Source organism: Moschus berezovskii, chromosome X (genome assembly GCF_049115385.1).
Source record: "Moschus berezovskii isolate FMDL1 chromosome X, NW_MosBer_1.0, whole genome shotgun sequence".
NCBI classification, from domain to species: Eukaryota; Metazoa; Chordata; class Mammalia; order Artiodactyla; family Moschidae; genus Moschus; species Moschus berezovskii.
This window is the reverse complement of record NC_142488.1, coordinates 61,387,766-61,459,148: the sequence shown is the minus strand read 5'-3', so window position 1 is coordinate 61,459,148 and position 71,383 is coordinate 61,387,766. Positions and strand designations below refer to the sequence as shown.

The following is a 71,383-nucleotide window of genomic DNA, read 5'->3' as shown; positions in this document are numbered from 1 at the left end:
ATGTATAGGTTTTAAAGAAGTTACCATACTCTTTTTCCAAGGTGGCAATATTATCTTACATTTCTACCAGTAGTGTATGAGTGTTTTTCACCTCCTCACCAGCATTTGGTGTTGTCACTTAAAAAAAATTATTTTAACCTTATGGATGCTGTTGCTGCTGCTAAGTCACTTTAGTCATGTCCGACTCTGTGTGACCCAATAGACAGCAGCCCACCAGGCTCCCCCGTCCCTGGGATTCTCCAAGCAAGAACACTGGAGTGGGTTGCCATTGCCTTCTCCAGCCTTTTGGATAGATGACTTCAATCCCGTTACGACTAATGATGTTTCATTTACTTATTTACGATCTCCATATTCTCTTCAGTGTACCTTCATACTTGCTTATTTTCTAATTGGTTTAGATGGTTTTTTACCACTGAGTTTTGAGAGTTCATTTGTGATACTAGTCGTTTATTGTATCAGTTCAGTTCAGTTCAGTCGCTCAGTCATGTCCGACTCTTTGCAACCCCATGAATCGCAGCATGTCAGGCCTCCCTCCCTGTCCAACACCAACTCCCAGAGTTCACTCAAACTCATGTGCATCGAGTCGGTGATGCCATCCAGCCATCTCATCCTCTGTCGTCCCCTTCTCCTCCTGCCCCCAATCCCTCCCAGCATAAGGGTCTTTTCCAATGAGTCAACTCTTTGCATGAGGTGGCCAAAGTATTGGAGTTTCAGCTTTAGCATCGTTTATAGTATACATGGTTGCAAATATTTTTTCCTGGTCTGTAGCTTTCTTTTCTTTCTTGTAACAACTTTTTCACAGAGAAAAAATTTTTATCTTGATGACATCAAATATATTAATTTTTTTTTCTTTTATGGATCAGGCTTTTCGTATCAAACCTAAGAACATTTTATCAATTCCTAGGTCCCAAAGATTTTTTCCTATGTTTTCTTCTAAAAGTTTTATAGTTTTACATTTTATATTTAAATCTATGATCCACTTTGAGTTAATTTTTATATGAGGTACAAAGTTTACAGGAAGTGTAATTTTTTTTTTCCTGCCTATGGATATCCAAATGCAGCAGCATTGTTTGTTGAAAACATTTCTTGTCTTTTTTCAGGGCCCACCTGATTCAGTTGCCATTCAGAATAATCTCTCTTTTGATTAACTCAAAGTCAGCTGATTATGGACTTTAATTACATCTGGAACATCCATTTTGAAATGTAGTAGCATAGCCTGTCATATTTAATACTCCTACCTACACTCAAGAGGAGGAGGTTATATAAGGATATGGATCACTGGAAATGGATCATCCTACAAGTGTTTTTATCAAAGGCTGGGAACATCCATTCACACCCATTTTATTCTCTCTCTGGGTTTGAGAAAGACTACCTAGCCTTGGTGTCTTGTCTAGGTGAGGTATAGTTAGTTTGGGAAGTTCCATAGGGAGCTGAAGTTAGGTAAGGGTGCATGTGTGAATGCCAAGCCCCAAGCCAAATATGATTTGGCTGTTTCTTCCCAGAGTCAGCGCCGGGTGCTTTCACTCTGCACTAAATACCTATGATGGGGACGTGAAGCATGGGGTGGGAGAAGGGCACTATTACCTGAGCTTTTTTCCTTGAAAATAGACTTCAGATTAGCCTACTCAGAGCAGAAGCTTTTCCTAGGCCAAATTAACATAGGAAATGCCTATTCTTTTGCAATCTATTTTCTAACATTTACCAGAGTCATTATACTGTCTCTGATCTATTCAGCTAATGAATGTTCTAGTCAGCTAATCATCAGTGTTTGAGGCCCAAAGGTTAAGCTTCTTTTAGCTGTGACTTCTTTTAGCCACGGAACTCCTTTCATACCTTTACGCTTTTCTTGAAGACATCTATCACGTTTCTTATTCTGAAAGAATCAGGTCTTCAGAAGGGAATGCCCAATTGGAGCCTTGTGGTAAAAGCTTCAACAGCTGCTCTGAAACTGCAGACCAGCCCTTGATGTAGGGGGATTCGGTTGACTCTCTGACCTTTGAATGCAAGGTGATGTGGTGAAATCAGGTCACAATAGTGTTCTTTCAAGCTGGGGCACACCAAGAAATTGTAAGGAGTAAGTGGCAAATAAGGCTGAGAATAGTTCAAGAAAAAAGATGCATTGAGAAATGTAAAGGGAAGGCTGTTAGAAGAAACCCACTTGAAATGTGTGAGATCCAAAACCTATTTGTTAATCAGTTCTTCAAGAAGCCAAAAAACGAACAAACAAAGCAAAACTTAAAGCAAGACGAGCGAGAAGAATCACAAAAGTCTCATCTGGTTGCAAACATTCTTTTATTCTCCCTCCCCCATACTGCTCTGAACTTTCTTCCTTACCCAGCCCATCATTCCCAATATGAATGGCATCTCTGGAGCTGAGCAGTGTGGCAGCCGTGATTCCAATGTGTGTTCTACAAATACCTCTCTAAGGTAAGTAAGTTCCTCTACATGCTCAGCCTCTTCTCAGCGTGCACACTGTATCTCCTGCACTAACTCCTAAAGCCAGGTTCTTTGTGGGCACAATACTTTCTCTACAACGCAGCTCCACCTCCCACATCCCACCAGTGCACTGCCTCAAAGTAGGATCAGCATCACCTAAATCCCTGCAGCTGCTCCCAGACCACTGCTCCCCACTATTGTGTAAAACCACTTCCTCCTTCAATACTCTTTCTATCTGGTATTATCACCCTCTATCCTCCTCCTTCCACCATCGCTGTCATCTACTCTCCCACATTCTTAGAGGATTTTGCTTCCCTCTGGTTTATATATTCCTTTCCTATTCCAACTGCTATTGTCCACTGGCTGATTTCAAAATACATGCAGATGATTCCACCCATTTCTATAGCCCAGTGGTTCTCAACCTGCAATCACTTGGAAAACTTAAAATATGCTTAGGACCAACTCAAACCAATTGAATCTGAATGTCTGTGGTAGCATAGATTTCTTTAAAGCTCCCAGGTGATTCTAGTGTGTCAGGATTGCAATGAACATTAAGATTGCCATTACAAGCTGGATCAAGGACTATTGTCCTGGCCTCACAGATCCTTGACATCCTCAATTCTAATGACTTTCATTTCCACTAAACTTCAGAAAACCAACTTCATGGTCATATCCTGACCTTGGTATCACCTAGAATCTCATTACTTCTGAATTCTGTCATCCCAAGAGTCCCACTACAATCTTCTAGCTCTCATACTTCCCTACTTGCATACCTCTTTTATCTCATTACAACTTCAGACTCTTAACCCCATCATTCTCCTAATTTATTAGCAATCCTCCATCCTTGCTTCTTTCCCTACACATTCTGGCCTCTGTGGTTGATCATTCTGACCATATAACTTTACCACTCAAGCTCTCTTACCTATCTATCACACTTATCTTGCAAGTCCCAAACCCTGATTCAACTGGAAAATCTGCCTCCTCTGTTCTTCTGCCAGAACTTCTAGAGAAGAATTGGATGCCCTTCAAATGGATACCACTACAAATGTGTGATTTCTAACTTTAGTTGTTTTCTGAACACTGTTGATCCTTTTATTTCTATTCAACTCTCTCCCATTTCCCTTGGCTGAAATTCTAAACATTTGCCCCATTTTTGAATAGAGGCCATAAGGCATGAGCTCCCCTTCCAGAATTACAAACTTTTTTTGCATCTCCTAGTCCTTCTCGGAGAAGGCAATGGCACCCTACTCCAGTACTCTTACCTGGAAACTCCCATGGATGGAGGAGCCTGGTGGGCTGCAGTCCATGGTGTCGCTAAGAGTCGGACACGACTGAGCGACTTCACTTTCACTTTCACACATTGGAGAAGGAAATGGCAACCCACTCCAGTGTTCTTGCCTGGAGAATCCCAGGGACAGGGGAGCCTGGTGGGCTGCCGTCTATGGAGTCACACAGAGTTGAACACGACTGAAGTGACTTAGCAGCAGCAGCAGCAGCAGTCCTTCTCTCTTCCCTTTTGCTCTGAGAGGAGTATTCCTTTTCCTGCAAAAGGCTAATTCTTCTTTCTGTGTTCTGGATGCAATCATCATGCTAGCTTCTTTGTTGTCTCTTCAATGTCTGCTGGCTTCTTCCCCTGAGATTACACACACACACAAATCTCATCTTCTAAAAACTCTCTCTTGAGCATCTATTTTCTTTCAGCTACTATCTTCATGTGTTGAGCCTCAGCTAACCTTGAAAGAGTGGTCTAATTCATTGCCTCCATTTCCTCTCCTCTCAGTTACTCCTCAAACCACAGCTACCAGGCTTCTGCTACTATGCTAATTGTAGGGGCAATTGTCAGGGCAGAAGCCACAGGGGCATTTGCAATCTTTCTCTGATTGGACCTCTTCTCTACACCATTTGTGCTAAGCACTACTGCCTTTTGCAAACCTACCTTGGTTCTCATGATTGTCTCCTAACTTGGCTCACCCCCTACCTCTTTGACTGTCTGCTTCTTCTCAGTCTTCATTGCTGCATTATCTATAGTCTTTTTAAATTGAAGTACAGTTGATTTACAATGCGTGTTAGTTTCAGATAAACAGTAAAGCGATTCAGTTCATATATATATGTACTTTTTCAGGCTTCCCAGGTAGTGCCAGTGGTAAAGAACCCTCCAACCAATGCAGGAGACATAAGAGATTGGGATCAGTCCCTGGATCGAGAAGATCCCCTGGAGAAAGGCATGGCAACCCATTCCAGTTTTACTGCCTGGAGAATCCCCATGGAGAGGAGCCTGGCAGGCTACAGTCCATGGGGTCACAGAGTTGGACACAGCTGAAGAGACTTAGCACGCACACACACATGATTCTTTTCAGATTCTCTTCCATTATAGTTATTATAAGATATTAAACATGGTTCCCCTGTGTTATACAGTAGGTTCTATTATTTATATATGTTATATATAGTAGTGTGCATCTGTTAACCCCAAATTCCTAACTTATCCCCCTATACAGCCTTTCCTATGTATTTTTAAAGTTGGCATATCTGAAAGTCCTGTCCTTAATCCTCATTGCTTGTCTCTATACCTTCTTGCTTTTGTTGTTGTTGTTCAGTCACTGAGTTGTGTCCAACTCTTTGTGACCCCATGGACTGCAGCACACCAGGCTCCCCTGTCCTTCACTCTCTCCCAGAGTTTGCTCAAAATCATGTCCATTGAGTTGGTGCTGCTATTCAATCATCTCATCCTCTGTTGCCTCCATCTCCTCCTGCCCTCAATCTTTCCCAGCATCAGGGTCTTTTCCAATGACTTGGCTCTTCACATCAGGTGGCCAAAGTTATTGGAGCTCCAATCAGCATCAATCTTTCCAATGAATATTCAGGGTTGATTTTCTTTAGGATTGACTGACTTGATCTCCTTGCAGTCTTTTGTACTCTCAACAGTCTTCTCCAGCACCACAATTCCAAAGCATCAATTATTTGACGCTCAGCCTTCTTTATGGTCCAACTGTCCCATCCATACATGACATCTGGAAAAACCATAGCTTTGACTAGACATATCTTTGTTCACAAAGTGATATCTTTGCTTTTTAATATGCGGTATAGGTTTGTCATAGCTTTTCTTCCAAGCAGCAAGCATCTTTTAATTTCATGGCTGTAGTCACGATTTGCAGTGACTTTGGAGCCCAAGAAAATAAAGTTTGTCACTGTTTCCATTGTTTCCCCTTCTATTTGCCATGAAGTGAGATGCCACGATCTTTGTTTCTTGAATGTTGAGTTTTAACCTAGCTAGCTTTTTTTTTCCTTTACTTTTGTTTGCATTTATTTTATTTCTAGGCCGTAAGTTTTTGTTTCTTCAGTTTCTTCTGGGATATCTTTTTCATTTGTGCAACCTCTTCTTCTGGTTTAGGAACAATCTGTTCTTTTTCAGTAAGAATCATCTCAATGTGGCAGGGAGAGCTCATGTAGGGGTTGATCCGACCATGAGCTCTGTAAGTCCTCTGCCACATCTTGGGGGCTTTGTTCACCTGGATGTGCTCAATGACCAGAGAACCTACATCTAAGCCTTTAAGTTCAGCATTACTCTCTGCATTTTTGAGCATATGCAGTTAAAAATTCAGCATTCTTTTTGGGCCACCGACCCTGCATCCAGCCCCACTGTTTGGCCTGTGCACACCTACCAACTCCACTGTTGTAATTATGGAATGGCACACATTGCTTCTTTAAAGTGACTCTGTGGGAGAGGGCGAGGGTGGGATGATTTGGGAGAATGGCACTGAAACATGTATATTATCATATGTGAAATGAATCACCAGTCCAGGTTCGATGCATGAGACAGGATGCTCGGGGCTGGTTGCACTGGGATGACCCAGAGGGAAGGTGATGGGGAGGGAGGTGGGAGGGGAGTTCAAGATGGGGAACACATGTACACCTGGGGCAGATTCATGTCAATGTATGGCAAAATCAATACAATAATGTAAAGTAATTAGCCTCCAATTAAAATAAATAAATTAAAAAAAACCTAAAGTGACATCCTTCAGATACTTGGTGGCTTTTCAGATATGCATACCCTTTATGGCCTGGGCAATTTCACGAGTGTTCTTAAAGTGAACATGAAGATTTGAACCTCTTGATTTGTATGATTTTGTGGGGTTTTCTGGGTCGAGTGAATAGCACACCATTTTTAGAGGTCACCTCAGGCCACTTACTGGAAAAAAAAAAACTAAGCTAGCTTTTTCATTCTCTTCTGTCACACCATCAAGAAGCTCTTTAGTTCCTCTTCACTTTCTGCCATTAAAGTGGTGTCATCTGCATATCTGAGGTTATTGATATTTCTCCTGGAAATCTTGACTCCAGCTTGTGATTCATCCAGCCTGACATTTCCCATAATGTGCTCTGCATACAAGTTAAACAGGGTGACAATATACAACCTTGTTGTACTCCTTTCCCAATTCTGAACCAGTCAGTTATTCCATGTAAGGTTCTGTTGCTTTTTGACCCACATACAGGTTCCTCAGGAGGCAGATAAGGTGGTTTGGTATTCTATCTCTCTAAGAACTTTCCATAATTTGTTGTGATCCACACAGTCAAAGGCTTTAACATAGTCAATGAAGCAAAAGAAGATGTTTTCCTGGAATTCCCTTGCCTTCTCTATGATCCAACGAATGTTGGCAATTTGATCTCTGGTTCTTCTGCCTTTCCAGCTAGTTCATCTGGAAGTTCTTGGTTCACGTACTGCTGAAGCCTAGCTTGAAGGATTTTGAGCATAACCTTCCTAGCATGCAAAATGAGTGCAATTGTCTGGTAGTTTAAACATTCCTTGGCACTGCCCTTTGTGATTGAAATGAAAATTGACATTTTCCAGTCCCGTGGCCACTGCTGAGTTTTCCAAATTTGCAGACATATTGAGTACAGCATTTTAACAGCATCATCTTTTTGGATTTGAAATAGCTCAGCTGGAATTCCATTACCTCCACTAGCTTTGTTCATAGTACTGCTTCCTAAGGCCCACTTGACTTCACACTCCATGATGTCTGGCTCTAGGTGTGTGATCATACCATCATAGTTATCTGGGTCATTAAGACCTTTTTTGTATAGCTCTTCTTGGATTTTTGCCATCTCTTCTTAATATCTTCTGCTTCCATTAGGTCCTTATAGTTTCTGTCCTTTATCATGCCCATCCTTGCAAGAAATGTTCCCTTGCTAGCTCCAATTTTCTTGAAGAGATTGCTAGTCTTTTATTGTTTTTCTCTGTTTCTTTGCATTGCTCACTTAAGAAGGCCTTCTTATCTCTCCTTGATATTTATTCTCTGAAACTCTGCATTCAGTTGGGTATATCTTTCCCTTTCTCCCTTGTTTTCACTTCTCTTCTTTCTTCAGCTATTTGTAAAGTCTCCTCAGACAACCACTTTGCCTTCTTGCACTTCTTTTTCTTTAGGATGGTTTTGGTCACCGCCTCCTGTACAGTGTTATGAAACTTTGTCCACAGTTCCTCAGGCACTCGGTCCTCCAGATCTAATCCCTTGGATCGATTGGTCACTTCCACTGTCATTTAGGTCATACCTGAATGACCTAGTGGTTTCCCTACTTTCTTCAATTTAAGCCTGAATTTTGCAATAAGGAGCTCATGATATGAGCCACAGTCAGCTCCAGATCTTGTTTTGCTGACTGTACAGAGCTTCTTCATCTTTGGCTTCAAAGAACATAATCAATCTGATTTTGATACTGACCATTTGGTGATGTCCATGTGTAGAGTCGTCTTTTGTGTTGTTGGAACAGGATGTTTGCTATGACCAGTCTGTTTTCTTGACAAAACTCTGTTAGCCTTTGCCCTACTTCATTTTATACTCCAAGGCCAAATTAGCTTTTTACTCCAGATATCTCTTTACTTTCTACTTTGGCATTCCAATCCCCTATGATAGGTGGCACTAGTGGTAAAGAACCCACCCACCAATGCCAGAGACATAAGAGATATAGGTTTGATACCTGGGTTGGGAAGGTCCCCTAGAGAAGGAAATGGCAACCCACTCCAGTATTCTTATCTGGAAAATTCCATGGACAGAGGAGCCTGACAAGCTACAGTCCATGGGGCTGCAAAGAGTAGGACATGACTGAGCGACTAACACTTTCATGATGAAAAGGACATCTTTTTTACTGTTGGTTCTAGAAGGTCTTGTATGTCTTCATAGAGCCGTTCAACTTCAGCTTCTTTGGCATTAGTGGTTGGGACGTAGACTTGGATTACTGTGACGTTGAATGGTTTGCCTTGGAAATTAACCAAGATCATTCTGTCATTTATGAGATTGCATCCAAGTACTTTGTGGCTCAGCTGGTAAAGAATCCGCCTGCAATGCGGGAGACCTGGGTTCGATCCCTGGGTTGGGAAGATCCCCTGGAGAAGCGAAAGGATACCCACTCCAGTTTTCTGGCCTGGCGAATTCAGTGTACTGTATAGTCAGTCCATGGGGTAGCAAAGAGTCAGACACGACTGAAGGACTTTCACTTTCACCACATTCAGACCCTTTTTGACTATGAGGGCTACTTCATTTTTTCTAAGTGATTCTTGCCCACAGTAGTAGATGTAATGGTTATCTTAATTAAATTCTCCTATTCCCGTCCATTTTAGTTTACTGATTCTAAGATGTCAATGTTCAGTCTTGCCATCTCCTGCTTGGCCACTTCCAATTTACCTTGATTCATGGACCTAACATTCTCGCTTCCTATGCAAATGTTGTTCTTTGCAGCATCAGACTTTACTTTCATCAGCAGACATATCCACAGTTGAGCATCATTTCGCCTTTGGCCCAACCATTTCCTTCTTTCAGGAACTATTAGTAATTGTCCTCCACTCTTCCCCAGTAGTATATTGGACACCTCTGACCTAGGGGGCTCATCTTCTGGTGTCATATCTTTTTGTCTTTTCATACTGTCCATGGGGTTCTCAGGGCAAAAATACTCGAGTGGTTCGCCATTCCCTCCTCCAGTGGACCACGTTTTATCAGAATGCTCCACCATGACCCTTCCATCTTGGGTGGCCCTGCATGGCGTGGCTCATAGCTTCATTGAGTTATGCAAGCCCCTTTGCCATGACAAGGCTATGATCCATGAAGGGGACCTTCTCCTTAGCTAAATTCATACCAAAGAGTTCTCAAACTCTCATTTCAGTTGAGCCTTTTGCCTGAGCTCTAAACCTGTATATTCAGTTGTCTATTGGCTCTCTCTTCCTTCTCCTCCTAGTGTTTTACATGTCCCAAACAAGCTCTTAACTTCCCTGAGTCTTTTCCCATCAAACTATGAAAACAGAGCCCATTGTTTCTCAGGTTTACTGATGATACTATTATCCAGTAAGTCTCTCACAACAAAAACCCAGGTGTAGTGTAGTTGTCGAGACTGTCCTCTCTCCCTCAGATCCTATCAATTCTACTTCCCAAATAGTTCTTCAGTGTTTCTACTGCTCTCTGCTGCTACCATTTTCAGTCTTTACATTTTGCCATAAATAATGATACGGCCTTCTAATTTGTCCCCTTGTCCATTGTCTTGCTCCTCAATGATTGTTTCACCCAGCACCCAGAGTGATTAGATCTTCAGTAAAGTTTTGTTGAATGAATGGAGGTCCAAATTCTCTCTCAAGTGATGCACAAAGCCTATTCCTACTTTCTAGCCTCATTTCTTCTCTTGCAATTTAGTTCTAGCTAGTGAGTGCAAGAACAACAATCTCATAACAGGACTTCTGATTCTGAGCTTGAGTGCTCTTTCAACCATAGCCCAGCTGCTTCCCTTTCAGCCATGGAAACTCTAAAAGACCTTCTACTTGGGAGCATATAGATACAGTCTCAACTGGAGACAAGAGGACAGGCAACATACTTCCTCTTGTCACTTCCTCTGAGGAAATGCTACGATGTTAGACTCACAAAGGAAGGAAGGAGATAAGATTCTGTCAAGGTGTAAAGCATGGAAGAATTCAGACCGTAATTCTGCATTCATTAACTCACATTCATTTATTCAACAGACATTTACTTTGTGCCAGGCTCTGAAGATATGATGTGGGTTCTCTTACCTTCAGGAACTGGACTGCAAGGGGAAGTTTTTGACACAGTGGGAAGTGCAAAGGAATGAGCCATTGGAGCACGGCCTTGGTAGTGGTGGGGAGTGAGCATGTCCCACATCCAAGGATAATGGCCAGAGGGCTGCTCTAGGATGTGTCCTGGCTCACTGCAGTATCATGACAACATGACATCATGAGATGATGGGCAGAAAGGGAGTCATGAGTGTAGAGCAAAACATTATCATTTTAGCCCCTCAATCCTTACTGTAATCACCTTTTAGAGCAACAATAAATCCCATCTCCCTGGATACCTTGGATGTGGCCAAGTCAACCTTCCAAGATAGATGGCAGCATCAACTTACCTGGGGAGATGTTATTGTATGGAATGGAGCACTTTCACTGAGGGGCAAGTTGCCCAGGGTTCTTCTCAATCTGGGTTTCCTCCTATAAGCTTCTACTTCTTCACTGGTGACTCACTCAGGAGTCCTCCAAGGAGGATCTTTTGTGTAGAATTTTAGAACTTCTTGGACAGTATTTGAAAAACAATTTTATATACCACATAACTGCTGCCAACGTCATTGGTGGTGAAGTGTTGGCCTCTCACAGTTACTGGCCTGGGAGGAACAGGGCAAGCATATTGAGGCTGCAAAGCTTAGCAGGTGGAGGAATGTTTGTACCTTGACCCTCTGCTTTCTCCTCAGGGGTCTGAGCCAGACCTCTAGGCTGGTCTCCCCTGTGCCCCTCCCCTTGGCTCCCACCCTTTCTGGGCAGGGCTGTACCAGACCCAGAAGACACTGCCCCAGGGACTCATAACCTGAATGAGACAGTCCAATTATCTTCAATTTATAGAGCTCAATTGGAGTGAGTTCAGAAAAGCACAACCCAAACAATTAAGGGACCAGAGGGCTCAGCTTCTGGGGCAAGATAAAAGGCAGGAGGTCTGAGGCAGCAGTAGTGGTTTCAGGGGAGTGGTGACTAAAGGGGAGGGTCCGTAGGAATGTCTGCCAGCAAGTGAGTGTTGAAGGGGTCCAACGCCTGGGAGGAAGGGTGTGGAACGAGCAGGAACATGGCAAGGGCTGCAAGCTTCAATGAAGTGTAGGCAAGAGGCTCAACGCTCAGATCCAGCCTTTGGGAGTCAAGCTATATTGAACAAGTAATAAACCCTGGCTTTCCTAGCCCAGGCTCTGGCTTGAAGGAACCTCAGGATGCCCCAGAAAACAGAGTGAGCAGGAGGGTGGTGCCTCTGACAGAATGAAGCCAACACCTAGGGCCTGTCGAATGCTCAGCCTCCATAAGGAGGTCATAGGATGGAGAATATGGTTGACCTCCAAAATATCCTGGAGCCATGATCTGTTCTAGCCATGCTAAGATCCCACAGGGATGGATGCTCCTAACCCAACTCAATTCTTAAATTGGATTTTGTATTCCATATTTAGAGTGGGCATCACCTAGTATTGGTTGGCAGGGGGCCCTGCTTCTTGACCAGGCTGGGTGACCTTAGGTAAGTCTTTTCCTTTCTTCTGGATCTAGTTCCTTTTCTGTCAGACAAGAACCTTTTAAAGCAGCTGAAGCTTCCCACTTTTCATGAACTTTTACACAGAACCCTACTATATAAAAAAGATCAAAGCAGTGCTTTGTGAATAAAAATGTGTTTAATGGGTTTCCTTGGTGGCTTAGTCAGCAAAGAATCTGCAATGCAGGAGACCTGAGTTTGATCCCTGGGTTGGGAAGATCCCTTGAAGAAGGGAATGGCTACCTACTCCCGTATTCTTGCCTGGAGAATCCCATGGACAGAGGAGCCTGGAAGGCTACAGTCCACGGGATCGCAAAGAGCCATACGCAACTAAAGAATTAACACTTTCCCCACTTTCCCACTTTTTTATTGAGTTCAAATTTATCTCATTTACCTTATTAGAATGTAAATCAATCTGAATTATGGGACAATTTTGATTAAATTAGTGATTTGAAATAAAGGGTTACTGTCTGATATCTACCCACACACCCAATGTTTGCAGAACACCTAAAGCACATCTCTAAAGCCTGAGGCCTGCACAGAACTCTGAGGGAAAGCCATCATCGCCTCAGTTACCTCTCCAGAGCCCTTCCAACTCAGACTCTTTCAGAATCTATACTGTGAGTCTCTAGAAGTCAGGTGCTCTGTCTCCTTTACCTTGCTTCTCCAGTACCTCTGGACCTTTACACTGGCCCAGGGCTTCATGCAAACTTTTGAAAGAGAAAAAGGTAAAAGAATGAAGTCTGTTGGATCGAACTGGGGACCTTTGGTTGGGTAAAGGAGGGGTATCTTGGTTGGGAGGGTACGCAGATGCAGGTACTCTGCCCACTTTGGAGCTCCCCCTCTCCCAGATGACTGGGAGAAACGCTTTTGGAGAAGTATGGTTTTTAAGTCCTGGTCTTCTGGTCATTGCTCTTGCCAACCTGTTTTCACTTCAGCTGAAATGCCCAGAAGGCTTCACTTCTAGGTGCCAAGGAGGCAGCCCAAACCTGGACTCCACAGAGGTTGAGTAAAGCCAAGCCAACCAGAGTAGATGAGGTGGCCCAGGCAGGAAAGAGCAGAGTGAAACTAACTTAAGTACACTTGGACGTGGAATAATGACTGTAGTAGTGACTTTGCCAAGTAGTTTACTAAGCAACGGTGCACTCCATCTGAAGAGGGCCAGTTCTGTTCCAGCAGGCAATGGGGCCCTGGTACTATCAGAACTGCTGACATTTTAAGAAGAGAGAAATATGGATTTTATGTGAATACTCCTCAACTTATAGATGATAAAAATAGTAATAGTAACAGCAAACATGCATATAGCACTTACTACATATCAGGCACTGTTCTATGTGCTTTAAATATCCTAACTCAAAAATTGCTGTAGATCTATGAGGTAGAGGGCTATGGTGTATCTCCATTTCACAGATGAGCAAAGTGGAGGCACAGAGAGTTTTAAGTAACCTTCCCAGAGTAATACAGAACGAGGGGCAGAGTCAGGAGGCAAACCTGGGCCATGCTCTTAATGACTATATTCACACTGAACTTTCATTTAACATTCTTATTAAACCTCTTATTAGAACCAAAGTCAAATTTAAGCATTGCACAGACCAACACTGCTATGAACAAAATGTCTTTGGAAGCCTCTGATTGGAGACCTTGGCTTTAGAGGCTGTCTGGCAAGGCTGGTTCTTGCTCTGTTGGTCCTGTAAACCTTAATGTTCACTGAGCTCCCCTGTCATCATTCAGAGCCAGGGTGGGTGTCAGCACAGCCCAGGATCCAGGTAGAAGCCCCTTCCTCTACTTCACTCACACTGCCTGCATTTTCAACCACTCTTGAAAACAGAGTGCTGGTCCAGGGCCTGGACTGGCTGGCTTACCTTTGGGTCCTCAATAGGTCACCAAATTGTGGGTAAAAGGGTGCTGGCACTGGTCTGGGAGATGGAATTCTTTGCGTCTAGTCCTGGCCTTTTGCTCTGCATTTTATTTATGGTTTTCTTTCTTTGGGGGATGGCAGGTGTGAGGGTGGGGTTTGTAGCCTCTCTGAGCCTCAGTTTCTTCATCTGTAAACTCAAAACGATAATCCTTATTGCACAAGGTTATTGTGAGGAGCACAAGACACTGTGTGTACATGTTCAGTGCAAATGGAAGAGGGTATTCTTAGCAGTAGAGCTTGTTTGGGGAACAGAAAGCTGTCATTTCTTCGGGGAAGCTACCCTGAGATGGAGTCAGGGAAGATGAGCTACCTCCTCTTATCCCACCCTTCTCAGGATTATGTTTTTGATCCCAAGCTCTTTCATCTATCAGGCCACTTTTAAGACCATGAATGAGCCATGTATAACTCTGGGCACAGATTTCAAGGGCACAGGGCAGCCTAGAATTAACCATCAGTGCTTTGTTTGCCAATACTTCTGCTTTTGCCAATTTTCCTGTTCACTTGTATGCTTTCCCTTGTTAACTCCCATGTTTATGTGCCAGGTTCAACAAGGCTAAATTCAATATAGGCCTTCAATCTCTAGCCTTTACTCACGAAGGGCTACCTATAGTCTTAGCATCTCTGAATATTAAGTTACTCAAGAAAAAACTGCTGAAAGTGAGACTGAACATCATGGGGAAACCTGGTCATTCATGTCATCAAACCACTTTGTGAAAGGACCGTGTGCCCTTGTTGAGAAAAAGCCTCATGGACCAGCAGGAGGGGGCATAAGGGAGTGGGCAATGTGGTTGGGAAGGAAGACAGGGAGATGGCAGGAGAGTAGAAAAGATCCATGGGACAAGGGAGACAAAGAGAGGGGGCAAAGGAATAAACATGGATATGTTCTCATGCTCTAGGGCAGTGATTCCCACTCTCTAGTTTCTAATGCCTGATGGTCTGAGGGGGAGCTGATGTAATAATAATGGAAATAATGTGCACAATAAATATAATGCACTTGAATCATCCCCAAACCATCCCCCTCCACCTCTGATCCATGGAAAAAAGTATCTTCCACGAAACCAGTCCCTGGTGCCAAAAAGTTTGGGGACTGCTGCTCTAGGGGAGGCAGGTGCTCCATTCTCTGCATCTCTCCAGCTGTGACAGTGTGATCATGAGTTAAAAGCTGTTCAAACAGATGCCTATGGAGCCCTGTACAGAGCCCCACAGAGCCTCCCACTGTGTTCACTTCCCCTTCTAGCTCCTCTTCTACTCAGGGCAGCATACCAGGGGTAGGGCTTTTACTCTAGATGTAAGTTGAGGAGAGGCCAAAATAGTGAGGTCAGTGGAGGGTCTTGAACGCCAGCTTTCCATTTTTCCAAGCAATGGGAGCCATTACATGGGCAGGATGCCAGACCGGTGCTTCAGGAGGCTCCTAGTCCTGTGCAAGAAATCTGGGCTGCAGGGGTAGGAGGCTGGAGGCAGGGAGTCCTGTTGGGAGGTAATGAGGCACTGGGCACACAAGGATGGCAGGATCAGTTTAGGATATATAATATACATAGAGTTATCAGATATCTGGGCCTATAGTAGGGAAGCATAAGGGGCCAAAGGAGGAGTCCCAGATAAATGACTTCTAGTTTCAGGGGGCCGAGAGGTAAAGCAGAGCTGTTAACACAAACGAGGAATTGGCCCTTTCATAGCTGGGGCCTCTCTTCAACAAAAGCTATCCCTGCATCCCTGATACCGCTTTAATTCGGGTCTGGCTGGACTGGGTGGCGGGGCAGCTCAGGGATGTGGCCGCGGGAGCTCTATCTCGTCCCTGGGGTCCAGGGAGACTTGAAGACCAAATGGGCTGAAGAGGGAGGGCGCCCCCGGGACCCCACGAGCCCCTGCATTCCGCTCGGCCCCCAGCCTCTGGCCCGTCAGCCTCTGGCCCCACTTTGGCCTGGCGGGTCGGAAAGCCGAGGAGCGCCAGAGGCAGAGGGGGCCCCCGGGGCTGGGGTGGGGGTGGAACGGGGGTGAGGATGGGGGCTGGGGCGGGACGGGCCTGGACGTGGAGCTGCGCGGAGGAGGGAGAACTAGGCGGACTAGCAAGAGCCCGCTGGGCAGGCGCCGACGGACCCCCCGCGCCAAGGCCCGGTTCGGCGGTTGCGCCTCCGCCTCCCTGGCGCCTCCTGCCCGGGTAGGAGGAGCCACAGCGCCACCCAGCGGCCAGCGTCGGGGAACGGCAGTTAGGGCTCTTGAGTGGCCCCAGAAGAGTGGGGGGAGCTGAGTGGACCAGGGCCCCCTATTCGCTTTGCTCACCAATCCACCCGGCAGGTGACACTAAATGAATCTTTCTTCAGGTCAGCTGATAACAATACTCCTCTTAATCTCAACCACCTTCCATGGTCCCCGTGGGCCTCCGTGTAAAGTTCAAATTTCTTAGCGTGACCTTCAAGACCTTCCATGTTTTGACCTCAGGCTGTGTTTCAGTCTTCATCTCTTGCCATTCACTCCACACATCCAAGCACCACCCACTCTTACCCAGATGAACCACTCACCTGCATCAACATCCATTCAGGTAGTGAAGCTTTTCTAAGGCACTGGGGAGGCAGGGAGAAGACAGAAAAGTCTTGTTTACTCAGAGCTTACATTCAAATGAAAGAGAGGCAATGAACAAGAAAGATGATGTATAAACAAGATCATTTCAAATAGTTACCAGCACTTGATCATGGAGAAACAAGTGGTATGATGCAGTGTCTGGGGCCAAGAAGGGCAGTACCATACCTAGAAGAGTCAGGAAAGGCCTTCCTGAGAAAGTGATATGTGAGCTTAGATCTGATAACAAGAAAGAGTCAGTAATGCAAAAATCTAAGGGAAGAACATTTCAGGCTGAGGAAGGACACATAGAAAGGCCTTGAGACAGAAACAGGCTTAGTGTATCAGAGGAAAAGAAATGAGGCACAGTGACTGAAGGATACTAAAGGGATTGTACTGGGTGGTTGGAGGTAGGCAAGTGACAGGATATGTAGGGCTCTGTGGGCCATGGTAAGGGGTTTCCCATCGATTGAGGTGGGAAACTATTGGACTGTTTTAGCAGGGGAAAGACATGATCTGATTTGCATTTTTGCAAGATCACTATGGGTGGACTATGTGTGTATGTGGGGGGTGGGTGGGATGCAAAGTTGGAAACAGGGAGACCAGTTAGGAAGTCATTGCAGTGGTCCAGAAGAGAGTTGATGGTGGCCTGGTCTAAGTGGTGACAATGGAGGTGGGAGAAATTGTCAGATTCTAGAGGTATTTCTTTTTTTCTGTGTGTCTTTTTTTTTTTTTTTTCTAAAGGTATTTTTGAGTGATTTCTGTTCATGTGTTTTCTTCCTGATCAGCCCAGAAGTTTCTTGAGGGCACATCCCCTATCTGAGTGATCTTTGGACTCCCACTCTGCACCCCCAAACAGTCTAGTCAGGGCTCAGTGTTTAGTGACTAGATCTCTGTGACCCTCCGCAGGGAATGTGACAGGACAGGCTCATAATAAGATAGAAACTTTGGCCTACGGCAGAAGTTCTGGGTCTCCTTTCTAGTTACTCTGATGCATATCTCCCTTTTTCCTTCTTTGTCTTCTAAAAGAATCTAAGACTGTTTTTCGAGGGAAGGGAAAGCAGGGATTACAAGTTCTTCCTCTGCACCAGACACTGCACTTAATGCTATCACATATACTACTTCATATGTTAATTCATTTAATTTTTTAAAAAATTATTTAGTTTTTATAAAAACATCTAACCCTATCAATTCATGTTAGAGATAAGTGGATCAAAAGTCCAAAAAGGAAAAGTGACTTTATGAAAGGCAAAGTCATTATTAGCACTAAATATTCACTAATTGAGTCCTACACATAATTCCCTCTGCCCCCATTTCATAGCCTATTATTGTTTATCCAAACCCACTATGCTAAGCTCTTTTTCAGCCTCTTGTTAACTGCTAGTATTATGCAATGCTAATAAATTTCAGAGTGAAACTGCAGGTCTTGAAAAAGATTCAGCGTTTCATGAAGACAATAGAGTGACATAGAAGACAATCTCTAATGTCATGTAAAGTCCTTGAAAATGGGATTTGGCAGAGATAGACCAGTCACTACCACTGTCAGAAAAGAAAATTGACCTGGGTAGACAGGATCAAGGCTTCAAAGAAAATGATTTAACTCTTAAAGAATTACAGGAGGTCCTAGGGATAACTGAAGAAGCTCTCTAATTTTGGAAAAAAAAAACTTTATGGTTGTGTGGCAAAAGTCAATATTGTGTTGCCATGCGCTTTGGTCAGGAAGATTGTCATCCCCCAATGACTGATTCTTTGTTCAAAGAATTGGTGCATATTTGCAAGTATTTGCACTTTTTAAATTTAAATAAAAAGGTTTCTCACCTTTTCATTTTATTTTCCAAGACAAAGTCACAGTTAAACGCTTTCTTCCTTTTCCCCCTCTCTGTTGTGAAATATTGGTCCCCACTTCAAATGGACTCATGGTAAGAGGCCTTTTTCCAGCACCACTTATCTGAGAATAGCAAGGACTTCATGTAGCCCCAATCATCTCTTCATCCTGTGATTGGCATGCCTGACTGCACATTAGAACCTCCTGTAGAGTTTGTTAAACAATACTGAAGCTGGGACCCCAACCTGGACTAATTCAATCCGAGTCTCTGCTGGTGAGACCGGAGTGGAAACTCTCCAGGTGGTTCTGCCAGGGTGTGACGGCTGCCACCTCTCCTGCACATGCTGACACTGTAAGAGACAGGCTGCCTACAGTTGGACTGCTCTGAAGGGAGAGCACCAGGGCCCAGGCCCAGGATGAAGGAGCAGTTGCAGGGCAAAATCCAGGAGTCAAAAGGCTGGTAGGGTCGCTTCTTTGGCAAAGCCGTTGTGCCCTTTACATTCTTGGCATTTGAGTACATAACCTCCCCCAGTCCCTTGCCTTACTTTCCTGTACTTTGGTCAAGAGAGCCTGGCTCCTTCATGGACATGTGGTGATACAAAAACTTGAATGTTATAGTAAGTATTTTATGGTTGCTGAGCACATGACATATGTTACCTTGTGGACCAGTAACATGTCTATATCTTGTTACTGCTGTATTCCCAGCACATAGCATAGTACTTGACTTATAGTAATTCCTTGATAGGTATGTTTTGAATGAAAGAATGACTAAGTCGAATACAGGCAGGATGTGATAAGTACCATGATTCAGGTACAAAGTGGTGTAGAAGTACAGAAGAGGAGAAGAGAGTGTTTAGCCTGGGAGAAGGGGAATAAGGAAATCTTTGTAGCAGAGGAGGAATTTGAGCTGGACTTTGAAAACTAGCTAAGGCAGTGATGGGTTGAGATGGAGAGAGGACATCCTGGTCAGAAGAAACCATGTAAGCCAAGGACAAGAGGTGAGAAGGTGCAGAGCTCATTCAGTGAAAGGTGTGTGGGATGGGAGCGCTTGACAGTCTCAGACTGGTTGGATGGGAATCAGAATCCAAAGAGCCTTGAAAGTCTTGCTAGGAAGTTTAAACTTGATTCTACAGGCACTGTGGAGCCATCTGATGTCTTTGATCATAGGTGTAATATGTTCTGTTTGGGAAGATTAGATGTGTACTTTACCACAGCAGTTCTTTCACAAAGTATTTATAGTGCGCCTCCTAAATGCCAAAGCATGTAGTGCTGGGGAAGATGGATCAGAATCGGAGTAATTGAACAAGAGATTAGTTGGGAGGTATTGTAGTAGACCAGGCAAAAGTTGCAGAGGGCCTGAAGTGGCTAAGTGGGGAGGCAGGGGTGGGAAAGAGGGGAAGGATTTGACACATTACACGGGAAGAACTGACAGAACTTGGTGACTGCTTTAGGTGGAGGTCAAGGAAAGAGTTCAAAGACTAAAATGATGAGTTAAATGAAGAATTAAAAGACTAGACTTATGACAATAATAATGACCCACAGTTCAGCAGCTCCTTCATGCCAGCTGTTGTGCAGAGCCCTTGATGTCTATCATCTAACTCTCACAATAACCCGGCTAGATAAGGACACTAAGGCTCAAGGAAGTCAAGGAATTCATGCCAAGTTGTGAACTCATACACTCGGAGTCCAGAGACTGTGCCCTAAACTTTGGGCTCTGTGGCTTTCTTGGGGAGTTGGGGGACTTGGGTTTTCTCAGTGAAGAAATTCGGCAGCTCAGTGAGGACACCAAGATTCCCTCCCAGGTCACACTCTCCCCTGTCCTGGGTATGTGAGAATGTGGCTGTGGTGGAGGGCTCTGTCTGCCGCCTCTCCTCTGCTACCTGAGCACTTTCCTACCTGGGATGGGAAGATGAGCCTGGTGAGGTGGTGTGGGAGAGATGAGGCTGGGAGACTAGAAAAAAAGGCTGCCATGAAGGTGAAAAACTGCTAATCCCTAGGCCATGTGGGGCCTGCATATTTAGCCCACAGAAAGGTATGTGGGTTTGTTTGTTTGTTTTAGACTTGAGCCAACATTTCAACATTCAAGGCTTCACATAAAAATCTCAAGTCTTGATGTCCCTTGAAGAATGAGATGACCTGTCAACATTGGGCCCATATTCCCACAAGTCAGTCCTTGACTTGAGCTGTCCATGTAGATGCCTGCACCCTACACTTGTCACCACTTCCAGCCTTGGTGTCTGTACTTCAGCCCAGCCTGGCCCACTTCCTTCGCTCACACTTATTTGCCTGATCCCTGCTGGAGGTTGAGTTTGGACTTCCTTCTCTAGAATGGCCTGCTACAGAGGTTACTCTTTTTCTCTGAGACTTGAGCCAACAAGCAGCGGAGCAGAGGGGTCAGCATCTCCTGGTCCTGCCTCCTTTCCAAGCCATAGACTTTTTCCTCCGGCAATTTTGACGCCATGGAACAAAACCATGAAGGGAGGGTTATCATCAACTCTTTACCATTTATTTCTTTATGGGGTTAAACAAGAGCAGAGAGGCCTCTGCCCCACAATGCAACAAAACAGAAAGCGGTACACATACAGACTCTCACCGAAACACAGAGGCAGGGGTAGGGCAACAAGTGAATCTTAGCCAGGTGAGGGAGGAAGGGATGGGGACTACTAGGAATCTGACTTGGATACTCAGTCATAGGAACTAGTGCAAGAAAATCCTACTCATGAAGCACAGTGTAGAAAATGGCGTAAGAAAGCTGCCCAGCTCTGCTGCCTGTGACGAAGGGCAGAGGCAGCTGGAGGGGTGGTGGAAGATCTGGGCAGTGGGGTGGATGAGGACAGTCAAATGACTTCGAAGTGGAGTGAGGTGCCCCTTTCCCCTGCCACTGGGCAAGGCCCTGGGCTGGTCTGAGCCAGGGGTCTCCTGGGCACTTGGTGAGGGGGAAGAGGGGGTGGAAGTCTCCAAGGGTCCATTTCCTGGGGCCCTAAGCCCCCCCTTTACTTCCCAGTCCCTTTTCCCCTCTTGAGGATGCAGGAATTAGAAGGCAGTACCTAGGGTCTCTCACGTCTACAGAAGCATCTCTGGAAAGGAGCCAGCACCTCTTACCCTCCCCAGCTGAAAAGAGCACTCTAGGGATGGGGTATGTGGCTAGGCCTGAAATGCTGAAGGCCAAACAGGGAGTGTGTGGGTAGGGCACAGGGCTCGGGGTGGGTGGAGGGACACGCTGTGAGAAATGAGAAACCTGGCATGGAAGGACTCTGCAGTCTCACAAAGCCTATTTGGGGACCCTCCTGAGGCCCCTGAATGATTCCCTCTCTACTACTGAGGTCTCTTATTTATCCCTCAGCCAACCAATTCCAGCTGTCCCCCTCTTGGTTTTGCCTAATGCAGCTCCAGGTCCACCACCACCCACCCCCCACCTTAACTCACTGGCATCTCATCCTAGACCCAGGCCCTTCCGGCACTGAGAGCCACCTGGCCTGTCCCAGAAACATAGTTGTGGCTCCCTTTCTTGGCTGTGCCTATTGGTTTGTAGATGTCCCAGGCCTTCCACTCCCAGGAGATCAGCATGAGGCTGATGGCCCCTAAGGGTCCCTGCAGGCCTCTTCTCTCATGCAGCAGTGTAGCCTGACTAAACACTTCAAGTCTCTTGGCCAAGGGACCACAGCACATTGTCTTTATCCAGTGGGTCCTCTTGCCAGTTTCTGGACTTTCTCCAGGAAGGGGCAAGGGTGGCTGGATTAGGTGACCCCGCTATAGGGTGAGGAGCAGTCTGGTGGTTCCACAATTAGGATAGTAACCCATGGGGTCAGGGGTTGGAAGGGATAAATACTCTTTGGTAGGCTGGGAATGGGGACGGGCTGGGGATGGGGAGGCTCATCTCTGGAAAGCCCTGGGGCAACGCCACCAGGGTTTCCTTCATGGAGGCCTGGGCTAGGATGAGTTGGGGGAGTTTGGGGACCCAGGCCAGGCCTGACCCTCTTGGGCTTAAGTCCCTCCTCCCCGTGGAGATCAGAAATGGAAACGTCTTTGGCCCCAAGGCCAAGATCTCCAGGGCAAGAGTGGCCCTTGGGAGTATGTGCACCTTCTGTAAGATATGGCCCTTCAGACAGTGGCAGTCTGACCAGGTGCCCTCAGCCTTCTGTTTCAAGGCCCAAGACCCCAGTCCCTGTGCTCTTTCCCCAGAGGGCTCCTTTTGCAACCTTTTCTGATTTGGGGCAGTGTCCTTGAGCCTGCCTCAACACTGATCATCTGCTTCCCCAGTGCCAGGTGGTGACAGGCCATTCAGCCATCTTTTTAAGCCCTCTGTGTTCCTCTCTCCACTCCCGCTCTCCACTATTCCTATCACCTAGGGTGTTGGGGCACAGCTTAACTGGGGCCCCGGCCTAGCTGCAACTGCATACACCTCATGTTCCAGCCTGGTCCTTCCCTGTGGCGGGCCCCCCCATGGGAGAAGGGGCACTGGAGCGGGAGGAAGGCCACTGCATCGTCTGCCATTGCCTGTAGGAGTATGGGCAGGAGGGAATTAAGGATCGTGGCAACAAAAGGAATGCAGAGGGGGAAAAGAGTTTCTCCCCTCTGTGCCCCCCAACATTCCCTGCAGGGCCAAGAACAGATAAGCAACCTTCTTCCCTGGGGTCAGGGCTCTCAGTAGGGGTGGGCATTTCCAGCCCCCACCCCTCTCCCCTTTTCTTTTGGCTAAGCTCCACATATGGAGCCTGGGAGGGGGTCACCTGCTGCTCCTGCCTTTTTCTCCCGGATGAGTTTTGCAGTTTCCTGGGGCCCTTTGGAGGCTCTGTTGGAGCTGCTTTTGGGGTGGGGGTTGGTCGGGGGTGATGTGTGACCCCCCATTTCCCCCGCCCCCTGCCTGGTCCTACACCTCCCATGGGAGGGCCCCCCTCCCCCTCCCCCTGGGGGGGCTGGAGTTGATGTCGGTGTGTGGTGGAGGTCTGATCTCCCTCCCTGCGGTCACTCTTCCTGAGCCAGGCCCTCGTCTAGGGCAGGCAGTGCCTCCAGGCCAGGTCCCCCACCACTCTGGCTGCTGGAGAAGGACACCATGGTATGGAGGAGCACGAGAACAAGGATGTAGAGCCGGATCCTGCTGGGGCTGAGGCGGGAGCCCCCAGAAACCGGCAGCAGGGAGGGCTTGTGGCCGAGACGGCCTGGGGGCTCGTGGCGGGGGTGGTAGTGGTGGTACTGTTGGTGGTAGTGGTGGAAATAAGAGTGGTGGAATTGCTGGTGGTGGGTTTTGGGGGCTTCAGACTCCTTGAACTTCTTCTTCTCCGACTCACAGGAGACCCATTGCACGTCACAACACTTGGTTTCTGGCCGCTTTGGTGAAGTATCCAGCAACCCTGCCAATGGATAGGAAGGCAGAGTGGGGTGCTAAGGGGGCTGCTGGCTATGCCTTTCTGAGAGAGGTGATTGTCAAAGCTGGGGCTGCTCTGGCAGTCCTGCCCAAGAGTCTTCCCCCTGTCCCTTAGTACCATCCCTTTCTGGACACTATCTCCCAGGGACCCCAGATAGTTTCTCTGGGATAACTCCCTGGCCCTATTCTACTTCATCCCATCCCCACCTGGGGCCTTACTACCCACTCCAGCAGCCACTAAGCTTCCCCTAACCCAACTTCCCTGTTGTCCTCCCCGACCACAGCCCTAACCTGGTGCCTGCCTTGGGCCCCCAGCCTCCCCCCTCTCCCAGGGCCCTGTCTTTACCTGTACAGATAAAGCCAGGGAGCCCTCCGTATACCATTTCCTCATTGTCAGGGAGGATAAAGGGGCACCGGGTCTGCACCTCCAGGCAGTATTGCTTGCAGGGCACCCAGCGCTGGCATTCCTGCTGGGTCACGCTGAAGTATTCTGAGCACAGCCAGGCCTTGTAGACTGCCTGTGGGGAGAGGAAAGAGCATCAGCCCTGGTGCCAGCCCCTTCCGGCATCAGAGGAAAGTGATGAGGAGGGGTGTACCTGTAGTCTGCTGGGGGATGGTATCGTGTGCTTACTAAGCCAACCCCAAGATCCAGGGGCTGGGGAAGAAGGGTTTGGGTCAAAACCACTACCTCCCACCCCCAATTCTCACATTTCATAGCCAGAACTCAGAGTCCCCAGTCTGTAGTAATCGAAGACTTTTAATTTATTCACCGGTAAAATCACAAAATGACTCCTGTATCCGAGCTGGAAAAGGTCTTACCAGTCATCCCAACCAACTGCACCATTTTATAGCCGGTCCCAAGAGATGTCCTGACTTTTCTGGGGTTACTTATATTGAGGTAAATTTCACTTGCATTTGATTCAGCAAACATTTCTTTGGCTGATGGTGTTGTTTCTAAACTCAAGAAAAGAGATGGAGAGGATAATCTTCGTTCTATCTCATTAAGGTGTTGTGTGGATCAAATAATATGACACATATGAAAATGTTTTATAAATTCTATAGTGCAATACAAATGCAAGGGGTTATTTTTTAATAAAAACAGGAATCTGCCTTACTAAGCACCAGATGTGCCTTCAAGCTCTACTTAATCCATGCTCTGTCCTGTTGGCTTTGGCCTTGGAGTGGAGCAGATACCACATTTCATTTGCTTCAAACTTTGTTTGGTCATTTCACTTCACGGGTATACTTTCTGCCCCTCATCTAGCCCTCTCCTACCAGGCACTGGGCCCTAGCTAAGAAAGGTTTCCTGCTCTGTACTCTTTAGCTATCATCAAGCCCAGAGCTCCTCAATGGTGACACTCCTTACATTTTGGACTGCAGGATTCTCTGTAGTGTGGGCTGTTCTGTGCACTGTAGAATATTGAGCAGCATTCCCTGCCTCTACCCAGCAGTTGCCAGTCACATCCTCCACCTCCTCACTGTCTCTGCCCATTGCCAAATATCCCCTGAGCAGGGTGCGGGGCAAGGGACACAAAAACAACTCCCACTGAGAACCACTGATCTAACTTCTTGCTCCTGAAAGTGTGGACCAGCAGTGTCACCATCACCGAGGAGCTTGTGAAAAGTGCAGATTCCCAGGCCCTGCCCCAGAGCTGACGAGTCACACCTGCATTTTCACAGGAGGCCCAGAGCCAGGCCCACATCCAGTCCTCATCTTCAATTGCTCCTTGTAGCAATGGCTCTCTGACTTCAGTGTGCCTCAGAATCCCCTGGGATACTTGTTAACTAGGCAGACGGCCCCCTCCAATTCAGCTTCAAGAGAACTGAGCAGGGCTCAGGAATCTGCCATTGGAACAAGGGTCCAGGTCATTTTGCTTCCAGAGGCCTTTCCGCCACACTCTGAGCAACATGGTCAGAGCTTCTTACACAGACATTAAAAATTTGCACTCAAATGCAAATAACTCCACTGCGAACCTGGACTTTGGCAATGTAACCTCACACTGGCCTTTTTCAAAGTGGGGGCAGGGGTGTGGTGGTGGGGGATGGTGGTAGTGGGTTATGGTGCAAATTATCCCCCTGAGGAACACAGCTTTGCTATCTCACTGACCTCTCAAATTTAACATGCTCTAAATCTTAAAATTCAGTTCCTGTCTTCTTTTTTTAACTCCAAATCTGCCCACACCACTAAGTCTTGACCACTTCAGTTAAGTGTCACAACCATGCATCTGAATATTCAAGCCAGAAACTTAGGTGTCAGCCATCATGTCTCTCTTAAAAGGCATTCCCACACACTGTCTATCAGCAAGGCATGCCAAGTCTCCCTCTACGTCCATGACTCTGTGCAGGTCATTGTCACCTGTCACCTGTATGACAGTCTCCTATGTGGCCTCACTGCCTCCACTTTTGCTCCTTCCAATCTACTGTTTACACAAGAGTAAGAGGGATCTCAAAATGACATTTGATCATGTTACTCCCTTACTTCATATCCTTCAATGCATTTAGAATAAAATCCAAACTTTCAACCACAGACTTTAAATTCCTGCATAACTCGGCCTCTGTCTGTCTCTCCAACCTCATTTTCTACCTCTCCCTTCCAGCTCATCATGCTCCACACGCTGAGGTTTTCTTTCTTTTCCTTGAACATGCCCTACTTCTTCCCACCTTGGGGCCTTGGCACACGCTGTTCTCTTGGCCTGATATGCTCTTGATTCCCGATTTCTGGTCTGCCTGGGTCCTTCTCAACTTTGAAGCCTCAGTTCAAATGTTATGTCCTCAGAGCGGGTCTTTCTGACCACTCTAGCTAGAGAATGATCCTTCATCATTCTTTTCCTTAACTGTTTCTTGGCCACAAGTATGAATTTGTCTGCATCCTTGTTTTGTTTTTCTCTGTCAGCCTCACTAAAATGTGAGTTGCATGAAAGCAGATGTAGGCGTGTCTTACTGACCATTGTGTACTCAGTGCAATATGTGTAAAAAAAATACAGCTGTTAATGGAATGAACCAGACAAGTATATGAGGACATGTCCCTACTCTCAGAGAAATTCCAGTTTCATCTAACTTGAAACTATGGAACATTTTCTATAAGAGAAGTTAAATCACCGGCCATGGGAGGGAAGCAAATGGGAAAGCTGGGAAAGATTTCAATAAGGGGATAAGAGTTGAGCAGGGATTCAAAGTAGGATTTTAGATGAGAAGGGCAGAGATGGGACAGAGACAAAAGGGCATTCTGGACTGAGGCAACAGCTTAAGCAAAGGTACGGACGTGAGTGCAATGTACAATGTGCTGGAAGAACGCAGAATTGTTTTGTATGAATGAAGTGCAAAGGATACCAATTTCTTATAAATGGACATTTATTTCCAGGTTTTTACTATCACAAACAATGCTTCAGTGAATAGGTCTATACACATCTCTCTTGCATACTTGTGTTAAATTTTATTTACATAAACTCTTAAGAGTGAAATTATTGGGATTAAAGGTCTGTGCAGTGGAGTGAGAAGGGAGTGGAAGGAGGGTGGAAAGGGACAAGTAAAGGTAAGCGGCAGGGGAAGAGCGAGCTGGAGCGGTAAGAGAGGGGCTCGGGTTGGGGAGAGTGGTGGTGGGGTCAGCAGTACAAGGGAGTAGGAGAGGAAGACAGAAAGGGTAACAAAGAGTAGGGAGTTGGAGGAGGAGAAATGCTGGTACTTGCGCAATGGGAAGAAAAGGGTTGGGGAGGAAGCAGGGGAATGAGAGATGGAGGGGATAAGGGAGGCAGACAGGTGTGGTGAGGGTCAGAGAAGATGAAGGGCAAGAAAGAGTAGGGATAATGGTGAGGCACAAGGGAGGTGGAAGAGGCGCTGTGAAGAGGAGAGGCGAGAAAGAAGGAGCAAGAAAGAGGCTTTAAGAGCCAGCATGGGAATATGGAAGGTGAAGAAGATGGGAGCAGAGGAAAGCTGAGATAAGAAAGAAGGATAAGAGACCAGGAGGATCTGGGGAAGAAAGAAAGAAAAGACAAAAGGAAATCCGTAATGCTAAGGGCCCCAGGACCTCAGAGAGCCCCCTCCACCCTGCGGGCCCCAGAGTTCCGAGAGAAATCTCTCTGTCCACAGCCTCTTCCCCAATCTCTACAGACTGGACCCATAATCTACCTCCACCCTCACACTGGACTGTGTGGAACAGCCCAGTCTTCCACCACTGGGGTTCAGAGGCCCCCTCGGGATTCTCCCTGGTTGATTCTGGTTCAGTATTCCTGCTCCCAGGTGAGGAGATTGAAGTGGAGGGTCAGCCCTCCTCCCAGGCAACTGCAATTAGCTTAACAGCAGGCACTGGTGGCTGGGCACTCCCCATCTCTGCCCTAGGAGAGAGGGAGGGAGTTGAGGGAGGTGAGGCAGGGAGAGGGGTGGCCTGATTGTGGCAGGGAGGCCTTTCTCCTTAGTTAGATGACCCTCCCTCAAGCCCCACCCCCCAGAGTCACCATGGCAACAAGTGGGCGAGCAGATTGCCTGAGGAAGACACCAGGCCTGTGGGTGGCAAGGCAGGAACAGGCAAGGAACTAGTGAGGGGAATGGAGGAAGAAGGGGCTGAGAGGTAATCCAGTTCCTTGGCTCAGCAGATGGCCAGCTGAGGTCACTGCATTGGTCCACATGCTTTAAGCGGGGCTGGGGCCCTTCTCAGATGAAAAGTCTGGCTTTTAGGGCGACCACCTGGACAGCAAGCCTGCCTTAGTCTCTGCAGCCGTCTTCCCTAGACGGGACTAAGTCACTTGCCTCATCTCATCAGAGGGAGACTGAGCCAGAGGGGACTGTGTTGCTTGGGCAGCTGCAGGGGTCCTGGGCATTCATCCACAAGGAAGGGGCAGAGCTGAGATAGCCAGGTTTGAGACATGTAGGGCTGGCTGGAGACGGGGCATGCAGGGCAAAGGAAGAAATGTCTCAGAACCAGACAACAGTCAGTTGGGAGACCCTTGGAGATCTTTTGCTCATTTCTCAATTCTGGCTGCATATTAGAATCACTCAGTCTTTGAAAAATGCTTGGCTCACATCCCACTCCAGACCAAGCAGTTAGAATCCTTGTGGGTAGAACCTACACATCTAAAGTTTTTCAAAACAGCTCAGGTAATTTTAATATGCAGAGATCTTAGCCTCGCTTTATTTTATAGCTGAGGAAACTGAGGCTCAGAAAAGGGTGGAAGGACTTGTCTACAGTCACACTAAATAGTGGCAGAGAGAGGAACTTGAAACCCAGTTTCTCGACTCGAACTCCACGGTTCTTCCTACTGGACCATCCTATCAGTGACTGCATTCTAAACTCAGGACACAGGTGTGTGGGGAGGGGAGGACAGCTGAGGAGAACCAGGCCTGCTCTGGGCTTTTCTTCAAACTCCAGCTCTGGCAGGAAAGGCTTCTTTATCACGCCCTGTACACTGTGCTTAAGCATCCTGGACGCTTGAAGTAGCAGCAGACGATGGGTGGGGTGGAAGCTTTGACCTGGCAGTGCCCTCTTTTCCCTAGAGAAGCCCCTTCCCCACGTCCAGCAGGCTGCTGCTGGGCTCTCTCAAGTTCTGGCAGATACAGCCAAGTTGCTATGGGAACTGGGAGGGGAAGGAAGCAGGGAGTAACTAGAGGGAACACCAATTAACCCAAAAAGGAAGCTGAGAAGGCTATCCCACCCCTCCTCCCAGCTGGGCCGTTAAACAACTCTTGAAATGGGAGCGGGTAAGATGAGAGGGATCCCCACCCATCCTGGGCTCTGCAGCTGCTAGTTCAGGGGGGAGTGGGAAGACCTAAAGAGCCTTAACTTGCTGCTCCTTGGTGTGCAGCCCTGGCCCAGGCATTCTCATTCTTATGCTCCTCTGGGAAGAAGCAGGTGACTTGTCCAGGCCCCCAGGGTGCTGCGGGAATGCACACGAGTGTGTGTACATACACAGCCCACAGCCAAGACTCAGGGCCAGAAGGATTAGGAAGAGGAGGCCACCCTGGACTCCTTGTTTTGGGGGCCAGAAAACCCTCTAGAAAGGAGAGCTTCAGTTCCTGCCAACCAGAAAGTTGGCAGTTTCCTTCTTGGATTCCAACTTGCTTCCCTCCCTAGGGCCTGTTTCCCCATCCAAATACTCCCAATAGACCTTCTCTTCATCGCTGCTTGTTGTCCTAACGCACCCCTGGGACACTTGGCCAGGAGCTGCAACTGCAGAGACTATGCAGGCAGAGTGGCAGTCTGGGCTGGGCTTGGGGATGAAACCCACTGTCCACAGTACACAAGTAAACCACCCTGCCCCTAGATTTTACTGAGGGGGAAACTGAGGCCCAGAAAAGGGATTTGTTTCAGCCAACTCAGAAACATGCAAGAAATCAGCTATTAATATAAAGCCAGGACTAGAAGGGAGTTACTCTGATGACTAATCCGATGTCTCTTTGCACTGCGTCCACACCTAGCATTGTGTGAAGGACCTCCGTGGGCAGGTCTGAAAAGAGCCACGTGCCCCTATTCCTGATTCTGGGTTGGATCAGAACAGGGTAAGGTTAAAATCAATCTCTCCAACCCAGGGGAGGGAGATAATGGACATAACTCTGGGAGTAGTTCTTTGGGACTGGCAAAGTCAGACTGAGATTAGAGGCATTACAGAGCAAATGCAGGTGGGTGACATGGCTTTACTTAAGTGGCTGTAAAAATAAGCAATAGCTTTCCTGCTGCTGAGAATGAGCAGTCATGAGTCAGAGTGGCCTGGCCTGGCCTGGAGGAAAGACAGGGGAAATAGCTGGAGAGTTGTATAAGAATCCAGAGCCAGTGTAGTTCCAGAGGGGCCAGTCACCTCCAAGCCTCTTAGGCCACTTGCTCCAAGGCCAGTGGCAGCCTGGTTAGTGGAGAAGTGGTGTCCCTGGTGCAAGAGCAGCTCTCTGAAGGAGCCTAGATGACCCCTATCAATCAGGTGAGCAGAGGAGGCAGGTTCATGACCATGCAAAATGGAAAGGACTGTGACAATCATAACCCCACCTCCCTATCTGCTGTTGGAAGTTCCACTCCAACATCCCTGCCACATCTTATCCAGCTACTGACTGTAACCCTCTTGTCATAGCACACATTCTCCTAGGGAAGCCCGTATCTTCAGACAACTCTCACAGTTAAAGAATTCTTTCTCCTTTTGAGCTGACATAATGCCTCTCTGTGGCATTACTCATGGCTCCTACTAGCTCTTCTGGGGCCATAAACTTCCTGTCTCCATGCCAGCCCTGCAGGAGGTATTTGTAAACTTCCTTGAATCAGGTCAGGTCTTCCAATTCCTTTTTTTCCTGCAATGATCACTTTTTGAACATGTTTGAGTGCCTGGCACTCTGCTGGAGAGCTGAAGATGATAGAGATAGGGATGACAAGATTGCTATCTTTAAGGAGCAGGAGAGACAACCTTGTGTATCAATCATTAGAAGTCACTGTAATAAGTTGTATGTACTTGGTTCAAGTGATCCCATAAAAGGAGAAAGGATCAACTCTGTTTTGAGGGGTGAAGCATAGGAAAATATCTCCATATGGGAGAGGCTAGAGTTGGGGGCTTGGATAAAATGAGTTGAAGTTCACTGGATAGAATATGGCAGGAATAAGTGCACTTAAAGCAAAGGAATAAGCAGGTATAAAGGCCTGGGGGTTTGAAATACTGCCAGGTTCAGACACTGTTGGTAGTTCAACATAGTTAGAGGATACAAAGGGGGCCATGATGGGAGATAAGGCTGCAGAGGAAGGCCATGCCCATAATATCATAATATATTATGATATGTTCTGGATGCCAGGCTTCATCCTATGGGCAACAGAGAACCTTTCGTGAGTTTTAAACAACTGCTTTTTAAAAGACTGCTTATCACTTCTATGACTAACTTTTTAGATTTATGTGGATGATGGATTATAGGCATCAAGACTGGAGGTAGAGAGATCAGTTAGGAGGCTATTGCAACAATCTGAGTGAGAGATGATGGGGCCTCAACTGAAGCAGTAGCAGCAGAATTAAGAAATGGAGAGAAGGGGATGGATATGAGAAGAGATAAATTAAGGCTATGGGGATTGAGGGTGAGGGAGGGGGTCAAGATGACTACCAGGTTTTTTGTTTGGGTGGCAGGATGAATAGTAGTTTCATTCATTAAGGAAGGGAAAGCAGGAGGAGAAGCAGATTTGGGGGTCAAGAAGATGAATTCAGTTTTTGGTCATGCTGACTTTGAAGTATAGGTCAACATATACTAGGCAAGGTAGAACGTCAAGGAGGCAGTTGGACATAACGGTCTAAGTTCAGAAGGAGGGTCTGGGCTAGAGATAAAGGTTTGGGAGTTACCAATGGCTAAGGAGTTAATCATTAGGAACATAGTAGGACTATACTTGCCCACACCTTTTGAAATTAGCTGTGGCCATAAGACTTTGGCCAATGAAATGTGAGTTGAAGTGACCTGGATCACTTCTGGGGAGAAGCTTCAAGAACCTGGAGTATGGTTTGCCACATTCTCTTCCCTCTGCTGCTGACTGTGGAAGTGATGTTGAAATGGATCTTTTACTAGCCTAGGTCTCTTGGTGACTATCATGAACAGATGCTCCCTGATGACCTGTTTTGGACCTGTATTATGAGCAAGAAATAATTGTTGTGATAAGCCTCTGATATTTGGGAATTCCCTGGTGGCTCAGATGGTAAAAGCATCTGCGTGCAATGCAGGAGTCCTGGGTTGGATCCCTGGGTCAAGAAGATCCCCTGGAGAAGGAAATGGGAACCCACTCCAGTACTCTTGCCTGGAAAATTCCATGAATGGAGGAGCCTGGTGGGCTACAGTCCATGGGATCGCAAACAGTCGGACACGACTGAGCTACTTCACTTTCTTTCTTTCCAGCACAACCTAGTTCACTCTGACTTATAAAGCAATGGTGGAAGCCAAAGAAGTAGAGGATGTTGCCTAGGGAGAATGAACACGTAGAGAAAAGGACCAACAGTGGATCCCTGGAAAACATTAACATTTAGGGGGTAGGTAGAAGAGAGGAGTATGATGAAGATGAGGGAGTGGTTAAAGAGCTTGGAGAAGAAACAGAAGAGAGTGGCATTCTGTAAATTAGGGAAGGAAAGTTTCAAAGAGTGGTCAGCAGATGAGGACACACTGGCAGTTTCATCATGGTGAGAGCAGTTTCAGTGGAGCAGTGGGGACAGAAACCAATTTAAAAGGGAATGTGAGGGAAGAAAAATGGAGAGAGCTATGTGTATACCACTCTTCCAAGAAGCCAAATGAGCTTTTCAACTATTTTGGGGGATGTAGTTTCCATTTCTGTTTCATCCTGGTTGTTCCTATCCAGACAAATTCCTACCTTTTTCTTTTTTTTTTAAAAAGAAATTAACTTTATTAAGCTACCACTTCAATCCTTACATTGATTTGTTTACAAAAACATCAGTTTGAAATACATTATTGAAAGTGAATACACACAATAAATAGAAAATAAGGATGCATGATGCTGCAGACATATCAAGCAACTTATCTTCATCTATTGTCCATTGCTATAGACAAAATTTGACACTGATTCAGCATTATTAAAATAGCAGTCAAAGAACTGGGGAGAGGGTTGCGAACAAAGAGAAAAGTAGCTTAAAACTCTGGACCATGCAGCAAAAAATTATTTATCTGGAAGCTAAACTCAGTTTAACATTGAATTATCTATACTACCCATAGGAACAATTTAAAAATAAGAAAAGTGCCAGGGAACCTTCATTAACAATATTTTTAAGTCAAAGTTTTACTTTATCTGATGACTACTCAGTATCCTAAGCCATGAGGCAGGCCATAAAACAATGTTATAAATAGTCTGAATTTAATAATTTAAACATGATATGGTTAATATTATACACACTTCATGAATATCTCAACCAGCCTCTTCAGGTGACATGATAATTAAAAGGTTTAAATTTACAGTTTTGATTTCTGTTCAGAAGAGTGATGTCAGTATTCTAGCAACAGTGATGACACCCCATTATTATAAATATGCTAATATACATATTAGTCTGAATTAAACTTGATTAAATTCTACATACACGTGGTTCCATATTTCAAGTGCAAATTTTCAATAGTACAAGTTTATAATCAAAGCTGGACATGACAAATGCTTTCTGACTTCCCTGGTGGCTCAGACGGTAAAGTGTCTGCCTACAATGTGGGAGACCTGGGTTCGATCCCTGGGTTGGAAAGATCCCCTGGAGAAGGAAATGGCAACCCACTCATGTACTCTTGCCTGGAAAACCCCATGGACAGAAGAGCCTGGTAGTCTACAATCCATGGGGTTGCAAACAGTCAGACACGACTGAGTGACTTCACTTTCTTTCACTTTTTCTGACTTCTAAAAGCAAATGATGAAAACACTACCTAAAAGTAAATAAACTAGTTGCAAGTAGGTGACCACTTTGTTTTTCTCTTTATGTGTGATGAACTTCATGAAGCATTAATTCCCGAAGTATATTTGTTTCTGGACCATATAGCTTACATGCTCTTCTTTCAAAGGCAGACACCATCTGCTTTACAACTTCATTGAAAAACCATGTGGCAAGTTGTGGTAGAAGTTTGCAAAATTAAAAAGAAACTGAGAAAATCCAAAGTACAAGTTCTTGGGTAGCCAGGAAGACCTGGGCTAAAATGCCAAACAGTCTCCAAATGATTGAAGAGCTTCCCATCAGCACAGTATGCCTTTACCAAATGTGGTTACACTAAGGTTACTACTGATATATAGTGTTCAACTGCAGGTAGAAACCCAATTTCCAATCATGTTTTGCAGTATTCAGATCTGCTTGATATTACATCTGATTTTTTGCACCAAGGAGCAAAATTCTTGTAATCCTCCATTCCTAATACTACATCATACATTTCCTGCATAGGAACATCCTATAATTCTCCTCTCTGAATATTCTTTTCTTTTATTTATTAATGGTGCAGTGATTCTTAAGAAAGTTCTTGCATATATCTTCTTAGGCAAAACTGAAGTGTGTAGTGGAAGAGTTCTGCTCATCAGTATACCACAGGGAGCTAAATATCTGACATTCTGTGCAGGCCCCTGTGCTGGAGCCGGGGCTCTGACTGCTATAGCCAACTTTGGACAACATCCCAAGACCACCTTTTTCAGGGCCCTCTGACTGGTCCAAGCTGCCATGCCATCATCATCTTCTGACAAATTCCTATTTTTCCATGTCCCTTGTAACTGAATGCAATCCCTAGACAGAGTTTATCACCAGAGTCAGGTAGAAGTATCTGCCCTCCAATCCTAGAAGCTCTGTTTCTGTTAATACAGTCTAAGAACACATTTGCTCTCTGGGAGACCATATTGTATTCTTCTGATAATTTAGTGGAGATGGAGGGAGGAAGTTCTGCCTGGAGTGTGGGATCAAAGACATAGCTTAGATCAAAGTCCCTGGAAGGCACTCAAGCCTTCTGGTGAGGTATCTGAATAAATTATTAACATTCTTGGGACTGTAGGCTCCCTGAGGACAGGGGTTGTATTTTACATATCTGTGTATTTCCCTCAGGACTTCATAAGGAACTAGGTGTACAGAAGAGATGCTTGCTAAGTACTTGAAACCCAAGCACTTAAAAGCCAAGCCTCTAGCAACTAGCCCAGACTGGATGAAGGTGGAGATCTCCAAGAAAAGGATGGAAGTAATGGGTTATGTAATGTGTTACATGAATTTTACAGCTTTGATGGAGAAATTGGGAATGCATTAGCAAAAAAAAAATCATAGAAAACTAAGCAAATAGGGGGAAAAAAAGAGGCAATTATTAACTCCAGGAAAACAAGTTGACCAAGGAAGAAAATATAATCACAGTATTCTATATGACTCAGCTATGAATAATATTTATAATCCTAATAATATAACTATGGAATACTGTTAAAACCAGAAATTATGATATGACAATATTGGATATATGAGAGGAGTGTGCATATGGTGCTGCTGGTAGTAAGACAGCTAAATCACCCTCTATAAAAGTCAGTACATATTTAAATCAGAAAAAAATCAAGAAATAATAAAATTGGCATACTATTTAGAGATGCAGAGGTAAATATCAGAAGAAACAGCTAAGAAGCTTAAAAGTATTTGACTCTGAAGAATGAGGCTTAGAGTTGGAACAGAGGGCTTCTGCTTTAATTATAAGCATTGAGATTGCTATTTATTATTTAAAAGATATTATATTATATATAATTTAAAAGAGATGCTACAAAGATATATATGTATATATGTGATAGATATACATATGTATATATGTTTATGTGTGATCTTCATGTGCACAAAGATATTTCAAACAGAAAAGTCAAAAAATAGCAGCAGTATCGGCACATCACGAAAAATGTGACAATAAATATCAAAAGAAAAAGCTAAGTGTTTAACTGAAGATTCAGTATATATGTGTAGCTTATATATTTTTTAAAATTATGAACATATATTACTTTGATAAAATTAAAATAAGAATATAAACTAATATGCAGCCATGAACTTCAAAAACAATAAAACAAAGTCCCCAAAACTTGACCTGATCAACCTTACCAGACTCAGCCCCAAAATCCCAGGTCCTAGTGTCCAGTCGTGGATCATCTATTCCATCACCACTGTCTGGGCCATGGGCTTGGGCCAGGTTAACAGGTCAATGAAATTAATGAGTGGTCCCATAGCCAAAGAGAAGAACGAATGTGAGATGAGGGGAACTTTGGTGGCCTCTGTACCCAAGCGGTGCAGGCTACTCACCACAGAAATGGTGCCACTGTGACACTGACCACCAAAGCTTCATTTGGGATGCACACAAATGTGCTGGGCATGAAATCCCACTGTATACTCACAGGCATGCCTGTCTGCCACACGTCACTAATCCTGGGCTCAGGCTCAGGCAGGTATCTCCAGCTTCTTGCAGGGATCATTCTGAAACCAGCTCCTTGCCCTTACCTTACTTCCATCCTCAAACACAGAACCTTGCTAAACATATGACAGGATGGGGAGAACAGAGACCTAATAAAAGGACCTGTCAGTTGTGCTTGGTCTCCGAGGGTGAGATAAATAAAGGTTTTGGAGTCTTTCCATCTCTGGCTCTTCCCTCTCCTACCTGAGCATGTCTCTGTGTTCTCACTCACTAGAATCTCTCCAGTCGCCTTCTGGCTCCTAACTTTCCACCTCCACACTGAACACGTCACCTCCTGCTCCCAAATTACATTTTCCTCCTACTAAGGGAAAGTGTTGTCGATCTCAATTGAGTATTAAGCAGTCATTTAGATTAAACACATCTAATTAAGGTGAGAATAATAATAGCTACCATTTATTAAGTGCTTACTATATGCCAGGCTCTGTTCTAAGCAACTGACATTTATCAACTCATTGAATCCTAAACAACCACCTCCTGAGATGGAGACATATTTACAGGTGAGAACAGGAAGGACCAGAATTTAAATAGCTCATCCAAGGCCACACAGGCAATAACAATATTGGTGGCTACCATTTCTTGAGCACTTTCCATTTCATAGGCACTGTGTTCTTGAGAGATTAGCATGTTATATGTTATTGAAACCTCACAATGACCCTATTTCTTAGTTTTGAATTCAAAGAAAGTGAGGTTCCAAGAGAGATGAAAGCTCTCAACACTATTTTATGTAGTAGATAGATTTTGAGCCAGAATTTGAAGTCAGGTTTACCTGGACTTCAGTGCCCAAGCTCTTATATATGATATTGCTTCTTGGATGGTCCCTTCATTTCACTATGACCACTAAAGTAATTAGCTTGTCACTCAAATCTTTTTGATGGAATTTCAGGTCAAGTTGGGGAGAGATTTCTAGGATTCGATGGGAGAGTGATTTTCTAAAATCTGTATATGCAGCTCATTCCTGATATAAGTTTTCTTTGTAAGGGGGTGTGGGGTGAAGAACATTCAAGTACGAGGGGCTACAAAAGACTATTTCCATTCCCCCATCAAAGCACTCCCTTTCCTCTTTTCTCTAAATGTATGCATGTGTGCAAGCACAAACACACACACACACCCTGGGAGTGTTGAAAAGAGGCAACTGTTCCTGCTTTAGCAACTGCTGATGGGAAGGCAGCTGTCTCCTTGTAGAAAGGTCTTGTCTTTGGACATGAGGTTTCCTGTCCTAGGTCTTATCATGTAGGGGCTCCTGGAACTGCCTTGCTCTAGAAGGCTCCAAAACCAGAGTTCATTCCTTTGAAAAGGTTTCAGGGCAGTCACATACTCTACCTAATTGCTCTTTCTCCTCAGTTTAATCTGTAAATATTCTTCATCGAAAAGCCTTTGCTCCAGTGGGGTAGTTAGCCAGAACTGGGTTCTGCCACTAACTGGCTGTATGAACTTAGACAAGTCATCTGTAAGGAGGGAGAGACTCAGTCAATAATTTGCTCTGTGACTGTAAGCTGAGTACTCTCTCTCTCTCTGAGCCTCAGTTTGTATCCAAGAAGATGGTCCCTAGGGAGGCAGCATGTACAGGGAGTAGACAGGGTCAAACATCTTTAACCTCAAATAGTCCTGTGGTCAAAGGTCAGGTCTGCTCTCACTAGTTATGAAACCTCACACAAGTTACTTAAATTCCATGATCTATACTTTCCTCATCTACAAAATGGACATAGTAAGAGCATATATCCTTAACCTTTCTGCAAATGATGTCTATAAATCAACTAGCACAACGCTTTACCTATAGTAAAATTACACTAGTACAGATTGGGTAGTACCATTGCCTTCTGGTAACTAAATCCCTGGATTTGACCTGGATTCAAATTCCAGCTCCAACTCTTACTAGCTGGATGACCTTGAGCTAGTTACCTAACCCCTCTGAGCCAGTCTTCTAAGTAAAACGGGGATAAACATATAGGCACAAGACAGATGTAAGAATTAAGTGAGATAAAGTATATAAAAGTGCCTGGGATAGTTCCTTTCTTTCCAATGCACTCCTTTCAGCTCCAAGAGTCAAATAATAAATGAAAAAAAAAAAACTGCCATAAATGTAATCAGAAAAAACTCATTAATACACATAAAATAGTACATACAAATCAATAATAAAAACATAAGACATAAACAGATAATTCACAAAACAAGCAATACAAATGGCCCATAAATAAGAAAAACAAATGTTTGACCTAAGGAATGTAAATTACAACCAATGATATACCATTTTTAGCTGCATATTAATAAAGTTTTTAAAAATATGATGCTCAATACTGCACAAGAGTGGTAAATTAGTCTCACATTTATGGTGAGGGTTTAAATTAGAATCGCCCTTCTGGAAAGAAATTTCATAAGAAAGAAATTTGTACACCACAAGCTTTAAAAAGGTTAATACTCTTTGATACCGTAAGACTCATCCCAAAAGTTCATTCTGCAGAATTAATGTATATGCTTTCACATGTATGCAAAACAAGGGAAAGAATCATTTTATGTACAAATGCTGATGTAAGCTCAGAAAGCGGAATGGAAGGATACACACCAAATTGTTAACATCAGTGGCCTCAGGGCAGTAGGACTGGGAGAGGAGGGAACAAGAAGATTATTAAATATTTTTTTATAAAGCTCTGTATTGTTAGATTTGGTACAATGAAGGTGCATTATTTTGTGATTTAAGAAACTTAGCAAAGTACAGAAATAAGAAAAAATGATTGAGGTATAAAATTTATTAGAAAAAGAAAATTGTAGATGTGACAAAGATGTATGGACAAAGTTATCCATCACAACATTATTTATAAAAGTTGAAGGTAAATATCTAATAATAGGGGACTAGGTAAATAAAAATTGCACTAAATTCATGGGCTGGAATATTATATGCTCATCAAGAATGATGTTTGTGAGAATTCCCTGGTCATCAAGTGGTTAGGACTCTGTGCTTTCACTGCCGAGGCCCTGGGTTCAATCCCTGATAGGGGAACTAATCCCACAGGCCATGTGGTGCAGCCAAAAAAAGAAAAGAATGTGGTTTGTGAATATTTAATTACATGGAAAGATACTCAGTATAACTTTAGCAATAAGTTAGAAAGAATAGAGTAAAAAACCTAGATGATTTCAACTATGTAAAAAATATATAGTCACATCCATTAGGATGGCTACTATCAAAAAAATAAATAAGGAAAAGAGTAAGTGTTGATGAGGATGTGGAGAAATTGGAACCCTGTGCATTGCTCATAAGAATGTAAAATGGTGCAGCACTGTAGAAAATAATATGGAGGCTCCTCAAAAAGTTAAATATAGAATTACCATGTAATCCACAAGTCTAGGTATACAACCAAAAGAACTGAAAGCATGGATTCAAATAGGTATTTGTATACCAATGTTCATAACAACATTATTCACAATAGCCAAAAGATGGAAAAAAATGAAAATATAGGTCCACACAAGAACCTGTCCATGAACATTCATAGAAGTTTTATTTATAATTGTCCCAAAGTGGAAACAACCCAAATGTCCATAGAGATGAATGAATTTTAAAACTGTGGTATATCCAGACAATGGAATATTATTCAACTATAAAAAGAATGAAGTACTGATACATGCTACCACGTGGATGAACCTTGAAAATGTTATGTTAAATGAAATAAGCCAGACACAAAGGACAAAAAGTATATATGATTCCACTTAAATGAATTATTGAGAATAGTCAAATTTATAGAGATGAGAAGAAGAATAGAAGTTACCAGGGGCTGGGGGAGGAGGAATGGAGAGTTATTGTTTAATGGGTAAAGACTTTCTATTTAGGAGAATAAAGACATTTTAGAAATGTATAGTGGAGGTGGTTGTACAACATTGCAAATATACTTTAATGCCACTGAACTGTACTCCTAAAAATGGTTAGAATGGTAAATTTGATGTTATGTATATTTTACTACAGTAAAAAGCTATGCCGCAAAAAGACATATTGGGAGGAAATACACTAACATTAAGAGGAACACATGTATACCCGGGGCAGATTCATGTCAATGTATGGCAAAACCAATACAATAATGCAAAGTAATTAGCCTCCAATTAAAATAAATAAATTATATATTTAAAAAAGAAATAAATATATACAATCAAAAAAAAAAAGAACATCTCAAGGACCCTTTTCAAACTGTTATATTTCTATTTTCCAAAACATTTCAAAGATCATTTTTTTGGTAATTGAGAAAAAGTTTTTTTTTCTTTTAAGATTCTGAGTCTATAATAGTTCTGAAGGATTAACCTGGTTGGAAGTTTTAGTTGAGTTCAACACTAAGCAGATACGTTCACCTTCCACAGATCAGCCAGGCAGCCATGCTATCTGCTGGAAACCAAATACAGAGACAGGGAACAAAGTAACACCCACCACGGCCACATGTCCTTCTCCAGGCAGAGCTTGGTGAGTTTGCACTTCTTCTACCTCTAAGAGAAGCTTAGCCATCCTAGGCCAGGGCTCACCAAACCCTGGCATGGGAACTGTGTGTCCAAAGCCCAGAGGCTCTGGGGTAACAAGGTCTCATCGTTTTCTCTCCCATCAAAGGCTGGGCAGGGCTCAGGCCTGTTTAGGGGGACGTACTCCTCTCCTGCCCTGGTTGATCCTTCCAGCAGATTTGGGTTGAGAATACAATAGATACCTCCCCTCCAGGCAAGAGGAATCCAGCTCCTCCCATCTCCTTGGAAGAGCCTTTAGAAATAGAAGGGAGCAAACATCTCCCTTCCTCATCCTCTGCCACAATCCCAAGAGGATACCAGTGATTATCACTGGGGCTCAAGGACGAGAGACAGGAGTACTGAACAAAGACGGTGTTGGTAGGTCCCCACTTTGGATCTGAGACACTCCAGGGGCTCCCTGCAAGTTGGCAGTAGGTGTTGCTGGATCCTCTTGCACTTAGTCAGCTTCTCACTCCAGTCTCTCAATAGTCAGCTGGGCATTGCCTCTGACAGCTGGAGGGAGTTTATTAAGAATTTCTTTATACACGTGTGACTGGGGAAACAATGCACTGACCTGGGTTTGTGTGGCAGTCCTCCCACCTTTTAGCTATGTGACCTGGATGGGTCCATTTCTGTCGATGAACCTCAGTTGTCACACTTATAAAAAGGGGATTATAAGAGTACCTGCCTGCTAGGATGCCTGTCAGAATTAACCGAGTTCATGGACACACATAAAGCCTCTGGCATCTCCCAGGCACTTGAAAGCTGGCAGTTTTCTTTTCCCCATTCTCTTTCTTCTTTGGTGCCAGCCTGCCTTTGCCTTCTGGCCCAGTGACTTGTGGTTCAGCTTCCAGCTCCTTTTTCCAGAGTCCATTCAAACAGGAGCTTTGGCCTTGGCAGCTCCTGTTACTCCATAGTAACTTCTTCCTTCCCCAGGGCCAGCTGCAACTCACCTGGTACCCTTGCTCTCCCCTCTAAGCACCTGTCTGGCTGAAAAATTCAGGCTTTTCTGAACCGCCTTACATGCCCAGGAAGAAAAGTCTGGTCCAGCATCACTGCACACACCCTGATTTGGACCCCTGTAACCACAGGAACCACATATCTGTTCCAAGAGGCCTCCTGGGTCAGCATCAGAGAATGGTGCTCCTGGAGGCCCACATTTGTCTACCCCAGCCTCAGCAGCTGCCTCTGGCTTTCCAACAAACACCTGCAGCCGGAATCCACATGTGGCTGAGATGCGAGCTGGGGGCAGGGAGGGGCAGGTCTGATTCCCAGTGTGCAAGGGCACACAACAGGTAAACAGCCTCACAGGGCGGGAACATAAAAGACGGCCCTGAGGGAGAAGTTTTCCTAGGGCAAACTCCCACCCTCGAGTCTAAGGTGGCCTCCAGATGCACCCACACACAGAAGGGTGGGTGTGCCCTTTCCCTGAGATACTGATGCTGCAGGAGGAGACCAACAGACACCCACGTGGCTTAGAAGCCCCCTCCTGTGCTTGTGATGTGTCTGGAGATCCTTGGCCCTCCTTTAGTCTAAGCCCCGCCGGCACCCACTGTCTTCCCTTTCCTCACCCTTCCCTCCACTGTGTTCAGCAGACTCTTCCAGCCAGACCAAGAGATGGGTGGGAGGTTGCTGGGCTCCGTTCCTCCACCTAACTCCCCCCGCCCCTACCTTCAGGAGATACCAGTGTATCCTTCCTGGAGGTTCCTGTTGCTATGGTGACTATAGTAGTCAGGCACCAGCCTGTGGGAAGGATGGGAAGTTGCCATGAAGAAGACTGTGTGTCTGTGTGTCTAAGCATGTGTGTACATGTCCACCCTGAGTGGGGAGGAGAGAAGGCAGGAAGGAGAAAAAGAGCAGCGAGGGAGAGAGAGGACAGCAGAAGAGGGGACCAGAAGATCAAAGGGGGCAGGCAGAGGGATGGGGATCAGAGAGGCAAACAGCGAGTGGGGTGTGAGGGATGCGAGGGGTGAGGGGGCATGGAGGTGACAAGGGCAAGAGGCACAGTGCTTAGGGGATGAGGCCAGAAGAGGATCACAGCGGGGCAGGGTAAAGGTTGGGGGAGTGTGGGAGACAAGGGGAATGGAGCAGGATGGGAGATGGGAGAGGGCTTGCTGTTAGAAGGGAGCAGTGAAGGGCAAGGGGGGAAAGGAAGGGGTGGGAGCAGGTGGGTGTAACTGTGGGGAGAAGTGGGGACTAGAGAAGTGTAGGTGTGGGGATAAGAAATCGAGAGTGAGGTGCAGGTGTGGTTTGGGAAGGGTCTAGGGTGACCTTCTGCTTCTCTGGTGGCTCAGACGGTAAAGAATCCGCCTGCAATGTAGGAGACTTGGGTTTGATCTCTGGGGTCAGAAACATCCTCTGGATAAGGGAATGGCTACCCACTCCAGTATTCTTGCCTGGAGAATTCCATGGACAGAGGAGCCTGGGGGATACAGTCCATGGGGTCACAAAGAGTTGGATACGACCAAGCGACTAACATGGGGAGACCTTCTAGCAGAAGGCTGGGAAAATTGTGTGGTCCTTGGTGTATGGGTAGGGGATGTTGGTGGTGGGTCAGAATTGGGGGGAATGTGGGGATTGGGAGTGGGGTGGGTCAGGATAGGGGTGAAGGGGTTCAGAGTGGTGTGGGCAGCATGAGGTCACTTTCCCACTCCCACATTTACGCTCCTACATCCTGTCTGAGCTACAAACACTGCCTTTTCCCTATCGCTGGCCCTTCCCAGAAGCCCAGTGCTCATGTCTGTGGCCAATGAACTTCCACGGATCTGGATTCCCTCCTCAAAGCTTTGCCATGGCTCCTAGGAGCCTGCTTCTTGACTGAGCCCTCCTTCCTTCCTCCGCCCCCCACACGTGAACAGGTTCTCTGCCTGTAAGAACCCTGGGTCGGGTAGGCTGACTGTGGGGCACTGTTCCCTGCCTGCAAGCTTGGGTGACAACAGGGACCACTTGCCAACTTGGGGCTCCTGCCCTTAGCCCAGTGCCCTGAGCTTCCTGCTCGTGGCACCAGCGTTAGCCTGGGAGTCCTGATTGGCAGGAAAGCTGTGGCAGGTGGGAGGAGAGAGGAAGGCAGCGAGGCAGAAACAGCTGCCAGCTGGAGTGGAGGAAGAGCAGGGCCCCTAGAGTAAGGGCAGAAAGCAAGGTGCTGGCTCTGGCAGCCCCTTCCCCTGCTTGTGGGTGTTAGGCCTCCTTCCTGGCCCTCTCTATTCAATACTGCTGCTGAGGGAGCAGCCTCTGCTCATGAGCCTGAGCTCTGAGCTGACACAGACCTCAGGTGGCTGGTTCAACCTGCCCTATAATCTGCAGTCAGTCATCTCCACAGCATTTCCTTCAGGGGTCTGCCTGAATCAGCCTAGACCTTTCCCCTGGGAGCAGGAACTCACCTCCTCTCAAGGCACTCTGTTTCTTCTTTGGAAGGAAAAAACTGTTAACTGAACAACTCTGACATGCCAGGTCTAGGTACTGTGCAGATTTCTCATTAATAATGAGTTCACAGGGCCATTCTGATGAATTAGCTCCATTTTACAGATGAGAAAAGTGAGGATGAGAGAGCTGAAGTCCCTAGCTCAAGGTCACATGGGTAATACACGAAAGAGCTGGGTTTGAGCCTAGGACTTTCTAACCATGAAGTCCCCTTGGGGTTAAGCAGGACATGCCTCTTCTTTGGCACCCCGACAACTCTTCTGAGGTCTGAAGTCAGAGACCACACCCTCCTGAGTCTCCTCTTCTTCTAGTGAAACAGCTCCTTCAACTATATCCAGGAGAACTTGGGTTTTAGCCTCCTCCTACCTGCGCAGTGTGAGACCCAGAACCAAATATACAATCCGCCAGGTGGGTGCGGGTCAGTTTAGAGGAGAACAGAACTACTGCATCCTTCCCTGGCCCTATGGCTAGTGAGAGAGCTGAGAACTGGCCTTCTCTTGGGCTTCTATCTCCTCCTGGATCAGAGCTATGAGAGAAGAGGTCAGGGTTTTGTTCTCATCTTCACCACTGTCCCCATCAGACTATACTAAATTTAGAATAGGGAAGGGGCAGGGGTGAAGGAAGAGGCAATCAGAACCAGGCAGGGCCTGGCAGGATTGGGAGATGGAGAGGGCTGGGGGAGTGAGGAGGTGTCAGGAGGGTCAAGCAAAGCGGGAGGCAGAGGCTGAGGGGGTACCCACACAGGGAGTTAAGGGAGAGGTGGAGAGTGGCCCTGGGGGTTGGGAGAGGCCAGGGTGGGGATGGGCATCAGCCTAAGTTATCATCGCCCTGCTGTGCGAGAGGAAGTCAGTCGCACATTAAGGAAATGTCGCGGCTGGTACTAAATTGGGAGGTGTCACAGGCAGCAGTGAGGACAGGTATGATGTGTGGGGCCCTGTGTGGCCCAAAACAGGGGCAGATATTGCAAAGGGAGAGAACAGGGTTTCTGGGGCTGCCCGGGAAAAATCTGAGATACTCGGGACAGGCCCCTAGGGACGGGGGCGGGGGGGCGGGGGGGTGTTGTCACCTGGCCCTGGAGCAAAGTCTCCAGGTTTGGTTTCCAGCAGCAGAAGAGGCCTCCTCGCCCTGGCCTGGGGTTGTGGGCTTTCCACCCTGGAGAAGCTTGGAGGATGGGGCATTATCTCCAAGGGGTCCCATTTGGGGGAGGGGCTGGGCAGGAGGGCTTGAAGCTGTAGGCCAGACTAGGGATCTGCAAAAAAGGTCTGGGATAGAGATGGGGCACTGGGGTGAAGTGAGAGAGGCTGCAGGAAGGAGGGGAACAGGGCTGTCTTTTCCTGTAGGGCCTGTGATACAGCTGGAATTGAGAGGCCTGTGGGTGTAGGCCTCAGCGGAGGGAGAGCACATCCTCGGAGAGGGTGGGAAAGACAGGAAGAAAAGCCGTGGAGCTTGCACTGCCCTTCTCCCGGCACAGCAGGCAGCAAGAGAGCAGGGGGAGTTCACTTGAGAGGGAGAGAGAGAGAGAGAGAGAGTGAGAGAGCGAAAACGACAAGGAGACAAAGGAGAGCAGGGAGGACCCAGGCCGCTGTGGACTAGATAAGACGCCATGGCCAAAGCATGGGCTTAGCACCAACACCATGAGGGTTAGAGGCCTGGTACTCCTGCTCGTTAGCCGAGTGGCATTGGGGTAAACTGCTTGAGCCTGTACCTCAGTTTCCCCATCTGTAAAATGGAGCTAATGATGCTGGTATTACCAGCCTCTCCAGGCAGTTATGATCTCATATTATATGTGAGAGAGGATAAAAACCTTAAGCAGGACATTACCATCAGATGTTCCATTATTCTTACAAAATATTATCAGCGACCTCTTCCCACTTCAATTTCACGAAAGTCTCAGGATGTGGGCAAAGCCAGGGTTATTATCTTTGTTTTATGAATGAGGAAACAAAAGCTTAGAGAAGTGAAGTGATGTGCCCAAGGTCACACTACGAACAAGTGGTAGAGATAATCAGGCCTCCTGAATCCAAGAGACCAGTTGTCTTTCTCCATCAAACTGCCTGGTAAAAATGATCAATGGGAGGGGTTACTATTTCGTGCCACATCAGACAGAGTTTGAAGCCAACTGTGACCTGGAGAAAAAGAAAACCCCATGGGAAAGTTGTGGCATGGTCTCTCTTTTATCCTGCAGATTGTGGGAAAGAAAATGTCAGGGCCATGGGGTCAGAGTGAAGACCACACAAAGACAGACATCCTTTATTCCACTTGCTAGTGGGCTGCATCCTTCTGTTTGTGCTGAGTGTGTGTATCTGTGGCTGACACCAAGGGTGTATGTCTATCCCTATGTGACAAAATGTGTCCTTTTTTCATGTGATGGTACTCCTGTCTGTGTGTCTCTGAAATGCTGGGGAGATGTGCATGTGTGTGACACCATGTCTGATTCAGTGGCACTGTTTGTGGGTGTGCCGACCTCTCTGTCTCTGTGTGACTTTGCTTGGGGTGGTGGTGGTGCTGTTTGGCAGGGTGTGCATGTCTATCTGTCTGTACACCTTTAAGAAGTGGAATATCTCATTTGGTAGTGTGAGTGAGGCAGTGAGTCAGCTGAGGCTGAGGGAGGCGGGAGGGAGACTGCTAGGTTACGAGAACAGGAACAAGGAGAACAAGAAAGTGAAGTCAGGAGCAAGGAGCTACCCCTTTCCTCCCCAGCCCCCTGCTCAAATCCCTAAGGAGCCCACCAAGAGCTTGGAACTCGGCAGAAGGCCACGGTGTCACGTTGGGTGGAAAGGGGCACTTTCTGCCCCTCCCCAAAGCCTCAGAGGGAGACAAGCTAGGCTGGGAGGTAACCATCTTCCTCTCAGCCCCCAGTTCTAGGATGGGTGAGGCCAGCACCCCACCTGGCCTCCTCTTCACTTGACCCTTTGACCTTGCAGTTCCTTTTCCTTTCAAAGGCAGGCCACCTGGGCAGGCTGCACGAACAAAGGAGTAGCACCATGTCCCAAACGTTTACAGCCCCCACACACTCACTGTCCAGAACGACCCTGCTCAGGGTCAAGAAGTTTCTCAACACTCAGCTCTTCCCCAGTCAGGTACATTCTGCAGCAGCCTCGCCTCTTCTCTGGATGCTTGTCCCCAACAGCTAGAAAGCTAGCTTTTCCTCCACTGCCACCCCAGCATGCTGGGAAGGCACCTGAGACTTGTAACGCACCAGCCTCCAATGACCCTCTCACAAGCTGCTGTGCCCGGCTCCCAGATCCTTCTCTTGTCAGGGGAGAGGAGCTAGCAGCTTCCTTTCTTGGGAGAAAACAGGCACCCTGGGGCTCCACTTGCCTAGGCTCTGACCAGCCACCTCAGGTCATATAAGGTCAGCAGTGTGCTGGTTCCCACGACCAAGCGCCCCTCCCCTCACCCACTGGCAGGGGTTGAAGGGTGAGGGTTAGATGGCAAATATTCTTCCCCCCACCTTTGGCCTTCCCCTTGCAGCAGCCAGTCCCAGGACTTTCCATTCCAGCCCAGGAAAGGAAAGGGGCACTGTTGGCTAAGGATGGGGGCTGGGGAAGCCAGAGCCCTCTTTCCACCCCTTTGCTGACTTGGCCCCCCCAACCCTTCCCGCCTCATGCAGGGGGCGGGATGGAAGAAAGCCCTTGTCCTATGGTGCCCAAACCCAGAATCAATAGAAGTTGGCCAGGTGGTTACCTGACCTAAATCCCTGAGTCCCCTTCTCTGCGGAGGGTCCCACAGTAGCACTACCCGTGGCCCACTGAGAACGGTGGGGGTGATGGGAGGCACTCGGGTAGGTACAGGGGGAAACCTTTTCTCTCCCGGTTCCACCGCCACCGTTCCCGCCGCCAAAGCGGCAGCTGTTGTGGCCGCGGACGCTAGTCCCTACCTTACAGCCTTTCGTGCAGGACCGGATTGAGTACTCTTCTGCCTGTAAGTATTTATGCAGCACGAGGTCGAACTCGTCATATTTTTCCTGAGCATGTCGGTCGAGCCGCTGGTACGCCTCGATACAGCTGCTACACACCTCCCAGGCCCCGGAGCCCGGGCTAGCCACCACGGCCAGCAGGTCCCCCAGCAGGTTGTCCAGGCTGCAGTCCAGGCTGTCGGGGCGGTCCATGCCCAGCAGCAAGTCCCAGACCGTGTAGGTGTCGCAAAAGGAAAGAGTGAAGTTCCGAAAGTGGCCTTTGAGCAAGTTCTTTTTGGCGGTGGGGAACTCGGCCGGGGCACGGGAGGGGGAGTCGGGGGGCCGCAGAGGGGGCGCTGGGGTAGTCGGTTCGAAAAGTCTCTGCAAAGATTGCAATTTGGTGCAAGCTGCGTCCAGCCCCGTGGGTTCTGGGACGCCGCCGCAGTCCGGCCCGGGACCGGCGGCGGCGGCGGCGGCTTTGGTCAGGTTGCTGTATCGCGGGCCGCAGGTGCCCGGGGGCGCGCTGGGCTGGCCGGGAGGTGGCGGCGGCGGCAGGGGCAGCACCGCGCGAGGAGGCACCGGCTGCCGCTCCCGGCCGGCCCCCCAGGGCGGCCGCATGGCGCTGCTCAGCTCCCTGGCTCGGGGCCGGGCCCCCGCGCACAGCCACAGATGGTCAGCGAGCAGCACGGTGAAGAAGAGCAGGGACGCCAGGGACAGTCGCCATCGCTGCGCCCGCTCGGAGTCGGCGCAAGGTTTGTCGCTCGGCCTGGGAGCCCAGCAGCAGCAGCAGCAGCAGATAGTCAGCGCGGCGGCGTCTTTTCCGGGCCACATCCAAGCGCCCCTGAACATATTTCAGGGGGTCCGGGCTGGAGGGAGCAGGCGGGCGCGAGGCCGGACGGCCGTCTCGGGCGGGCGGCTGCGCGCCGCTCCGCGCTCCTCGGCGCCGTCCAGGCTCTACCTCGGGGGCTGCATGGCGAGGCAGGCCGGCCGGCCAGGGGTCCCGCTCAGGCTGGAGTGGCGGGTCGCTCTCGCGCCGTCCTCGCGCCCGTCCCGCGCTCCCTTACTCGCCGCCCGGGCGCGGCCGCCCGGCCCGCTAGGCACAGCCCAGCGTCCCGGCGGGGGGCGGTGCGGGGCACTGGGGCGGTGGCGGCTGAGGCGGCAGCGCCGCACTCCTCATAGTGTCGGGCCCCTCAGCTGCCCCGAGCTCAGCGACACTCCACTCCTCGCCGGCGGCCACCCGGCTAGCACTCCGCTCCGGCCGTCTCGGCTCGGCGCAGCTCTGCGCCCCTGAGCGCCGCCGTGCGGGCCCGGTCGCCGCGCTCCGCTCCGCTCGCTCGCCCCGCGCCGCTCCGCGCCCGCCCGCCCGTCCGCCGGTCGCCCGCTCCGCACCGCTCCCTGCCTCGCTTGCGCCCTCCTAGGCCCGCCGGCCGGCCCGCTGCCCGGCCCTTCGGGCTTCGCTCGCGCTCTGGCTGTTCGCCGGGGCCGGTCCCGGGCCAGCTCCGCTCCGGCTCAGCGCCCGTCGTTTCCGGAGTTCCGGCTCGGGCGGGCCACCTAGCTCTCCGCGGCGCCACAGGCGCCGGACGCCGACCCGGGGCTTTACTTAGTGCGCCTCTAGCTTCCGCCTCGCGTTCGGACCGCTGTGGCGGCCGCCGAGCGGCACGGCCCCGTGGCTCCCGCTGGCCATGCCCCCTCAGTCTGTCGCCATCTTCCGCTGTGCGGAGAACACCTTGAGAGCCCGTGTGCGAGTGTGTTTCGGGGGGAGTGGGGCGGAGAAAGAGCCACGAAGAGGAGGAGGGAGCGGGACTGGGGCCCCGACTGCGCCTGCGCCCCAGGACTTACGCCCCCCCGCCCCCCAGCCGGCGGCAGCCTGTGCTGTTTGGGGATGTTTCCAGTCCACCCCCAACTCCATTCACTTCAGCGCCTCCGTTCATCCGCCCGCTCCCCGCGTGCACACGCCGCACGCTGAGTCCCAGGCCCCGGCGCTCCCCCTCCCCCGCAGACCCGGGCGCCCGCCTTCGTCCCCGTAGCGGCCGCTCACTACCCCCCGAGGGCTAGGGGACTTCTGAGGGTGATTGTTAGAGGCAGAAAGCAGGAGGCACCTTCGTACCGTCTCTTTGCCACCCTGGGTCGCCGCCCCCGTTCCCGTGACTAGGCGACGCTGGAGCCGGCTGCGGATCGGACCAGTCCCTTGTCCCTAACTCCGCTGTCGCCCTCACCGTCCTGCCTGAGGCCAAGGCGGCCTCTGGTGCTGAAGGACAGCTCCAGGATAAGCTGCTGCAGAGGACAGAGCTTGGAGAGCGTCCTGGAGGGGCAAGACAGTGGGTAGTAGCGATGGGGTGTCGTTTCTGCCCTTAGTAAGATTTCCAGCAACCTCTCCCTGTCCTAGCTTCCTGGCTCCCCCTACAGACTGCTGAGAATAGCTGAGCGAGAGTTAGGGAAGCTACGCCGCCAGGATGGAACCATGTGCTTGGTGCCCTCACAGTCACATGGCATTAGGAACTCAGACGTACAAACGTCCTGCCGCGCCACTAACCTTGTTTGGATTCCACCAAATCTCAGACTGAGCTGGTTGTTTGCTTCCCTTTCTCATTGCCTCCTACCCCAGTAACTCCCACCTTCAATTTTTTGATCAACCACTAGGGTTTGTTAGTATTAAGAATACCAACAATAAAGAAAGTAGCCTTTATTGAGTGTATACTAGGTGCTAGGCACGTTATATTCAATATTTCATTTAATATTCACAACAATATAAGTACATAGGCATTGGTCTTATCTTCATTTATATATGAGGAACCTGAGATTTAGAGTGGTTAGGTTGTCTAAAGTCACACAGCTAGTAACCAATGAAGCCAAGAGAGAAACCCAGGCAGTCTGGCTCTACAGCCTTCAACACTCCAGTTAAGTCCTGGAAAGATAAATGGGTGGAAGATAGTCTTACATTCAAGGAAATTGTAGTCTTCATGAGGAAAATATAGAAAAGACATATATTTTGGTTATTGGGAGGACTCGTGGACTGGAGACGGGTTCAGGTAATAGTTCTACCACAGCACATGCTTTGTGCCCTTGAGAGAGTCCTCTTTCTCTCTCTGACTTTTGGTTTTCCCGTGAATAACATGAGGGGATGCCCAGGGCTGAATGAGATGGTTGGGCATCATTAGCATTACTCAGAGGTGGGCTGGGATGGATGCATGAAAGTTTTCTGGAGGTGGGGAATTTTGAGCCAGTTCTTAAAGAAGTAGCAGAATTTGAGTGGGTGGGAGGGAAGGGCATATAAAATAAGAGGATGCAGGTGAAAAGTCTCAGGGATGAGGAGGAGCTTTGTATGGCTGTAAAGCCACAAGTGTGACAATTTGGCTGTATTAGTGGTGAGAGTTCGTGGGGAAGAGAGTAAAGGAATATGAGACAAGGGACAAAACTGTCAGGTGTTTGGGAGGCTTATTCATTATACTTCAAGCATTATGCTGCAGACTAGGTAGAAGCCTGAGGTGGATCAAACACGGCTCTGCCCTTGAGATGCTCACAGTTGAGTTAGGGAGGCAGAATTTTAGAGGAAGAATTGCAACCCAGTATAATAAGGATAATATGCAAGAGAGAGAGAGAGAGGGCCCCCTCCTTAGAGGGAGGGACTGATCAACTCTGCCAGCATCCATCAGAGATGATTTTGCACACAGCCAACTGAGTTGGGGAGCATTCATTCGTTTATTGGGCTTCCCTGGTGGCTCAGATGGTAAAGAATCCACCTGCAATGCAGGAAACCTGGGTTCCATCCCTGGGTTGGGAAGATCCCCTGGAGGAGGGCATGGCAACCCACTCCAGTATTCTTGCCTGGAGAATCCCCATGGACAGAGGAGCCTGGTGGGCTACAGTCCATGGTTGCTGAGTAAATGAGTTTATTTACTCAGCAAACGTCTACTGAGGATCTGTTATATTCCAGACACTGTACTAGGCATCAGAGACACAGACAGCAGTAAAATATGTGTCTTGGGCTGAGGGAGTTTAGTCCAAGTCTTAAGAAATGAGTAAGAGTTGGCTAGACAGACAGGAGAGAAGGATGTGAAGGATGTCCCAGGCAGAGGGAATGTCATGTGTAAAGGCCTAGGAGCAAAGCCAAGAATGGCGTGCTCAGAAACCTGCAAAGTAGTTCATTGTGACTAGGTGTGAAATGGGCGCAATGCCAAAAATGAGGCTGAAGATTTGGCAGGAGCCATATCATGAAGTGCCCTGGGTGCCATGCTAAGTAGTTTGGACTTTATCCCAAGGGTACTAAGCGCCATGGGAGAGGTTGAAAGGTTTTCAGCAGGAGGTGACACAATCAGGTTTTCATTTTTAGAAGATTGATTTGGCTGTAGGATGGAGACTAGGTTGGGTGGGGCAGGGGGTGGGTCGGGAGGACTCAAGGCAAGGAAACCGATTATGAGACTGGTTAGTAGTCCAGGTAAGAGGTATTGAGGCTGAACAAGGCCAGCAGCAGCAGGAGTAGAGATAAGAAATGCACCTGGGAGGGAAATGACAGACGTAGAATTGAACGAACCTAGGACTGGCCTGGATATAAGGAATCAAGTAGAGATGGGGCTTGAAGAAGGAGGATGAAACGAAAGGGTCTGAGTTAGTGACATGGACACAATTGCCCCTGCCTACCTAGGAACTATCTTTCCAGAGCCATTCTTTGTTTAGTACTTGGAGGGTTCAGTGTTCTTTTTAAAAAAGAAGGCTAATGGCTTACAGATACCCACAGATGATTGGCAGGACCACAATGATTGACATTCTTGAGTGCCAATGAAATAGCAACTTGCCAGGCCTAGGATATCAGCTCTGAGCACCTCTGGAGCTTTCTGTAAGAACTCACTCAGGCAAGACTCCCTCCCTTCTGTCTAGCACTGACAGGGTGAAAAGTGTCTCACAAAGGTCCATTTATCACAGGAATGCAATGTAGCAATAACTTATCCACACAGTACCCAGTGCACACAAAGGAGAAGTGGTAGCACATCAGTGGTCAGAGAGAGTTCTCCTGCTCTAGTTAACACAAGAAATTGCGATGGGGAAGGGAAGGCACTGGCCTCTAATCCAGCCCCTGGAACAGAACACCCTTGTGGGTGTGGTGGGGGGCTGGGGGGTGGCTGCTGCTCCCCAGAGCTGGTGGGTCCTGGCCAGCCTTCTTCCCAGCCCTTTCTCTACACCTGCTCCCGGGTCAGCAGAGTCTAAAGCCGGAGGATAAAGGTGGATCACTTCTGAGGGGAGCCCAAGAAGAGTGATAGAGTGCCTTCAAACTGGGCAGTGGAGAAGACAAGTTGGAGTAGGAGGAGGGAAAGGGTTTTTCCATAGTGAAATTCTGAAAATTAGGCAAAAATAGAAGTGGAATCCATTTAAAGAGACTAATGTGGTGACACAGGGAAACTTTTGTTAAGCTCAGATCTTAAAAGGGCATGGGCAAAAGATGAAAACGAGAGCCCATAATTAAGGGTGAATCGAAGAACTCATAGGAAGACTGCCAGGATGGCTAGAGCACAACTTGAGCTAAAGCTTGTCAGGTTTTGCCTGATCCCAATTTCTGTCCCCTTCCTCCCTCCACAGTTGGACAAATTTCCCTCCCACCTGCAGGCTATACCTGTCCTAAGACAGGAAGGGTTGAAGTTATCCCACTCTGTGCACTGGAACTCAGGAACAAGTAGTCCCTTTGCCGCAGGTCTGAGTCTGATCTCAAGTTTCCACTGAAGTTATCTTACTGTTCAGTCCTGATCCCTGGCCTTCTGTCTCATGTTCTATGTCTGAGTCCCCCAACCTGACCACCAGTCTCATGTTAAGGCCTAGGCCCATCTAGTTCACCATCTAGGGAGAGAGTCCTGACCCCAAGCACTAACACAGTGGCTGATGTCTTACTGATGGATTCCTTTGATCCTGCTGCCCACTTGTATTTATGAATGTCTAAACACCTCTAGTCATGTTTACCTTCCATTTGGATCCCCAATTTTCCTATTCTATAACCCTAAGTCAGTTAGGTGTGCTTTAGGCTAGAAATAGACAACTCTACAACAGTAGCTTAAATAGATAGGTTTCTTTGTCTTGTGCAACAAAATTTCCCTGAGTACATGGCCTAGGGATGGAAGGGAAGTTCAGAAATGCCATCCAGACCCTGGCTTATTATCTCCCCCATCCTTAGGGTCAGCTTTCATCTATTTGCTTTTTGTCTCATAGTGACAAGACAGCTGCTGTCGCTCTGGACCTCCTGTTTATAGTATAGACAGAAAGAAGGGGAAACATTCACAGGCAAGATGGCTAAGTACAATGGAGCTTCTAGGAGGCTTTACTTTTTTATTCAGAATGGAGCACTCTACCCAGTGATATCTACCTACATCTCTTTGACTAGAACTGTGTCACATGGACACTCCTAGCTACAGAGGAAGCTGGGAAATCCAATACTTTTAGCTGGGCACATTGCTGCTCCAAGCAAGGTTGGGATACTGTAAATGATCAAGAAAGAGAAATCCATACTAAGTAGGCAACTGGAAGCATCTGCCATGAACCCCAACCACCAACTGCTTGCCTGGACCACCTTTCCTTTTTTAGTAAATTCTGCAGATACTGGGCTTTGACTGTTGGACTTAAATTCCTCACAGCAACTACAGCTGGTTTGTTCTTCTAGCATTGGATAGAAGAGACCTGCCTGGTTTAACCACAGCATGTGTAAAAAAGACCTCGATTTGATCGTAAAGTCTGTGCGAGCCAACAGAGTGATGCTGCTGCCGAAAGAGGTAATTAGATTTTAGGCTGCATTAATAGAAGTATAGAACCAGAATAAGAGAAAAGATGGCTCTGCCCTTCTCTACACTTGTCACATCCCACCCAGAGCACTGTGCTCCATCCTGGACATCCCCTTTAAATAAGGACACATGACAAAGTGCAGAGTGTCCAAAGGTGAGTCACTAGCCTGGTGTACCAACAGCCACATTATATGAGGAACATTTGAAGGACCTGGGGTTATTTGGTCTAGAGGTAAATATAGCCAGAGGGAACGCTCAGAAGTAATTTTTAAAGTTAAGGTTCAGAGCCAGGGATGTTATAGCAAGCCGGGTAGTATCAAGAGATTAAGTGGGAGAGAGAATCAGTAACAATAAAAACAAACATTTGTATAGTACTTGTTTTATGTCCTAGGTACCAGTCTAAGCATTTACATATATTAAGCCACTTAATCCTCTATGACAACAATTCTGTGAGACAGGAACTGTTATTGTCTCAATTTTCCAGATGATGACAGACAAGTCATTTGCCTAAGATTACCCAGTTAGAAAGTGGCTGAGGTAGAATTTGAACATAAGAATTTATGCTCACCTTACCTCCTCTTTGAAAAGGATTGATAATTCTGGGTAATTTCCGAGATTTGAACACCAGAGACCATTTGCTGCTTGCTTAATTGTTCAGCTGTGGTGAGTAAGTTGGCACAGATGGGGCAGAGAGATATAGGGTGCCATTTTAAGACCTCCAACTCAGGGGATTCCTCTTAGATACTTTGATAGCTTCTCAGTCCAAACCAAGAGAAGTAAACGTCCATATCTTAGCCTGTCTTGCGCTTTCTCTCTTGCTTCCAATTTCTAGTGTGAGGAATCCAACCTCAACTCTAAGAAACTGACAGAGTGACCTCACCGTAGATTCTTCCACTGTAGCCCACAATGGTAGAGATGGTCAGCCACCTCTACCCTGGGGCCTGCAGCTCCTGCAGCTGCCACCAATCCAGGCCAAGAGACCTGATTTTCTGGCCGCCAGGCCGAGTCTGATAACTCCTCATAGACACTAGAAGTAAATCCACCCTAATCCACATTTCCTGATGTCACCAGTTCACTCCCAAAGTGTAAGCCTCACCTCTACCCTCCCATTGAATTTCACATTACTATCAGAGTAGTGGTCATGTATGGATGTGAGAGTTGGACTGTGAAGAAAGCTGATCACCGAAGAATTGATGCTTTTGAACTGTGGTGCTGGAGAAGACTCTTGAGAGTCCCTTGGGCTGCAAGGAGATCCAACCAGTCCATTCTAAAGCAGATCAGTCCTGGGTGTTCATTGAAAGCACTGATGCTAAAGCTGAAACTCCAATACTTTGGCCATCTCATGCGACGAGTTGACTCACTGGAAAAGACTCTGATGCTAGGAAGGATTGGGGGTGGGAGGAGATGGGGCCGACAGAGAATGAGATGGCTGGATGGCATCACTGACTCAATGGACATGAGTTTGAGTGAACTCCGGGAGTTGGTGATGGACAGGGAGGCCTGGCGTGCTGTGATTCATGGGGTTGTAAAGAGTCAGACACGACTGAGCGACTGAACTGAACTGAGTGATAGTACTACTATCCAATCCATTCTTCCAGTTTTTCTTCACTTTCCTGAGTCTTCCACTAGAGCCCTCTTGACCAGCTGCTCCCTAATCAGCATTCTCAACCTCTTTTACCTAACAGAAACCTAGTTCTACCAAGAAGGCTCTGTTTCCCCTGCTGCTTTCTTATGTGAAGGCTGTTTGGTGTCTTGTCCAGTACCTTAGGGTCAGGAGGTGGGATAGATACCTTCCTTGTTCCCCACTACTACTTCCAGCCCATCAGCTTTCCTCCCTCTTGCAAAAACTATAGCTTTTTTGTGACTCACATCAGGTTGATCTATCACTCCTTTTCATTGGTGTCATGTACATATCCTCCATAGTGGGTTGAAGTCCTAACCCCGTTACCTGTGAAGGTGATCTTATTTGGAAATAGAGCCTTTATAAATGTAATCAAGTTAAGAGAAGGTCATACTGGATTAGGGTGGGTCCCTGATTTGTGTCCTTATTAGACAAGGGAAATTTGAACACAGTGACAGGCACAGAGGGAAGATGGGAATGTGTTAACAGAGTCAGATATTGAAGTGATATCTACAGGTCAAGTCAAAGGATGCCAGGGATTGTTGACCATCACCAGAAACTAGGAGAAATGCATGGGATAAATAATCCCTCAGGGGCGCTAGAAGGAATTGACCCTTCCAACACCTTGATTTAGGACTTCTGGCCTCCAGAACTGTGAGAGAATAAATTTCTGTTGTTTTAGGCAAACCATTTTGTGGTAATTTGTTGGAGCAGCCCTAGGAAATGAATACATCCTCTTTCTCAGTGAAGACTTTGGTTTTTGTCTCACCGGCTTTCTCCCCACTGCAAATCTTGTCATCATCCTAAGGAACTTCACTGTCCTTGTTGATGATTCAGCCATCACTTGAACCTCCTGCTTCCTAAACATCCTCATCTCTTCCACTCCACGTGAGCCACCTACCTCTATTGTCGCCAATTGGGTCTACTCTACTATAAATCAGCAATCTCAATCGAGCCATCGATACTATTTCATAATCTTACTAGGTACTCAATTGTTTTAGTACCTCTAATACTCCAGAATGACTATTTCAGATCTTCTCCACTCTTTTCTTAAACCTCCAATCCTTGTGTCTACTCTCTCTCTACCATAGCAGATGACTATGACAGATAATATCATTTACTTTATCAAAAGATTGACGCACTAGGCAGAGCCTCCACTTCCCACATTACCTAGTGTAGGACTTTTCCTCCTGTAACAGTGGAGGAGGTGTCTGTTCTTCTCAGAAGCCCATTCCTTCCACTGGTATTTGTAGACTTTTTCCGCCCTCCTTTTCACACTATCAACAGTTTCTTTTCTCGTCTATTGTTTCAACCTCTTTCTCTCAAATGGACCCTTCTCAGTAGCAGGTAAATTTTTCCCATCTTAAAAATAATGTCTCCTCAACTCCACACTCTCCTGAAGTTATCAGTACTTATTCTCCCCTGCCAAAATAAACTCAAAAGAGTTGTCTGCATTAACTTTTGGCCTACTCCAAATATGCTTCCTCCCCATCACCCTGAAAGTGGTTTCACTCAGGTCACCAATGATCTTCATGCCATTAAATTCAAAGAGTTCTTTCAATCATTATCTTCCTTAATATCTCAGTGGCATTTGACGTTATTGATTGCTTCCTCTTTGTTCAGATACTTTCTCCCATTACCCTCTTTTCTTTGTTTTTCTCCTCCCTCTCTGATAATGCCTCATTGGTTTCCTTTGGGAGCTCATTTTCCTCTAACTGGCTTTTAAATGTTGGCATTCCTCAAATCTGCATTATCTTCTCCCCTTATATGCTTTCTCTAGGAAATCTCATCCATGATTATGGTATGTATCTCATTTTTATATCTCTACTGAGATGATGAAAGTGCAACTCAAGTTCAACACATCCAAGAACAAACCTAGGATCTCTTCCTTGAGATCTTTCCTAGTCCATATTTGGGAAGACCAACATTGTTTTTACATTGAGGATTACTTTAGGTGGTGGTTCAGTTCAGTTCACTTCAGTTCAGCCGCACAGTCGTGTCCGACTCTTTGCGACCCCATGAATCACAGCACGCCAGGCCTCTCTGTCCATCACCAACTCCCGGAGTTCACTCAAACTCATGTCCATAGAGTCGGTGATGCCATCCAGCCATCTCATTCTCTGCCGTCCCCATCTCCTCCCACCCCCAATCCTTCCTAGCATCAGAGTCTTTTCCAGTGAGTCAACTCGTCGCATGAGATGGCCAAAGTATTGGAGTTTCAGCTTTAGCATCAGTCCTTCCAATGAACACCCAGGACTGATCTGCTTTAGAATGGACTGGTTGGATCTCCTTGCAGTCCAAGGGACTCCCAAGAGTCTTCTCCAGCACCACAGTTCAAAAGCATCAATTCTTCAGCGATCAGCTTTCTTCACAGTCCAACTCTCACATCCATACATGACCACGGGAAAAACCATAGCCTTGACTAGACGGACCTTTGTTGGCAAAGTAATGTCTCTGCTTTTTAATGTGCTATCTAGGTTGGTCATAACTTTCCTTCCAAGGAGTAAGCGTCTTTTAATTTCCTGGCTGCAATCAGCATCTGCAGTGATTTTGGAGCCCCAAAAAATAAAGTCTGACACTGTTTCCACTGTTTCCCCATCTATTTCCCATGAAGTGATGGGACCAGATGCCATGATCTTTGTTTTCTGAATGTTGAACTTCAAGCCAAACTTTTCACTCTCCTCTTTCACTTTCATCAAGAGGCTTTTGAGTTCCTCTTCACTTTCTGCCATAAGGGTGGTGTCATCTGCATATCTGAGGTTATTGATATTTCTCCCGGCAATCTTGATTCCAGCTTTTGCTTCTTCCAGCCCAGCGTTCCTCATGATGTACTCTGCATATAAGTTAAATAAGCAGGGTGACAATATACAACCTTGACATACTCCTTTTCCTATTTGGAACCAGTCTGTTGTTCCATGTCCAGTTCTAACTGTTGCTTCCTTACCTGCATACAGGATTCTCAAGAGGCAGGTCAGGTGGTCTGGTATTCCCTTCTCTTTCAGAATTTTCCACAGTTTATTGTGATCCACACAGTCAAAGGCTTTGTCATATTCAAAGAAGCAGAAATAGATGTTTTTCTGGAACTCTCTTGCTTTCTCCATAATCCAGCGGATGTTGCTTTAATCTCCAGGGCTCTCTCAGTTATGTCATTCACTGACAACCTTGATTCTAACTTTCATCTTTCCTGCTTAAATTTAAAGCTATTTCCTCATGTTCCTCCTAATAACGTTAGAAGTACACTGCCCTAGCTATTTCCAAAGAGTTCTTAATAAAGGTTATTGTCGTGGGCTGGATATATGTCCCCACATTTCACAGTACAGAGAATTGAGGTTCCATCTGTTTTACTGTATGTGGGCTACTTTTGGTATTCAGGTATTAAGGGTCTTGTAAGATGATCACGATGGTGTGATCACTCACTTAGAGCCAGACATCCTGGAATTTAAAGTCAAGTGGGCCTTAGAAAGCATCACTATGAACAAAACTAGTGGAGATGATGGAATTCCAGTTGAGCTATTTCAAATCCTGAAAGATGATGCTGTGAAAGTGCTGCACTCAACATGCCAACAGATTTGGAAAACTCAGCAGTGGCCACAGGACTGGAAAAGGTCAGTTTTCATTCCATCCCAAAGAAAGGCAATGCCAAAGAATGCTCAAACTACCACACAATTGCACTCATCTCACATGCTAGTAAAGCCATGCTCAAAATTCTCCAAGCCAGGCTTCAGCAATATGTGAACCGTGAACTTCCAGATGTTCAAGCAGGTTTTAGAAAAGGCAGAGGCACCAGAGATCAAATTGCCAACATCCGCTGGATCATCAAAAAAGCAAGAGAGTTCCAGAAAAAAAAATCTATTTCTGTTTTATTGACTATGCCAAAGCCTTTGACTGTGTGGATCATAATAAACTGTGGAAAATTTTGAAAGAGGTGGGAATACGAGACCACGTGACCTGCCTCTTGAGAAACCTATATGCAGGTCAAGAAGCAACAGTTAGAACTGGACATGGAACAACAGACTGGTTCCAAATAGGAAAAGGAGTATATCAAGGTTGTATATTGTCACCCTGCTTATTTACCTTATATGCAGAGTACATCATGAGGAACGCTGGGCTGGAAGAAGCACAAGCTGGAATCAAGATTGCTGGGAGAAATATCAATAACTTCAGATATGCAGATGACACCACCCTTATGGCAGAAAATGAAGAGGAACTCAAAAGCCTCTTGATGAAAGTGAAAGAGGAGAGTGAAAAAGTTGGCTTAAAGCTCAACATTCAGAAAACTAAAATCATGGCATCTGGTCCCATCACTTCATGGGAAATAGATGGGGAAACAGTGGAAACAGTGTCAGACTTTATTTTTCTGGGCTCCAAAATCAATGCAGATGGTGATTGCAGCCAGGAAATTAAAAGACGCTTACTCCTTGGAAGGAAAGTTATGACCAACCTAGACAGCATATATTAAAAAGCAGAGACATTACTTTGCCAACAAAGGTCCGTCTAGTCAAGGCTATGGTTTTTCCCGTGGTCATGTATGGATGTGAGAGTTGGACTGTGAAGAAAGCTGATCGCCGAAGAATTGATGCTTTTGAACTGTGGTGCTGGAGAAGACTCTTGGGAGTCCATTGGACTGCAAGGAGATCCAACCAGTCCATTCTAAAGCAGATCAATCCTGGGTGTTCATTGGAAGGACTGATGCTGAAGCTGAAACTCCAATACTTTGGCCACCTCATGCAACGAGTTGACTCACTGGAAAAGACTCTGATGCTAGGAGGGATTGGGGGTGGGAGGAGAAGGGAACGACAGAGAATGAGATGGCTGGATGGCATCACCGACTCTATGGACATGAGTTTGAGTGAACTCCGGGAGTTGGTGATGGACAGGGAGGCCTGGCATGCTGTGATTCATGGGGTTGCAAAGAGTCAGACACGACTGAGTGAATGAACTGAACTGAGAGAATGAACTGAACTGAGACAGCATATTAAAAAGCAGAGACATTACTTTGCCAACCAAGGTCTGTCTAGTCAAGGCTATGGTATTTCCCGTGGTCATGTATGGATGTGAGAGTTGGACTGTGAAGAAAGCTGATCGCTGAAGAATTGATGCTTTTGAACTGTGGTTTTGGAGAAGACTCTTGAGAGTCTCTTTTACTGCAAGGAGATCCAACCAGTCCATCCTAAAGATCAGTCCTGGGTGTTCATTGGAAGGACTAATGCTGAAGCTGAAACTCCAATACTTTGGCCACTTCATGCAAAGAGTTGACTTATTGGAAAAGACTCTGATGCTGGGAAGGATTGGGGGTGGGAGGAGAAGGGGACGACAGAGGATGAGATGGCTGGATGGCATCACCGATTCGATGGACATGTGTTTGAGTGAACTCCGGGAGTTGGTGATGGACAGGGAGGCCTCGCGTGCTGTGATTCATGGGGTTGTAAAGAGTCGGACACGACTGAGCTACTGAACTGAACTGAACTGAGGAGTCAACTGTTGTAAAACTATGGGGGGTCAAATCCATGCCTCTCAATGTAGGGGACTGGTTCTCACCTGAACTGTGGACTAATAAATGGTATCTATCATAATCCTGAGGATTACCTGAGAAAGAAATGTATTTGTCAGAGAGTGAACCAGGACTGAGGGGGAGGCCTCTAGAAAGTCTGGGAATCAGGTTTCTGTGGTGTTGGCTGGGAGGGAATTTTGCCCTCAGATGCTTCCTTGCTGAAGCTGGAGGTGAGTGGTCTACCCTGTGAACATGGGCCAGGGGCAGAGAGGGAAGGAGCCTGGCCTCTGATCCTTCAGAGCTTGAATGTAGTACAGACAGAGTGTGAGTCCCAGAGAAGAGTTAGCCATGGTTGGCTCAGAGGTGTTGCTGTGGAAGCTGGGTTGTTTGGGTTTCTGTCATTACCCTGTGCTCCCCGCTGAATACTTTAGGAAGCTCTTCGTGTAAATGCTTCCCACTGCCTCTGCTGTGCCCAGGGAAACCCCAAAATTGATTTTGTAGCCCTCTTAGCCCAGAGTGTTAAAAAGAGAGTGTCATATGGCTGAAGCTGGGTATATGGCAGCAGGTTCAATGAGAAAGAGGCAGAACCCTACCAGGGGGCCCACTATGGAGGTCCTGCGAGTGAGAGCTTCCCTCCTGCATATCCTCCTTCCCAAGGTTATCATTGCTCTAGTCTGAGAGACTCCATGTTCTGTTTTGCCAAAGGAGTAACAGTGGTAAGATCAGAGTGAGGCCTAGGGCCCTAAAGGTAAGGGAGATTTAATAGACCAGAGTTGGGAGGCAACCATAGCCTCTTTCCCATGCTCTTTTCAGTGCATAATGAGGGGACTGGTTTCTTTATTCACTGGGTACTTTCTCATGGGTTAACAAGGGACCTATCTATAGAGACAAGTAGATTTTCCAGTCCAGATTTTCTATCCAGCACTGCTCTTTAGATCCTCTCTGGAACCAGTCCCCTAGGCTGGGCAAGGCCTTGGTCAAAAGGCTCCCAGTCTGGGATCCAGTGCTGATTGCCAGAAAGTCTCCTTCTGCAGTTTCTTGTGTTGTCAAGCCTAGTAAAAATGGTGAAATGTAGGCCTCCATCCTCCACAACTCAATACCAAGTCACTGCCTGTTTCATCTTCTGACACCAGCAGAGATGAATATAGAAGGGAACTGAGTGGAGATTGTAATGCAACAGAGCTGGGCTGAACCCTAGAGTCCAAATTACCTTGAATGCTGCTTAATCTATGATCTGGGACCTTGAAGGAAGGAAGGCCTGGATTTCCTAGACTTGAGCTTTTCCCCCAGTCCCTCCCATAACCTGTTCCTGCACTGATTCTGACTGGGGTCCGCATCCTGGCATATGCTGTGCTTTGGCTCTGTAGCTGTCTTGTCCCCTGGAGGGTCTGTGATTCTCCTCCTTAGTTTTGGGGTATAGCATGGTAATTTAAGCCTTCCTAGGTGGCACTAGTGGTAAAGAATCCTCCTGAAAATGCAGGAGACTTAAGCCACGTGGGTTCAATCCCTGGGTTGGGAAGATCCCCTGGAAGAATGAATGGCAACCCACTCCAATATCTTGCCTGGAGAATTCCATTGACAGAGGAGCCTGGTGGGCTACAGTCCATAGTGTCACAAAGAGCTGGACATGACTAAAGTGACTTAGCACTCATGCATGCACAGTGATTTAAAAGTTGCCTCTTTCAGCTGACCTTGTGAGCTCTAGTCTATGGCTCCCACCCTCTTTGGCAAGCAGCACATTGTAGTAAAACCAGTACAGACTTTAGAGTCAGGCAGACCTGGCCTGGTTTTCCTTCCCAGCCCAGCACAAGCCATCAGAGCCTATCAGTTTCCTTATCAGCAAAATGGGAAAAAATAACTACTTCATAAGGCTTTTGTGCAGATAAAATGTCATGGTGGCTCTGAAGTGTCTGCTATATGGCCCTCAGTATGTATTGGTCCACCCTGCCACCCTGAACTGTTTCTTGAAGCACAAGGTGCATGCATGCTAAGTTATGCCTGACCTTTTGCGGCCCCATGGACTGTAGCCCTCCAGGCTCCTCTGTCCATGGGATTTTCCAGTCAAGAATACTGGAGTGGGTTGCCATTCTCTTCTCCAGGGGATGGTCCTGACCCAGGGATCGAACCCGTATCTCCTGTGTCTCCTGCATTGGCAGGCAGATTCTTTACCACTGTGCCACCTGAGAAGCCCCTGTAGCACAAGGTAGGTATTTACTTTTTGTCTCTCATGGTGTCTTTATTCTGCTGCTTGAGACACTAGCAGGTTATTAAGTCTGGTTCTTGGCTAAGAGAAAATGCTGTGTATATTAGAGGCTTGTGGGCTGGGTGCTTGTCTTCATGCCTCTCTGGATAAACATCCTCTGAGATCCAGAGAAAGGGAGCCTCCATGCTGTTGCTGCTCAGGTATGATTGGGAGAAAGGTGTGTGAAGGGGTGTTGGGGGAAGTAATTCCCACCCTCAGGATAAATAATGCAGAGGGAGAAAGCCTCACAGACCTTCTAGTGGGCATCTCAGAAGGGAGTCAGGAGATAGAGCACAACCTCTTCAATCTCAATCTTCTCAATCTGGGAATTTTGGAAGATGGAAACTTCACCAGTTCATATTCATTTCACTGTAATGCTTCACCAAACCTAGTATGTGCAATGTGTTCCTTCTGCTCTGTATTGCCTTGGTGGTAAGACAGGAAAGGAGGGACTTTCCTGGTGGTCCAGTGGTTGGGATTCTGCCTTCCAACGGAGGGGTTATGTGTTCGATCCCTGTTCTGGGAACTAGGTTCCCTCATGCTGCGGAGCAATTAGTCCTGTGTGCCATAACGAGAGAAGCCCGTGTAACACAGCGAAGGATCCTGCATACTGCAACAAAGATCCTGTGTGCTACAACTGAGACCTGACACAGCCATAAATAATAATATTAAAAAAAAAGACAGAAAAGGAAAGGAGACCGAATCCCTAGGTCTTCAGGAAGGAAGCCAGTGGGTCTCTTGGAGTTGGTATGAAGTTTACACATGGTTTGGTAGCTTAGGAGGAAACGCATGGGAGAGGCTTCCTTCTGCAAGGTATCCCTCAGGGAAGCTCATCACCTTGGTCCAAAATCTGAGCCTCTTTATTCTATCAGCTCCATGGTCTTTTGAACCCCTTTGGGGCTCTGATATGTCAGTCAGCAGTCTCTTTTTTCCTGTTCTGAACTCTGAGCTTGGTTTTGGACTCTCCCAATTATGACCTATTTTGTAGGAGTGCTTTTGGCTTTCAGCTCATTTGCAGGATGTGAATGGCCAGTGTCTTCTGAGTTTAGTAATGAATTAAGCTTGAACTGGTTACCAGACTCCCCTTCTTCCCCAAGAAATCACTGATGATTCACTCTTTTGGTATACCCAAGGGGAAGGTGAAACTCTAGGAAGAGTGCCTGCATTGCCTTCTTACAATATCTGGGTACCTTAAATTTATGGACCTTAAAAGAAGGTGGCTTTTCCAGGCCAGAGAAACCAGCATGGTTTCCCAGCAATGACGTGGAATAAAAGTCATTGCTAGAATGATCTGGGGGAGAAGTTGAAGCAGCTGATCAGAAGTTCTAGGCTCACACAGCTTAGCCTAGAATATGTAAAGTTGGAGAATGTTTCTATGTGAGAGTCAGTTGCGGGGGGGAGATTTCTGTGCACAGATGTAGTAAGTTGCGTGTGTGCTCAGGTGTGTCTGACTCTTTGCAACCCTATGGACTATAGCCCATCAGGCTCCTCTGTCCATGGAATTCAACAGGCAAGAATACTGGAGTGGGTTGCCATTCCCTTCTCCAGGGAATCTTCCCGACCCAGGGATTGAATCCACGTCTCTTGCATTGGCATGTGAATTCTTTACTTCTGTGCCACCTGGGAGCCCCACAGACATAGTAAAGACTGAACTAAATTATTTGCAAATAACTGTCTTCCTCCTTTATCACGCCTTGGACTTCTTTGTTGTGGTATTTTCAGTCCCCGAGGCTGCCCCACTGTCCTGTAGCGTTTCATCTTCTCTAACTTCTCTGCTTGCTCTTTGGGCTGGCTCTATCCTCTACATTGGGTTCTATATGAACTGGGCTTCAGGGAGTGATGCTGCCCAGGATTGAGCTGCCCCGGCATGGCTCCATGCATAGGAACAAACAGATTCTAACCCAGGAGTTCTGAGTCTAGGCTAAGGGCTCTGTAATTTGGCCTCTGCTGCCCCCCCATGGTAACTGAGGTTACTTTTCCTCACCTGAGGTGACTTGCGAAATAAGGCTGTCAGATCTCCAAATTGCTGGCTGCTTTTCCTAGCTCCTTATGGCTTTTTCAACCCTCTCTGCAGTGCTGCCAAGAACATGGTTCTCAGTTGGGGCAGGAGAAAGACACAACTTGGTCAAGTCCTGAGACTGATAAGTCTCAGACCATCACTGAGAAGGGCTGCTGCTCACTTTGGCCTGTACCCAGACTTCCTCCGTCAGAGCTCTTCTAGGGATATGGAAAGTGAATGGAGAAACAGGGTGTTCAAGACACTGGGAAGGTTATAGTTCCTCTCAAAGCATGCTCAGTCTCAAAATTATCAGCACGAAGCCCCTTAAGATCCCCAAGCACCCATCTCAAAGTCTACCACAAGTAAGTATTCTCAAAGGCATCCTAAGTATGCCTTGAAGTTAACTTAGGTGTCGTGACTTAGCTTCTATTATTCTTTGCCAGGTAGCTCTGACAGGTCAAACATGATCCAGAACCCACCTGGCCCACCACTCACCCTCTGGGCTCTGGACACCTTTGGACATTAGGGCATGGATGGAAGAGGAAGCAGACTCTTTACCTGATGCAAAAGATGTAGGCTCCTCCATGGACCTCAGAAAAATGTCCCATTGCTCTCAGAGAGAGTACTGCTCTACCACTGAGCCAGAAAATGAGTTTAAAGCCAAGCCTGACTGCCCAGACAGAGATAAGAAGGTTTGGAGGGGTTTATGCCTCTCTGAATATGAGCTTGCAGAGTAAGGATACCACCAGCATCTCACCTCTCAGCTTAAGAATTAGGTGGGGAAAGGGCTCCTGGAAATATCAATAGATGTAGCGACTTTCATCTTGGGCTCTAAGTCCATCCATCAGCAAGCTGGGAAACTGCTGCTCATCTTCACTTTTGGCTCCTTCCTTCAGGTATTCCTTATACAAATCCTTCCTGTATCCAAGACCCTATCCCATCCCAGAGGAAGAACTTGACCTATCTAGGGGCAAAGTTGGAGACCTGGAGTCATAATAATAAAGACCTCTAGGCGCTTTATATGTATTATTTCATTAGTCCTCATAAAAACCTTGTGAAAGAGGGATCACAACTCTTTTTTACAGATGAATAAACCAAGGCTCAGAGAGGTGAGATTACCAGTCTCACAGACAGGTCTTGGAGGGTTATCTGGTTTTTAAGCCAGGATTCTAATAGAATCTGCCACCTTTTGTTGTTTTAGATCCCTTCCTCTTCCATACCCTTTGTATCCTGCTGCTGCTGCTGCTGCTAAGTCACTTCAGTCGTATCTGACTCTGTGTGACCCCATAGACGGAAGCCCACCAGGCTCCCCCGTCCCTGGGATTCTCCAGACAAGAACACTGGAGTGGGTTGCCATTTCCTTCTCCAATGTGTGAAAGTGAAAAGTGAAAGTGAAGTCGCTCAGTCGTGTCTGACCCTTAGCGACCCCACGGACTGCAGCCTACCAGGCTCCTCCATCCATGGGATTTTCTAGGCAAGAGTACTGGAGTGGCTTGCCATTGCCTTTTCCGCTTCGTATCCTGCTGAATGCCAAATTTATAGATTTTACTTTAAATAGCTTCTATATCTGCTCCCTCCCCTCTCCCTTTCTTTCCTTCCTCTTGTCTCCCATATTCTGTCTCAATTGAGATAAAATTTACATACAGTGAAATGTACTTATCCCAAATGTAATAACTCAATGAATTTTTATTAAGTCAAAGTATAAAATATTTTTATCACACTTGAAAGTTCTCTCATTTCTACTTTCAGTTACTCCTTGGCCCCTGTAGGCACCATGCATATATTTTCTGTTACTGTTATAGAATTTCATATAATGAAATAACAGTATATACTTTTTAGGGTTCTACTTATTTTGGTCATATAATGTTTTTATATTCTACATTTTATTGTGTTTATCAGATACTTTATCCCCCTCTTTTTGGAAACAGCTTTATTGAGATATAATTCACATACCATACAATTTACCCATAGAAGTGTACAATAAACTGATATTTAGTATATTCACAGACTCATGTAACCATCACCATACCGATTTTAGAATATTTTCATTAACCAAAAAAGAAACCCTAAACCCCTTTGCCACCACAATGCAGCTCCCCGGTCCCTACCCCCAGCCCTAAACAACCATTAATCTATTCTGTTTCTCTATAGATTTACCTATTATGAACATTTCATACCAATGGCATAATATGTTTTTACTGTGACTGACATCTTTCACTTGGGCTTCCCAGGTGGCGCTAGTGGTAAACAAGCTGCCTGACAATGCAGGAGACAAAGAGACACAGGTTCAATCTCTAAGTCGGGAAGATCCCCTGGAGGAGGACATGGCAACCCACTGCAGTATTCTTGCCTGGAAATTCTCATAGATAGGGGAGCCTGGCGGGCTACTGTCCACAGGGTCACAAAGACTGAAGCTACTTAGCACACACACATGCATCTTTCATTTAGCATAGTGTTTTCAAGGCTCATTCATGCTTAACATGTATCCATAAGTACTTCATTTCTTTTTATGGCTAAATAACATTTCATCGTATGGATGCACATTTTGTTCATCCATTCGTCAGTCAATGCACATTGGGTCTGTTCCCACCCTTTAGCTGTTCTGAACAATGCTGCTATGAATATGCATGTACAAGTCTTTGTGTAGACATGTTTTAATTTTTCTTGTCTCTTAAGGTAACCGTGTGTTTACATTTAGAGCAACTGCCAAGTTGGGAATGTCTTAATTTTTCCTTCATTTTTGAAAAACAGCTCCCCCGTCCCTGGGATTCTCCAGGCAAGAACACTGGAGTGGGTTGCCATTTCCTTCTCCAATGCATGAAACTGAAAAGTGAAAGTGAAGTCACTCAGTCATGTCCGACTCTTAGCGACCCCATGGACTGCAGCCTACCAGGCTCCTCCGTCCATGGGATTTTCCAGGTAAGAGTACTGGAGTGGGGTGCCATTGCCCTCTCCCTGCATCCTTGCTAGCATTTGGTATTGTCACTATTTTTTATTTTAGCCACTCTGATAGGTGTGTATTAATAATTCATTATGGTTTTTATTACCATTTCCCTAATGATGTGCTTATTTGCCCTTGTATACAGTCTTTAGTAAAATGTCTGTTCATGTTTGTTGCACATATTGTAATTAGATTATTTGCTTCTTTAATTATTGAGTTTTGAGAGTTCTTTATATATTCTAGGTATGAATCCTTTGTCAGATGTGTGCTTTGCAAATAATATTCCCAGTCTTTGTTTTTTCATTCTCTTAAAAGTCTTCTGCAGAGCAATAGATTTTAATTTTTTATGAAGTTCAATCTGTCAGTTTTTCCTTTTACAGACTGGGCTTTTGATGTTTATTTGTGATGTGCCTTGGTTTGGGTTTTGTTAGAGTTATTCTTTATGGTGTTCACTCAGCTTCTTCCATGGGTAGGCTTATGTATTTCATTAATTTTAGGAAGCTTCAAAGATTACTTTTTCAACAATTCTTTCAGTTGCATTCTCTTCCCATTTGGGAACTCTGATGAAAAGAATGTTAGATTTTTGTTTTGTCCCTCAGGCATCTGAGATTCACTTTATTTTGTTCTCAATCCTTTTTGTTTCTGTTCATCAGATATAGTTAATTCTATTGACCAGTCCTCAAATTTACTGATTTTATCCTCTGTCATCTCCACTCTACTATTAAGCCCATGTGGCAAGTTTTGTATTGTATTTTCCAGTTCCATAATTTCCATTTTTTGTAACTTCCATTTATTTTCTGAGATTTTCTGTTTTTCACTTTTTTCCAGTGAATGTGTAACTGCTTGTTGAAGCATTTTTATGATGGCTGTTTTATGATCCTTGACAGATAGCTCTAACATCTGATTCATCTTGGTGTTGGTGTTATTTGATTGTTTTTTTTTTCTCTTGTTCATGTTGTGATTTTTCTGGCTCTGAGTCGTCTTATGTATGAAGAGCCAGATGATTTTTATTGTATCTTGGACGTTTTGGCCATTACGTTGAAACACTGTGGGTCCTATTTAAATCTCTTAGCAGGCAATTCATCCCGTTTAGGTAGAGCACACCGGTCCTGGCTTACTTTTGTAGGTTCTGGTTTCAATGATAATTTAATTTTCATAGCCTTTGCTATTATCTGTTCATTTCCTTGACTTATCTGGTACTGCTTGGGTTCTCATTGGTCTCTGCAGAAGCACTTTTCTCAAGTCAGACTGCCTAGTGCATGTTGATGGGGAAAGGGATTCTCTACAGGGAAGAAGGATGCTTCCTGGTCCAAGCCGCTTATGGTGGGGTCTCCCTCACCACTGGCCCTGCCTCTCACTTATTTTGGAGGGATGTCTCTGGCTCTGTGGGAGAAGGAGCTTTCTTTCTGTCCAGGTGCTTCTTGTGGCAGGATTACCCTCCTGTCTGTGGGAGATTGAGTGGCTTCAGGCCCAGATGACTTGTTGCAATGGGATTTTCCTTGTTGGTACCCATGAGCTGCCATATTCCATGTCCCTGGTTGGGGCAGAGGAGTCTCAGGCCCACGGGTACAAATAAATTTGCAGGCCTATGTCATTTGTTATGGTGGGGTACCCCGTGCTGATACTGTCTGGCCACATATTTTCTCTCTGTGGTGGAAGAGATTCTTGGATCTGGTGTGAAAGAAGAAACTTGTTTTGGTTACTTATTGTCAGAAGTGATCCCCGTTTATCTCCCTTGCCAGTGTTGCTAAGATCACTTGGGGTTGTTACTGGGGCTCCTGTTCCATCTGGGGAAGAAATGAATCTACCTGGTTTCCTTGTGTTACTAGATTGAGGGTCAATTATGATAGGCCTGGGTCAACATCTGTCCTGTAGGAGATTCTTAGATGCCCTGCTGATGTCCCTTTCCTGAAGTCCATGGCTCTCTAAACATTTCATTGTCATCTTTCTACCTTTCACAGTTCTCTTTTTATTTCCTCACATGCTGGTTCCAGGATTTCTAGTTGCAGCAAGGAGAGTAGGGATGAGTAA

General features: G+C 46.5%; 1 protein-coding gene and 2 pseudogenes across 1 annotated transcript; all 3 read right to left on the bottom strand.

Moving 5' to 3' along the window:
- Positions 1-5,747: 5,747 nt before the first annotated feature.
- LOC129564562 (large ribosomal subunit protein uL22 pseudogene) lies at positions 5,748-6,596 on the bottom strand (annotated as a pseudogene).
- Positions 6,597-20,755: 14,159 nt separating this feature from the next.
- Positions 20,756-50,120, bottom strand: NALF2 (NALCN channel auxiliary factor 2). The gene is made up of 3 exons (XM_055393381.2): positions 48,283-50,120; positions 23,983-24,154; positions 20,756-23,622 (listed from the first exon to the last, which is right to left on the bottom strand). Exons 1-3 carry the CDS (start codon positions 49,147-49,149, stop codon positions 23,237-23,239), a joined length of 1,425 nt encoding a protein of 474 aa, XP_055249356.1. The 5' UTR covers positions 49,150-50,120; the 3' UTR covers positions 20,756-23,236.
- LOC129534869 (coenzyme Q-binding protein COQ10 homolog B, mitochondrial-like) lies at positions 33,134-35,501 on the bottom strand (annotated as a pseudogene).
- Positions 50,121-71,383: the final 21,263 nt, after the last annotated feature.

Bases quoted from the DNA above. Each gene is read 5' to 3' on its own strand.
- NALF2 (XM_055393381.2), bottom strand. From the start codon at position 49,149: ATGTTCAGGGGCGCTTGGATGTGGCCCGGAAAAGACGCCGCCGCGCTG. The intron at 24,155-48,282 runs GTAGGGACTAGC...CTCTCCCCACAG, and splicing joins CCTGCACGAAAGGCTGTAAG to GCAGTCTACAAGGCCTGGCT. The intron at 23,623-23,982 runs GTAAAGACAGGG...ATCCATTGGCAG, and splicing joins CCCTGGCTTTATCTGTACAG to GGTTGCTGGATACTTCACCA.